The sequence below is a fragment of the Centroberyx gerrardi genome, chromosome 9 (genome assembly GCF_048128805.1).
Source record: "Centroberyx gerrardi isolate f3 chromosome 9, fCenGer3.hap1.cur.20231027, whole genome shotgun sequence".
Classification (NCBI taxonomy): Eukaryota; Metazoa; Chordata; class Actinopteri; order Beryciformes; family Berycidae; genus Centroberyx; species Centroberyx gerrardi.
The window spans coordinates 19,486,401-19,558,489 of NC_136005.1; the positions used below are offsets into that span (position 1 = coordinate 19,486,401).

General features: G+C 40.0%; 3 protein-coding genes across 6 annotated transcripts; 2 read left to right on the top strand and 1 right to left on the bottom strand.

The window, feature by feature from the left end:
- Window positions 1-6,590: 6,590 nt before the first annotated feature.
- On the bottom strand, window positions 6,591-25,592 carry LOC139932455 (kynurenine--oxoglutarate transaminase 3-like). 3 transcript variants are annotated; one of them, XR_013505091.1, is made up of 15 exons: window positions 25,527-25,579; window positions 24,492-24,582; window positions 23,198-23,259; window positions 22,281-22,425; window positions 21,671-21,820; window positions 21,424-21,510; window positions 21,151-21,276; window positions 20,876-20,996; window positions 20,113-20,189; window positions 19,934-20,023; window positions 19,599-19,785; window positions 18,931-19,004; window positions 18,696-18,782; window positions 18,028-18,568; window positions 6,591-6,740 (listed from the first exon to the last, which is right to left on the bottom strand). XR_013505091.1 is itself a non-coding variant. In XM_071926245.2 (14 exons), the coding sequence occupies exons 2-14, from the start codon at window positions 24,579-24,581 to the stop codon at window positions 18,512-18,514; spliced, it is 1,353 nt and encodes a 450-aa protein (XP_071782346.1). In that variant the 5' UTR covers window position 24,582; window positions 25,577-25,592; the 3' UTR covers window positions 17,582-18,511. The 3 variants fall into 3 exon arrangements, 2 of the variants coding, with proteins under 2 accessions (XP_071782346.1, XP_078141764.1); XM_071926245.2 differs by lacking the exon at window positions 6,591-6,740 and having other exon boundaries at window positions 17,582-18,568; window positions 25,577-25,592; XM_078285638.1 differs by lacking the exon at window positions 6,591-6,740 and having other exon boundaries at window positions 17,582-18,568.
- A 5,231-nt stretch (window positions 25,593-30,823) lies between these two features.
- On the top strand, window positions 30,824-40,051 carry lrrc8c (leucine rich repeat containing 8 VRAC subunit C). 2 transcript variants are annotated; one of them, XM_071926220.2, is made up of 3 exons: window positions 30,824-30,947; window positions 35,434-35,576; window positions 37,103-40,051. In XM_071926220.2, the coding sequence occupies exons 2-3, from the start codon at window positions 35,439-35,441 to the stop codon at window positions 39,362-39,364; spliced, it is 2,400 nt and encodes a 799-aa protein (XP_071782321.1). In that variant the 5' UTR covers window positions 30,824-30,947; window positions 35,434-35,438; the 3' UTR covers window positions 39,365-40,051. The 2 variants fall into 2 exon arrangements, with proteins under 2 accessions (XP_071782321.1, XP_071782322.1); XM_071926221.2 differs by having other exon boundaries at window positions 30,825-30,942.
- A 2,466-nt stretch (window positions 40,052-42,517) lies between these two features.
- lrrc8db (leucine rich repeat containing 8 VRAC subunit Db) lies at window positions 42,518-45,046 on the top strand. The gene has a single exon (XM_071926247.1). The coding sequence runs from the start codon at window positions 42,518-42,520 to the stop codon at window positions 45,044-45,046; it is 2,529 nt and encodes an 842-aa protein (XP_071782348.1).
- The last annotated feature ends 27,043 nt before the right edge of the window (window positions 45,047-72,089 follow it).

The following is a 72,089-nucleotide window of genomic DNA, read 5'->3' on the forward strand; positions in this document are numbered from 1 at the left end:
CCAATCTGTATTCTTTATTCGGGCCGTCTGTGTTGCTGCCAGACAAAGCCTTTGAAAAACAAATTCCTGGGAATTAAAGAAAAGAGATTAAAATATCATTAGGCGCTACGTAATTGAAGTCAATTTTGAATAAACTTGAATTCAATTCCTGGTCATTAAATTGAATATGTTCTGCCTTTTTCCAATCATAGTTTTGAGCTCACAGACGAGAACAAGGGACTAACTTCAAAATCATTAAATTGAGGGGAGTTTGTTTGGCCTTGGCATGCCAGACTGCTTTGATTCTGGCTCAGAGCAGAGGGATGAGCAGCTGGAGGAAAGATCAAATTGAAACAAAGCCTCAGAAAATTGAAGGAAACATGAGCATAATAATATTTAATAATTAAATTCTCACAAACAATGGCAACCGAATGAAGTAATCTGCAAAAGTGTGCAACATCATTTGCATAATTGACACAGTCCCCCCTTCTCCCTCCTGTAAATGAATGATGAAGACAATAAAAGATGTTGCTAAAATTGGGAACAATAACAGCAAAATTTCATCAAGGCCCCCATGCTCTGATTAATCTGCGCTTGCAAATCAGTGCAGGGGAAAGACAGAGAGAAAGAGAGAGAGAGTGAGAGAGGGGGGGAGAGAGAGAGAGAGAGAGAGAGAGAGAAAGAGAGAGAGAGAGAGAGTTGGGGGGAGGCAGGTGATTAACAGCAGCAGGGATTGTCGCTGTGGACAACATGCCCTGTTTTGCTCAGCTCGAGGGGCACCACACAAGCACCCCTTCCACACAGCTGCTGCAGGCGCTGTCTAGCAGGATCATCCCCTGAAAGGCTGAATGAGTGCAATAAACTCTCTGCAATAATTTGTATTGTCGTTAACCCCTGATGCACTGTCTCCAAGCCTGAGCATTTATTAGCCACAGCTTAGATCCTCAACCACCCAAAAAGGCTCAAACACAGAGGGAGACTGAACAAAAACACGTCAGGAAAAAAAAGTGCAGATATATTGAAAATGTGATGATTTTATGTAACACTCCCAAATGTTTGTAATATTTATGGCCTTTGTCAGTTAACCAACTGCTCATGCTGCCGTAGCTTGACTGTTCAATACTAAGGAAAACATATTGAAGAAAGACACAGTACAGTATGCTATCAAATTGATGTCTGTAAGTTGTAACTGGGCTGTATATAACAATTACATATGAGACACTCATTTCTTAAAGTCAGGATTTCTCATTGATGGTCTCTCTTAATCCACATTTTCCATCTCTCTGATCATTTAGATAATAACAACTTTCATCTTTTCATGTTTACAAAGTAAAAAAAATCAGGCATCATCTAGATTTATACTCCATATTATGCTCCTAATTACATTTGTATTTAATAGTCAATTAACTTGATTAAATTCATATTCTAAGTCTGATTCAACTTTGGTTATGGGGACAGGGAAGAAGTTATTGCTTAGTGAATTAAATGGTAATACTGAGAAAATGACGCAAGAGAGGGGAGATGGGGGGTAGAAGGGGGTGGGGGGTCTAGTTGTGTCAGGATCCATTATGCTGTAAACAACACAGGCCAACAGAAATTACGCATTAGATATAATACAAAGAACCAACGTAAGTCGTAATGTCTTTCTGAAGAAAATGGAAGCAAGAATGGTCTTTTCTGTTGAGTCGTTAAGTCTCTCAGCAAAGGTGTAATAACAGAAAGTCTGACCATTTTTCACTGTAATGTTGGCATCCCAAATAACGTCAATTCAATCAAATGTTCAGCCATGATCATCAGTGATTGTCTCAGGTCCTCTGAGGACTGTAGTATTAGCTACGACTGAGCACATGAGCGAAAAATGTGAATAATGTTTTCACTGTGATATTCCTCCCCAACAACCTCAAATATCACCCCTGACTCTGTATTCCCGCAAGCAACCACACTGATGGCTCTCTTGCAGATTCCATGCAATTAGTGGCCTTAACATACCCAGAGACATTCATTTGATTTTAACCTCCTCTGTCCAATTAACAAAATGTAGGTTGGAAAATAAATGGCAGACGCCTAGGCAAATTAATTATGTGTCCACCAAGCTGTTAGCCTGTGTGCACAGAGCAGGGCTGGCAATAAGAGCTGGGCACACACTGCCATATGGCCTGTGTGAGAGCGGACATCATTTGCGGGGGCAGTAGTACACCCCTCAAATTCTCACAGATATTTATGTCTCAGTCCTATTCACAATAGATATTTGACATATGTTATGAAATGGTGTGGAATTAGTGTAATATATATGTTTTGCTGATTATTTTTAAGTCGTTTATATTGATTGATCTGTAATCCCTTACGCCCTTTCTACATTCTGCTGTATATTGAGTTCTACTGTGACATGGTTTAGTACAGACAACTGTTTCAGAACACTTCTGTAAACTATGGCTAATGCTTATTTTTTCCTGGACCGAGCAAACTACACCTCCCTCATAGTGAAGAACTAGCAAATAGCATTTGATCTTTCATTTCCTCCACTCTTTTTCTACTCAAATCTTGAACAATATGACAAAGTGGTGTGTAAATAATTTGAATGCAAACAGTGGCAGTTGGTGTCTAGTCTACTCTTTAGGAGGAGTGACTTCGTCAGACGATAGCAATCGCTTGATTCAAGAAGGGGATGAAACAATCACAACAAAACCATCCTCTGTATTGCCTGTTCCAAGCTGCTGGCTACATCAAAGTACTTTCCAAAGCTCTTTGGTAAAGTTTGGTAGAAGGACAGTATGCTCGGTTATATTACACTACAGAGTATGACCAATGTGGCCACCTAGAGGTCTCATAAAATAATACATAAACATGTGGTCTAGTTTTAAGGACAACAACAACCTAATTCCTCCTTCATAACAGGATCATGACATTAGATGATTAACAAAATCATCATAATTAACATAAATTATGATGGTATTATGCCATCTATCAGACAATCTAATCCGAAGGGATCTGGTTGTTGCGCACTGAATATTTCTAATAACAGCACCCTACATAATAATCCTATTCAAATTTTAAACTGCAGTTGTGGTGTTCCCAGCACCACATTACAACTGAGTAGTGTTATGAATTTATGGTATCTACCAAACATGGCATATACTGTACGTGTTGCTGCTGGACCCTTTGTTATTGAACATCCTCTGTAGTTCATGTATAACAGAAATAGAGGTGAAGCCAGTAATAGCGACTGAGGTGATATAAAGACATGTTCTTATTTAAATGAAGCATACGCAGAACGAGCACGTACATGCAGTGAACAAGGTGGCATCTGTGTCATTAAGGGGTCATGTATGTCACAGTGTTCCCAAGTCAGCCTCTCCTAATGCATCTACATATATTTGATAAACATGACTTATGCCATCTGCTCCGAAGATGAAGACCCTTTTAACTGGTGACTCACTGCATACAAGGGCCAATGTTTTAATTCAGTGAATGCAAATGACAGTCAAATAAACACTTAAACAGGTTATTACATGTTACCTCGTAATTTCTAGACGGTAAAAGTTATGCAGAGCAAAGGATCCAAGTAGTAGAGGAGCTGTTGACATTCTACATTTATGAGGGTATGGAAACAGCAGAGGGAAAAGGGACGGTCTCAGTAGCAGGAAAAATGTATATTTGAAGGAAATGGATCCCTGTTCCACGCAAACAGGTGTAATTGTTTTTTTGCACATTTTCCCTGTGGTTATGCATAGACCTGGCCTCAAGTTTCCACATCATCATCAACCTGCATAAATCCAAAGGTTCACACGGTCGTGGTGTGTGGATGTTTATCTAGGGGGTTCAAGGGGCGGGCATCGACACCCCTCCTCACCTTCCCCCTCTTTTGCTTTCAAACCAATCAGAACAGAGCACCTCCATCCCCGCCAACACAACAATTTCATGCCGAGTGACTTGAAACGTTAGTAACTATCAATTGTGATGCATGAATCACAAGCATTTTGTCAGATAATGCTACTTTCACCAGATTATGTCTTGGGATATGTTGACTATGACAACTGGAAATAGTTTTTAAGTTGGGTATCCACAAGTTTCACCTGACTGTTATAAAGTGCGGTCAGGAGGAAGTAAGAAGCATTGCACCAAATTTGTAGAGTACGCAAAAAACATGCTTCAAAGTCTGGAATGGCATCACTTGTCCAAGCAACCGCATGTTATGTAGGCCTTTAGGGAGTTTTGAATTTGATAGAAATTATTTGCTAATTATTTTATTTTAAAAAATAAAAAGGTTTCATGTATTTCTGGACACGTTTTGATAAGAATACTACTTGCCACATGATTTTTAGGACAATGTGGAGACAAGGATTACTGGGGCCATTTTTGCTGTGCTTTGAATTTGATACCATCCAGAAAGAACCATTAGAAACATCTTCAGTTTTTCAGTATGTAGCATTTGGATAAGCAAGGTGTATAAAGCTTATAGCCCTGACATAGTGCTATAGCATGCCTAAATCAGCCACCATGTTATATGTCCCTATGGTTTTGGATATGGTCTAGGTATGTATTTCATTTATTCATAAGCAGGGGGAATAGCCCATTAAATTACACATGTTCTGCCCATGTTGTACAGGAATGCCTAATTTCCCAGATCCTGTTACCAGTGAAACCATGACAGATTCCTACTCTCAACAAGGAATCCACCATTACAGAGTGTCCCAATAATACTCAAAACATAGCCATGACAGCTGTACCAGATATGTGCCCTTTTAAGGTGGCCCTTATTTGTAAAATGAATAAATAAATAAATAAATAAAATCATTCAAACCTCATTACATTTACAAAGATCATTTCACACATTTTGTATTTTCTCTGTGTTAATGTGTCCTTGTCCCATTTTCATTTGCCAACCCTATTGAACCTAGATGCAGCCATGTTTGAATGTTAAAATATACTGTATATATTTAAAACATAATTTTAAAGCAACTTAGAAACTTTGAACACAAAAACTAAATAGTTTTGTGTAATTTATTTTGTCTCTAAGTTATAAAATGAGTAACCAAATGTATGTACAAAAAATGTTCATACATTTGGTTTTGATGTACTTTGTCTCCCTCAAGTGGTTTAAAATAAGCCTCACTGAATGTGGTGAGCCAAAACAGGTTTAGCCATAGTGCAATGTGAATCTGCACATAAAGTTTGCCACTGTAAAATCCATATGATATAGAGTGCTAACCATTTTATTTCCTCCACAAAAGGTAGCCCACATTCTCTTTTCCAGGGATTATATCCATGCTACTGTAAGCACTACCCATCTATTTTTATGTGAATTAATCATGGATATAAATGCAGTACTGGTCTATTAAGCTCCAGTGTTTCTGAACTCTACAAATATAAACAAACCTCTTAGAGCTAATAATACATGTTAAACTCATGTTTAACTGTCACATCCTGTGCATCCTTACACAAATACCTCGGTTTCTCAATTTGAGGGTAAACATTTTCTCCAAACTCACACTTTAGCTTTGTCTGATGGAGCTTCCTCTAATGGAAATTTTAAAAAACTGTAAAATTCTAAGACAAAAAAGTCTTAAAAAAGAAAACTGCCACATTGTTAGCTTTGTAAAGAGAAACATCATCTTTCTTATTGAAAATCTAGACCTACCACCAGGAGGGGGTAAAGATCTATTGAGAAGCAGGTGGTGGAAGTGCTTTACTCAAAGATCAAAACATTACAATGCAAAAGGTTTCAATTGTGATTATGTAGCCTTGTGCTAAATATGTTCATTTTAAGTACATCAGCACAGTAATATGTTTACTACAGGAAATACACTGAATGAATATCCCTACAGGACCTGCTGTAAAATGTGAGTGTTCAGAGAGAGAGAGACACTAGCCCACTGCATTACACTAATTTATGATTGATTCTTTTGAATAGACCCATTTTAGTCTATTTAATTTAGGTTAGATTCTACATATCGAGGGCTGAAAGGCAGGGTAAATTGTGCAGTATGTAAATTAGCTTGGTGATCTGACAGCCTTTAAAACTTTATACTGTAGCTCCAAAATGTAAAGACAACGTCATTACATGTTCAATGCTATTCCTTAAAACACACACACAGAGAATGTTAGAAGACATTAGCTAGATTAATAATTTTTTCTGCAAATAACTTACATATGTCATCAAATGTATAATGATTTTTTGGTGGAAACATGTATTGTGCTATTAAATCAGGAATTAGAGATATACAGTGTTACATGTTTGATGTGGTCAACATATTAACATCCTCTTCAAATTGCTTACAAAACAAAAATAACTTCAGGATTTCTATCTTAATTGATTGTTACTTTCAGCAAATTATATGTTCTTTATTAAATTAGTGCCAGATGTATCCTAGATGACATTTTCATGTTCAACATGTTCCAAAATTGCAATACACAATTTCAAGTTTTGCCTTGATTCTCTCAAATTACCTTGTGGCTTATGCAAATTTATGAAAATATTACACATTTCAAAATGTTCTGAAATATTAAGCACAAACTCATTAAAATAGCTACAAAAATAACCACACCTCTTCCAAAATGTTTCATTCTCCAGTCATATTACTCAAGACACAAGTTAGTCACAGCTATGGCCTACAGTCATGTGAGCTACGGCTGTGTATTGGAAAGACTGGAGCAGGGGGCCTTGTACAGACTTCCACAATGGCACATCTATAAAACACTCACTCACAATAGTACTATTATTTGGGAACCCATTTCTTAGATCTATCAAAGCTAACATTGCCCTGTTCAATAGAAGTCAGCAGTGCAATGATAGATGACTCTTAGATCAAGTCGCATTAGATTTGTCTGATATGAATTTGAGTACTAACCATTATTAGTGATTTTTTTTTTTTCATCTTTTGTCATGGTTCAGCAGTACTACTATACTGTCTAAAAACACTGTTGTGTTGCCATACCAGTGACATTTTTATGTCAATATTGTTTAGGTCACATTGTGAGGAAGACTCCCACCCAGAAAGGGGTGGGTGGGGTGAGAGGAGTGGAGTGAATTGAGTGAAATGCTCAATTTGATGATTTATGAAGGAGATTATAGGATAAAGTTGCAACAATAATAGCATTCATTTATGGTACTCATTTGTGGGTTTATTATTTGTTTATGCTAACTTGGAACTAACTTAACCATAACCCGCCACAGCATAGAGCATTGTACAGGGCTGATGTGGCAGTTAAACCTGCTGCCTATGGTCATATGAAAGTTGAAAATCACAAATCCCAGAAATCACAAAACTTACAGTATTTATGTTCTGCTGCTGGACTGGGACAGGTCTGGTCTCCTGCTGGTCTGTGCTGCTCTGATGCAGAAGTGTGTTGGGTTGCACTGGGCTGACCTGAGGTGTTGCTGCTGCTGTGCTGAACTCTACGAGATGCAAATTAAACAAATATTTTTTTTATTAAAAGCATTACTTCATAGCCTCATTTTGACATAGATAAATAAATACATTGTGTTAGAACACTTTTTTTAACATGGTTGAAGAAACAAGTTGACCATTTCTGGGGGAAAATAATTAACGTTACCCTTCAAAAAAGTCTGTCATTAGAAGACTCTTCTCCCTCTTTTTCTATCCGCTTCTGAGGAGTTGTGTTTTCAGGTCAATATTCCACTAGCAACAGTGTTTTCCAACTCCTACAGAGCGTTTTAGCCTTTCAAATTCAGCCTACAGTAGTTTGTTAATTTAGCTAGCTAGCTAAACCTAGCAAACGGTGGCTAGCGTAACCCAGCTGGTGTAACGCAGTTAGGCCTAAATTATGTAGCTAGCCAGCTACTGTTCAGCTTAGAAGTTAAATATGTAAATCGTTGAAGAGACCAGTACAAAGTGGGAATTTTTAGTAGTAAGTAGGAGTAGTATTTTAGTAGTAAGTAGCTAGTTACTAAAGTTATTCGCACACATCAAGAATCCGCGCGTTTGTTACCGACGGGAGACTGATGTTGCATTCATGAAACTCGGAAATTTTGCTGACAAAGATTTATACAGTATGCTGCATTCGCTCGGAAATGTGGGTTTTATTTGATAACGTGACATGGGACCTATGGAGGACCAAAATAGTCACAATTAAATACATAATTATGTGTCAGTGAAATAAATAATTACATAAATAAATACATAAATACATTAATAATTTATTGATGGTTTTCCTTTAATTTAAAAATTATTAAATAATATTATTTCATAATTATTGTTTTTATAATAAGATGACTATATTTAATTGTATTTTTATTTCATAAAAACTTTTTATTTTTCAAATGGCTTTTATTTTCAATTACATGATATTATTCTGAATTACATTTTTCAAAGTGGTTCTTTTATTTCCCTTTTTCTTTTTTCATTGCTCCTCTTTTTTTATAATCAGTAGTTTTTATTGTTTTTCTTTTAAACAGAACAAGGAAACACATCAGATAGCCTACATCATATAACAATGGATTGACTGAATGAAACAGGACACATGGAATAGAAAGTTACAGAATTACATGTGTGATCTCATTGCTCCTCTTTTTATTTCATAATAACACTTTTCATTTCATAAAGTCACTTTTTATAATGTCTCAGCCGTCTGTCAATCAAAGTGAATGGGGCGGGATCTATTTGCTGATTGGGTAATCCTTTGCAATCGATTATTTTTCCTGGCTCTGAGGCTGTCTTGCCCCATGGGCCAAATGACCTTAAAAAAGTCATAATATTACAAGAATAAAGTGGTAATTTTGAGGAAAAAAGTCTAAATATTACTTATTATACTTATATTATCAGCACCTGGATAAGGATCTGACACTGTGGGAGAGAAGAGGAGCAGTTCACTTCCCCACAGACTCCCGACAGCTGCCAACAGCACCCAGCACTTTAGCTACACTCAGCTAACAGCTAACAGGTCATTCTAGGGAAATTATTTGCTAACTCTAGTTATGTTTAGCATGCATTCCTACCTATGATTCCTACTATGGATGTCAATTTTGGGTAATTTTTCTTGGCCCAACATCTGTCATCAACCCTCATTATTAACAGTTAACTAGGGAGGTTATTAGGCTACTTCCTGGCTCTATTGAGTGCATTGATTCTGTATTGATTAATACCTTCTACCATGACAGACGTTACTGTCTTCTACTACGATTCTGTCCTATTCTACTACAACTCTAGTATTTTTACTGTAGCTCTACTGTCATTATGACAGTAGAGCACAACTGCACATTTTAGAGTGGCCTTTTATTGTGACCAGCAAAGGAGAAGTGCTCACTAACACGGATTTAAACAAATTTGTGAACAAAATTTGAGAGAAATAAGCCTTTTGTGTGCATAGAAAAAGTCTTAGATCTTTTATTTCAACTCATGAAAAATGGGAGCAAAAACAAAAGTGTTGCATTTATATTTTTGTTCAGTATAATTTTATTTATTTTATATAAATACATTTTGCTCATTTTCATGAAGGGTGACAATAATTCTGGAGTTGACTGTATATGCATATGTATCAAGGAATTCCTGTATGATAATTTCTGAATTTTACAATGCATCAATTCACAGTAAATGAAAAAAAAATTGACTGACATGGACTGATTGCAATGCAACACTGAATTTATTTTTTGCAGTGGGATTTCAGTCCCTCTCTGTTTCCTCGGCTGTTTTCCTCAGTGTTTGGAACAGCCGACGGAAGAAGCGTCAAACTCTGTTCTTCTTCTTTTTGATCTCTGAAAAATAAAAGAGGACAATCAATGCCTCAGTTCATCTTGATGGAAGTAGACATGAGCTACAGTGTGAGCGGACCTGATGAAGAACTCCTACCTGATGTGGTGTCAGGATTGTTGCACCTCCTCCTTCTCCTCAGTGCCAACCAGGCTGCTGGTCAAGCCTTCCTGGACTGGAGTAATGGCAGGAGCTTCAGTAGGGATGGTCAGAAGAACCAGAGGAGCTTCAGTTGGGAGGCGCAGAGGAACCACAGGAGCTTCAGTAGCGAGGGTCAGAGGAACCAGAGGAGCTTCAGTTGGGATGCTCACAGGAACCACAGGCGCTTCAGTAGGGAGACTCAGAGGAACCACAGGAGCTTCAGTAGGGAGGCTCAGAGGAACCAGAGGAGCTTCAGTAGCGAGGGTCAGAGAAATCACAGGAGCTTCAGTTGGGAGGCTCAGAGGAACCAGAGGAGCTTCAGTAGCGAGGGTCAGAGAAATCACAGGAGCTTCAGTAGCGAGGGTCAGAGGAACCAGAGGAGCTTCAGTGCCAACCAGGCTGCTGGTCAAGCCTTCCTGAACTGGAGTAATGGCAGGAGCTTCAGTAGGGATGGTCAGAGGAACCAGAGGAGCTTCAGTAGGGAGGCTCAGAGGAACCACAGGAGCTTTAGTAGGGAGGCTCAGAGAAATCACAGGAGCTTCAGTAGCGAGGGTCAGAGGAACCAGAGGAGCTTCAGTAGGGAGGCTCAGAGGAACCACAGGAGCTTCAGTAGGGAGGCTCAGAGAAATCACAGGAGCTTCAGTAGCGAGGGTCAGAGGAACCAGAGGAACTTCAGTGCCAACCAGGCTGCTGGTCAAGCCTTCCTGAACTGGAGTAATGGCAGGAGCTTCAGTAGGGATGGTCAGAGGAACCAGAGGAGCTTCAGTAGGGAGGCTCAAAGGAACCACAGGAGCTTTAGTAGGGAGGCTCAGAGGAACCAGAGGAGCTTCAGTAGCGAGGGTCAGAGGAACCACAGGAGCTTCAGTAGGGAGAGTCAGAGGAACCAGAGGAGCTTCAGTAGGGAGGCTCAGAGGAACCACAGCAGCTTCAGTAGGGAGGCTCAGAGGAACCAGAGGAGCTTCAGTAGGGAGGCTCAGAGGAACCAGAGGAGCTTCAGTAGGGAGGCTCAGAGGAACCACAGCAGCTTCAGTAGGGAGGCTCAGAGGAACCAGAGGAGCTTCAGTAGGGCGGCTCAGAGGAACCAGAGGAGCTTCAGTAGGGAGGCTCAGAGGAACCACAGGAGCATCAGTAGGGAGAGTCAGAGGAACCAGAGCAGCTGTACCAACAGCAGAGTCCATTTCTGGGCTTGTTGTTGTGTCCTCTTCCAGTCCGGGCTCTTCACTCAAATCTCCATTAAGGGGGGTTGAATTCACGGCTCGATCTACTACAGCTGGCTGGGTGGAATCATCTAGTTCCACCTAAAGAGGGAGAGAAGCCGTTTGAATTTTAGAAAAAAAAATTTTTTTCTTTTTTATTATACAGTATCTTATCCAGCTACTCAATCATACATCTGCGCAGGTCTTCTTACCTCTTTGGTGGTCAGCACTTCAGACATTTCCATGTGTTTCTGTGGCTCAAACATCACACAGATTTCCCCTACTGTGACGTCAACGATCCTGGTCAGCAGCTCTGGCCCAAAGCGTTTCAGCTTCTCCAGCAGGACGTCTGGAGTGTACTTCTCTCTGACCTTGTTCTGGATAGAAAGGACCTTCTCATCCCGGATGGAGCGGGAGAAGGCGGCATGATGGTCCGTGGAGGTCAGAGAGGCGGAGAGCTTATCCTCAACGGTCTTCGTGAGTCCGACGGCCAGGTTGCTGAGCTGCAGCGGGGGTACGGACGAGAGGATCGCCGGATTAATCCAGAAGCCCTGCAGCACTTTAGGCACAACCAGCATTACCACTTCCTGGGGGCCGAGGAGGCTGGAGCTGGGCTGCTGCTTCTCCATCAGGCTCCTGGTGGCTTTGTCAGCCACACGGATGATCTGAGGGTCTCTGTCGATGAGAGTCGCTCAAAATGAGTTGAAATACACATTTTCTGAAAAGACACAATTTCCCCACGGGAATCATTCAAGTTTCACCTTATCTCATAAATGTGACTTACTGAAAACAAGGAATGTTGGCTTCAGGTGAGTTGAGCACGATTCGGGCTAAAAACTCAATAACCATCATTTTCATGCTGATGTTCACCTCCCACATCTGAAACAAGAAATGGGATGCACCATTAAGATTTGACATTATTTACAGGATCAATCTAGTGCTATGTGATAATTTACTCCAAACTGAGTCTTTTCATGATCTTGGTCTTACCAGCGTGAGGAGAGGCTGGACACTTTTATCAAAACTCTCGAGATCAAACCTCCACAATCTTCAAATGGAAAGAAAACAGAAGGTTCATCTTAACTGTTGCTCCATTTTCTTCTCATTAGTAACAGACTAGCTTAAAGGAATAGTTCACCCAAAAATGAAAATTCAGTCATTATCTACTCACCCCCATGCCAGTAGAAAATCGGGTAAAGTTTGTTAGTCCATACAACAGATGGACAGACAGACAGAGTTAAAAAAATAACGGAAAATAACCATAAAATGGCTCCATGCAGCTCTTACAGCATAATCCAAGTCTCTTAAAGCCAAAAGCCAAAAGACTTGAAAAGACCGACATTTACACCATTATTTAATTGAAATTGCCACTCTAGCTGTTAATTTAAAAAAACGTCACGTTTGCGCGCACCCCAGTCTCGATAGGTAAGACTAGTTTGAATGACCAGAAACAAGACTTCCGGTTTGGCCGTTTAGCCTTCCAAATAAAAGCACGAGATTTTAAAATAAAAATACTGTTTGAAAGCAATTACTTTGTATTTAATTATCAAATCCAATAAGTGAGCACCCATATTAATGTTTGATGTCATAATAATAATGAAAAATGCCATAAAATGTGCCATTTTTAACTATAAACGCTGCATGTATTACAATGTGCAGAATACATACAGAACAGAGACTAAAGTGGACATCAAACATTAAACCGATTTTCTACTGGCATGGGGGTGAGTAGATAATGACTGAATTTTCATTTTTGGGTGAACTATTCCTTTAACATTAGCAGAGTTGATGATAGATTGAGTGGTGGACTGTCTGTATGTCTCAGTAAGTCTCACCGCTCCCCGAGAGATTTCTTGCCCTGCTCCACCAGCCAGTCAGTCATGTGCTCAGCTGTCAGCTCAGATGGGACCTGCTTTTGTTGCTGAAGCCTCAAAAACTGCACCATCATTTTTTTCTAAAAGTCAATAGAAAACATCAGATGTTCTCATGTATAACCATAGGAGACACTTTACCAGAATTTGTCAGGTGTTTTATTTTGTGTGGGCCTGAAACAAAAGCGGTTCTTATTTGTACTTCATAGTACTTCCACTCCCAGCAGAGCTGTACAGTCTCTCTGTAAACCGGTACATTGAACAGTACCTTTGAAGTAAATGAGATAATGTCACTCAAAAGCCTCTTATGCTACATACATACATCAGCTCAAAATCTTTACAATTTAACTACAATAAACAATGCTCACATACCTTGATGGATCTATAGATGACCCTTTCTCCTTCAATCCAGTCCATGGATGTTTTGTTACTGGATGACAAATCAACAGTGCAGAAACGACACAATAAAACCAACTACCAAACTCACAACTACAGAACAGATGTAAAAGCACTCAAACACAGTTGATACTAGTGGCTGAAATGAACGGAGGAGAATTCAGCTCTTAATGACAGACAGATTCTGTTTTGGTTCAGCTGTTCAGGCAGAGATGACATGGGAAAATACATGTCTGGGCAAATATGATGATCAAGATTGATCAATAAGTTGCCTTTACATTTTTTATTTAATCACACAGGAATGTCTTTTTGCAAGGCAACACTTGAATAGATGTTAATCCTGTGTTTTGACTTGGTTAGTTGGTTGGTATTGGGAGTGTAGTACGGTGGCCCTGAGGGTCAAAACACAACAACATTTCACAAAACACGACATTTCACAAAACACAACAACATTTCATAAAACAAATGAACATTTCACAAAACACAACAACATTTCACAAAACACAACAACATTTCACAAAACACAACGTTTCAGAAAACAAATTAATATTTCACAAAACACAACAACATTTCACAAAACACAACAACATTTCATAAAACAAATGAACATTTCACAAAACACAACATTTCACAAAACAAATTAACATTTCACAAAACACAACAACATTTCACAAAACAAATTAACATTTCACAAAACACAACAACATTTCACAAAACACAACATTTCACAAAACAAATGAACATTTCACAAAACACAACGACATTTCACAAAACACAACAACATTTCACAAAACAAATGAACATTTCACAAAACACAACATTTCATAAAACAAATTAACATTTCACAAAACAAATTAACATTTCACAAAACACAACAACATTTCACAAAACACAACGGCAAAAGAGAAAACAATTCAACATTTCACAGAAAACGGAAAAGGTAGGTCCTTTCTTTGTCGTTGCTGATTGGATGTATTCGTTGTCACTCAAGGTAACAGGAAGTGGGACCAGAGCAATGGCTCTGAGAGATGTGTTCCGCTGGTTCAAATTAACAGAAAATAACACTTCCGGTTTGGGCGTTTAGTCTTCAAAATAAAAGCGCGATATTTTAAACATGTAAAAATACTGTTTTAAACCAATTACTTTGTATTTAATCGTCAAATTCAATAAGTGAACACCCATATTAATGTTTGATGTCAAAATAATAATGAAAAATGCTATAATATGTGCCATTTTTAACTATAAACGCTGCCAATCTGTTCTGTTTTTAGTAGTTTAATATCATTAATGTATTACTAGTTTGAAATAACAACATTAGTCTCTAGCATCATGGTTTTTATTGTTACTGTTACTGGAACTTGGGCTGAGGTGGTCTGCTTTCCATAAAAAGTGCAGTATTCTTTTGTTCCAGTCATCAAAGCCAAAGAGGATGTCAGCATCTTTGATGAGGAGCACCCATCCTGACTCCTCCCCGAGAGCAAGAGAGCAGGAAATGTTTGGCGACTTCAACTAGACTGCACTGCTGTTAGTCTGCTGCCCCAACAATGCCTCTCCCAACTCTCTGAACTATAAAAGTGCAACAGCAGACACCATAAAAGCAAAGGATATCAATCTTTAGTTGTACTTTATTGCTATCTGTAACATGTAAGGGATTTTCAAACTGTGTCTTATATGGTCAACTTTAAACTCATCAACAAAAACTATTCTGCAACTGCATCAGATAAAAGACAAAATTAAATTTACCTGGTCCTCACTAGTTGGCAAGTGAGTCGTTGCCAACTAGTGAATTGCAAATGACAGGAACAGGTATGTAATGCCATACCATAATTGCTATTATAGGTATTACTTGCAGAGCTTACAGATATCAGTGTCATGAGATATGTTGCTGTTGCTCATGCTTATCTTTTTTGTCGTCAACCTGCTATATGAGACATGTCTATATAATCTTTAGAAAACTTTATTTATAGACTTCTTTTATTAATCCAAAATCATCTTATCATGTCGTTTTATCATTTCACACAGTTCCAGTATGCTCAAAGTAGGTGTACACATATTGCTACTACTGTAGCTATGGTCCATATTTCAGCAATTTGCCTCACAATATAATATCCTACCAAAAAGATACAAACTCTGACAGGGTGGGCAATTAAGTGTTTTCAAGACAACAAGCTATTTTTCTTTTCCTTTTTGGGCCAACTAATCATTTCATTTTTCATCCAGACTTTTGCAGATTTTAGATGTTTAAATGTTCTCAAGCTTTGTCATTTTCTGTCAGCTACAGTAAAAATAATGTCATCATTTGACAGTGCTGGATAATAATTGGGGCAATTATTTCTTCATTTGCCTTGTGTACCGTCGCGCAACTCGTCAGATATTTTTTAAACGTCAGAATCTACTTTTTTCATTAGGCGGTGAAGTTGTACCTGTGTTATGGATGACATTTTCTAGAAGACTGCAACTTAAATGATAGTAAATTTGAAGTTTGGTTATGTAGGCTACTCTGGCCATTGAGGGAATTGAGCTGTCTTGGGTTCACCTGATAGCAGTCAGTCACTGAAGAAACCTAACAAACCCACCTGACTTCCTAGGCTTCAGGCTGTCTACATGTATAACATATTATAAGAACAGGAAGCACAAACCATTATAACGCTTCTTGGCTACAACAAGAAAGCTACACATCAGCAACTGCAACGATGCTTTGTTAGGCAACGAGTAAATACAAATCAGATTACTACAAGAGGAGTCACAAGAGGAAACTGCATTATCCCACTAAGAAAATCTGCTTTCAGTCAATCTGCCTTTTCAATTAAAGCAGCACATGAATGGAATGCTGTACCAGCCCACATCAGGGAACTCACCACTTACAGGTCCTTTTCTAGAGAGTTAAGAACATGGCTCACAAGCCACCAAATCTGTCAGCACTAGTTTGGATGCCTTCATCATTTGGCAAATATCTGTCAATACACAACTTGTATGCTGCCAAACTGCCCTGTTGCTTGACTTACCTTAGTGCTACTGTTGTCCTGTTGCTCATATTTGTCTTTGCTCATGTCTGTCTTTGCTCATATCTGTCTTTGCTTATGTCTGTCTTTGCGAAGCTGTTCTGTAATTTAAGCTGTCCTGAAATTGTTTGTTTCTGCTTTGTTGAACCATAATTTACTCTGCTTTTATTGGGGCCCGTGTCTGTGTTCTGCTTATGTCCGTCTGTGTTCTACTTTTATTGTAATTGATATGACTTACTACATGATTATTGTTTTAAACTTGTTTTTGATTTAGGCTGCCAACTTCACACCTGGCCAGGGACTACAGATGAAAACTAGCCTCCTGGCTAATTCTGGCATATTTACAGTATTGTTTATTAATATGCACTGTCCCTGAGAAATAAACTGAATAAATAAATAAATAAAATACTATGATATACAACAACCACTAAGACAATATGTAGCCTACAGTCGTCTGATGTCAGCTACAGTACCACAGTGACAGTATCACACTGGTGCCGCTGCTGAAGGGGAGACAGGATGTGTGTGAGCCTCTTTGACAGCGTCTGACAGACCAAGAACAAACCGCACTGAACATAACTGGTGAAGTTATAGGAGTGTGGTGTTGGGCATCTCACACTTCCATCAAAGTAGAGAAGACAATAAGTTGACTAAAACATTCCACGCATGTTTTTGAACTATAGTTTACTTTCCCTACATCCCTCTACAAGCATGAAGGGATATACAAGATGTTACAGAGAAACCTTTCCATGTGGTGGCTATGATTACAGCTCCTAGTAACATCTGATGAAATAAGTTTCTTTTTGCTGTACATTTCATATACTGTAAAGCTGTGAACCCAAACAAAACTTCCTCCGTAGCCACCAATTAATTTCCCAATCGCTATAGACTCGAGCAAAGATGAACCATTGTTTTAATGATTACTGACATGATTAATAACACATTTCAGAAACACAAAAGTCATGTAAGGAGTATCAACAATAATCAAAGTACTGAGAACAGCAGCCTCTGTGATAAGATGTAGAATTTCAAATAAAACAGTTGTGATGTTGTATTGTTCACTTTAAAATGAAAAATAAATTCCTGATTACTAATCAAAATGGAAGGCTATATGCATTTTTATTGATCTTGACAGTGATGGAGCCTAACAAATTTGTGACATCAAAGTTGAGGTCTTACCAAAAACATTAATATTCATCAGTATTTCCGCAGACAAAGGAGGCTCAATACAATATCAGAGACCTTGCTATTGTTGAAATTAAAAGAATTACTTGACACAGGGGTTTTTCACAAAGCAGCCCAGCACAGCATCTGTGTTAGTCCACTGGTTTATTGACAACTCAGAGTTAGCACAGTCAAAGCATTTCCTTGCTCACCTATACCCACACTGTCCACCACTTGTGTAAATTACATTGGTCAGTGAATCTACATCTGGAAACCACACGTCCCTAATGTGAAACCCCTACACATTCTGCACCATATTGAGTCATATTCAGGAGTGAAGATACATAACATACATTATTACTTGAATACAAGTGTGAATATATGAATATGGAAATGAATGCATACAAACACAGGAATGAATACGGGATTGTTGATACCCACTGTGAGATAACAGATTGGTAGATTGGGGCATATCCAAACAATTCATCACTGCATCACTACTGTGTCTCCAATGTGAGAAGACGACGTCATTACACAACGTCATTACACGACGTCCAAAGCTAACAATAACCTGGTCAGTAGAGGTCACACACACACACACACCTTTCCACCTCAATGTCTGCAGAAACACGCACAAATAAATCCACTCTCAAGTCAGCTATTGGCAAAAATATCCAATCCTCTCTTCACAAATCAGGGGCAATGTTATTCAGGCTTTTGAAAGTGAAAGAAAACTGGGAGCAGGACCCTTGGTGTTTCATTACAGTCAATATGTGGGAAAAAACTGTGATTGTAATGAGTTGAGGGCACGCCTATTCCCAAAGACTTTGATGGATGAGAAAAGTATAGTACAAATATCAAAGGCAGAGAGAAAAAAATTAAAGGACACACAATTAACCAGTGAGCAGGTCATGTAATTTCACTACAAACTGTCTAGTTTCCTTCCCCATTTCCAATTTGTGCAGCATGTTGCACTTTAATCCCATTCCTTTAGTGTTTCACACGAACACAAGTCCTTGAAATTGTGCCAAGGCCTTTGTAGACAGTGCATCCCATTAAATCTTATTCCAGTTTTTCAAGATGTTCTCTGCTGCATCAAGAGTGCTATCTTGCTGTTAAGAGAAAGACAGAGAAAAGTAAATACAACCTGTGTTAAAATAAATTTGACACCTCAGTAATGTTAAACTTCATTAGATGATGTGTTTTTGCCTTGAAGCAATGAGGTAGTTTTCTATTTACCTTGATGAAGCACAGGCGAATGTATTTCTCAAACTGCTTCTGAGAGGCTTCTCCACAGAATGCTGTGACTGGAATGGCTGCCAGTTTCTATACCAAATGCATATTAAAAAAAACGTAACACCAAAAAAACAAAAACATAATAATTACAAAGTCAGTACAATAACTTAGGTTCAAGGAGCAACTTATATGGACGAGATGGTTGTGTCCAAAAAGGGTATAAACTAAAATTACTCACCTTTTCTTTAATCATCCACTTCACAAACTTGTAGTCATAAGCCTCATCATCGGTCATGTGTGACAGATCCTGATCTACAATCAAAACACAGAGGAGGTAAACTTGAATATTGATATAGGCTACTAATTGGAATAACTCTTTTCTCTTTATATTATTTCTGTATTGAATGACGCACAGTGCTGAAACGTATTACTTGGACGTTGAAACCCTGGAAGATATAATGCTGTTTGTTCACAAAAGCATGCTTCATAAGCTACAAAGCAATCAGAAGTCAGTTATTTTCAGTGGAAGTCATTAACATAAAGCCATATCGCTAACATGTTGCAGCAAGCGCCCCCACACGATTGTGCAAGGCAACCAGTTGGAGTTCAAAATATCGAAACATCTTTCATGTTGCGATGACACAAGAGTGTGTTTAACTTTGCATTCTGACATCTCCGTTTCAGAAGTTTATTTCTTCTATTTGTGATTACGAGCTCCCCTTGCGTATAAATTCTTGAGCCAACTATTTAATGCATGATGACAATAAATTAAGCATATAAAAAGAATATAAACTGGAAACTGTTAACTAACCTGAGTCAGAACTAGCTAGCTATAGCTACAGATGTCCACAAGCACCACTTGCAAGGAGTCTTAAATGATGCCAGTCTGAATGTGCAATAACTCACTGAGAGATGTGACATCCACAAGCATGAAGTAGCCTCCCTCTGGGATGATGGGAGACATACCAGCCTCCTGCAGGATGGCAGCCATGCGGTCTCTCTTGCCCTCCAGTTCTGCTGCCAGAGAGGAGAAGTAGCACTCTGGCTGCCCCATCAGCTCATAGTCCCGGAGCAATCCTTGTGCCACAGCCTCCTGCAGACATACAAGATGCACTGACTGAGACAAATCCACAGCTTTTCCAGAGAGACAGACGGCGAGAAGCTTCAGAGAATATACTGTTTGTAGATGTTAGTGTTAGTGTTTCTTTTAAGGAGAAAATGCAGGAGCTTTGCAGACTTGCCTGTAAAGGTGTCGGGCAGGTGTACAGAGTATTCTGCATGACAGTCTGGAGATGCTTTATCAAGTGCTCAGGCCCTATGGACCAACCAAGCTAAAAGACACAAATTTCAATCATTTGCTGTGATTTACAAGAATAATAACAAAATCATGAATATTGCTTTATATCCACAGATTTCTTACCTTCCAGCCAGTAACGCTAAATGTTTTCCCTGCACTGCCGATGGTGATTGTTCTGTCCCACATTCCAGGCAGAGTGGCTATTGATAAGTAAAAAGACAAGGGAATTAAAATATACTTGAGAATAAGGTTAGACTGATATGGGTTTTTGAAGGGCGATACCAATACCTATATGTAGAAAAAAAGAAGTCCATAAAGGGATTCCACTGGCATTCTAGTGAAAAAGAGGAGAGCTAAGGAGAGTTCAATAATTTAAAAAGCCTCTACTAGCATGGCTAAACCAACAGGAAAATTAAAAAAGCCAACATGTTTCAGCCAGCACTGTCTTCATCAGGGCATCAGGTCAACAAAGGTGATGCCTTACATACATAGATATTGTGACCAATAGGAAAATACAGGGTGGATCACATGGTACAATTATTTGGCCATGCTAATAAAGGCTTTTTTAATTATTAAGCACTCCTTAGCCCTCCTCTTTTTCACTTCAAGAGTGCCTGTGGAGTCAATTTCTGGACTTCTTTAGACCAAGCGACAATGAAACTCTCCATTGAAACACCCAAGTTAAATTCCTTTGTGGGGTGGAAGCTCCTGTGAGGCAGAGCGAGGCAGGCTAAGGCAGGTGTCACTACAGGTTTTAGAGATTGCCACGCCTGAAACTGTTGAGTAAAAATAAGAGTGGAACCTCCATCATATCGGAGGTGGCTAACACTGACAGGCAAATACCCGATTTTTTATCGGTCTAACTACTTGAGAAACAAAAATGTACCTATTTTGATATGTTGGTGGCCCTTGTAGATGAGCCACTCATACACCTCATCACTGAAGCACAGAGTGTCATGTTTTATACAGAGGTCAGCAATCATCTGCAGCTCGTCTTTGGTGAATATCTGGAGGAAGATGACAGGGACTATTAGAAGCACTTAATTAGTACCTTCAATTGTACAGAAAGGTTACGAGACACCTAGTGTTTCTCCCTGCGGTGCCGAGACAGCAATTATTTACATTTCTGTGCTTCATGAGGACAGTAATGTATGCACATACCTTCCCAATTGGGTTGTTGGGGGTGTTGATGATGATGGCCTTTGTCTTAGAGTTGAATTTACTGGCAAGCTCATCTGGGTCAAGCACCCAGTCGGCACTTGTAATGTTTTTCTTCTTTTCAGACTTCTAAAATATAGCAAAGGAAATATTTTAGAACATATTTTTTCTTATGGTTCCCAGAAACTACTAACAACTTCTGTCAGTGCAGTAGGAAAAGGAAATATATATATGGAATAGGTTTGACAAAAACCAATAGCTTTGGGTAAAACTTACAAGGCGAAGTGGTATCAACACAGGCTTGGCCCCTGCCATTCGTACCATAGGTACATAGCAATCGAAGAAAGGTTCAATGATGATGACCTTGAGGAAGGCATTGACAGTATACAGTAAATCAATATGCGTATGAACAAGTCCTAAATAATGCAGTGAACCCAACAGTAAAAAAAACACACATCAGTAACATTAGCAAATGGAGAGAAACACCTTTGCATGACCCAGTAAGTGAAGGAAATCTCCTTACCTCATCTCCCTCTTCCACCAGTCCTTGCATGGTGCTGAATAAGGAACCGTAACCCCCTACTGTGACCAGTATTTCTTTTAAGGGATCAATCTGGTGTCCATGGACCTTCCCATAAACCTGAGAGAGGGCCTTCACCAAAGTTGGATGACCCTTTTAAATGAGAAGGAAATATATCACTAGGAAAACTCTGACCAGGTTCCATTTTGCCCTATAAACTCATGATTTGCTTAAAAAAAACATGTTTAAATAAAATTGGAATTGTTGAATTATGGGTGATTATTAAGGTGATTATGGCAATAACTGTTATCACATTCACATTACATTTTCCAGCTCTACAGTGAACATCGCAACATTGTTGTGTTTCAATATAACGGGTAATGGCATACTGTCCCATGCTAAGTATTAAAACTGCACTATGTAACATTTTCATCAAAAACCATTGCCCTAATTCAATCGCAGTAATCTGTTTGGGCTAAACCTATGGGGTTAGTGAGGTTTTCCTTTTCCAAGTGGATTTAAAAGAAATGCTAAAAGACTGGGCATCCCAGTCTAGAAACTTTTTTTTTTTTTTATAGTATCTTATCATGAGTGAGTGGCACAAATATCTTACAAAGCCTCTAGTGTACTGATTCATCCTGTCCACTGTTGCAGCCTTTGCCAGTGCTTCCTTGACGTAAGAAGGAGGAGGGATGTCTGGAAAGCCTTGGCCCAGGTTGACAATGGATGGGTCTGCTGCCACTGAAGTGAACGCCACCCTGTAATGACAATGAAATAAACCATTGGGTTCACAGATCTATGTTTCTGATCAAATTATCAATATTTACTGTATGAAGCATCTCAGAGAATGGAGTTTTTATCTAGCACAGAGGAGGGCAAAATTTTAGCAAAAGAACTACATCTGGTTTTGAAAACTAGATAGAGGTCCACATAGGCTGTGGCCTCCATATTGTACAATAATTGGGAATAGATAACAGAGTAAGATTACCAAAAATAGAGAATAACGACATGATATTTTCCCGTTGTGATCACTCAACCTAGCCTATTACTATGTCTTGAGAAACTTCAACTGATGGCTATTCCTTCTGTTTAAAGCACAGGCAATTTTCTGTTACAATCTGGCCAGCCACAGATACTGGAAAAATGCCTGCCTTTGTGGATCTGAGCACCAGAGCAAATTACTATTTTTTAATTCACAATATTTCAGCGTCACCAAACATACATCCACTACATGCTTTCCTCTCCTGCCCTTAATGCATTGTAATGAAAGAGACAAGGTGGAATGTGTTTTTCCCCACAATGTGGCAAGTGTCTATTGGACAAAAAACTAAACTAAAAACCTAAAACTAAAATTCAATAGTACAGTATCGAGGATGAAGGACTACACCCAGCTTGCCAGCCTTACTTTGCCCCTGATTTTCATATCATGGAGAGGATGATGGAAAAGGGGAAAATGGTCTGTGGTCAATACTCCTGTCCTGTTGTCTTATAAATATAGGTAAATATTTTAACTTTTAACCTTGCACTTACCAGACATTCTTGTCCAGTCCTTCAATTCTTTTGGAGTGTTTGTGCCGTGACGCCATTATACGCTGCAACATCAAAAGAAACAAACATTACACCTCATTGAGCATCTTATTAGGTGCTCAGGAGCGCCTCAATGAGAGCCGGGCTCTGTGTGTTCATTCTTTCGTGTGTAGTGCTTTTTGCCATGTGCAGTGCTTAGGGAAATTACAGTATGCACTGTTTAGGCAGCGGAAAGCCCTAAGAGCCCTGCAGAAGGGAAACGCAGTGTGCGCTCGTACACCAGGTAGAACAGTAGAAGTCAAACAAGCATCAACCTACTGGAGGCTGGTATGCATCCACATACCAGGAAGCAGCTCAGTGACTTTCTAACTGTAGTGGTTAACTATTTTGTTCAGCGATTCTTACTTCCTATGCAACCACAGCTAACAGGTGTTAACAGGTGGAGTTTTCAAAGTCAACATAGTTTCACTCACTCCAATCGTTTATCCCCCCCACCCCTCCACTCCACCCGAGCACCTAGAAAGCACTAGCACACTTGTTTAATACTGTGATCACATAGGACACATTTTCTCCTGCTCAAACACAAAGCACAGCTGTGAGCGTTGCTAGTAACAGCACAAGAGCTCAAAGGGTGCAAGGAGCATTACTAAGAATAACTAAGAATTCTCATTGCTATGCACGGCTCGCCCATCACAATTTCACAAGCTCTCCACCCAAATTAGATTATTTGCACTTTGTAATGGCATTTTTAAATTGTTGTTTACATTCTAGCAAGCCAATGCCATTGCTAGAAAGATTTGTGGTTCAGAAAAAAACATAATTCAGCACAGTCGGACTTTGTTGTCATTGAACTTTTATTTATCACATTGTATGGTGCTTGTATCGAATAATGAACCCCATATCATGTATCGAATTGTGAGATAAGCATATTGTGCCATTCCCAGCTGTGCTCAAAGCATTAAAAATAACAACCGCATTCAAACACACGTCCTATGTGATCACAGTTATGTAATTTGTAGCAAAGTCTCTCAAATTGATTACATATTCCTATTGAGCATGTTGTTAGGGTGGTGATAAACAGGGAAATGTTTAGGCAATGTAGATAGGCAACACTCTAACAACAGACAACACTGTCAGAACGAGGGATAAAAAATGTATGTTTAACCCTGTAGGTCTCTTTTTTGCCTGTTGCTAGGAATGTTACAATCTACATTGCCCCCCCAAAATCACTAAGTGTATCACCACCCAGACATTAAGCAGAGTGCTGGAGCTGAACTCATAGGTCTTACAGACTTACCTGTGAGGTACAAAACCTTCTTGTGCAGTTCACCTGAACCGAGTCACAGAGAAACTTGCAGGAATTCAGGATGTGCTGTGTTGCGTTCATGCTGCACAGAAACAGACAGATCAGGAAGAGAATAATAATTGTTTATTTTCCTTTATAATGATCTAATATTCTAGTTGGTTAAGTACTGCATCTGGAAACAGTAAGAGAATTGAATGCTGGTTCAATAAAAGGTTACCCCAGCCTTAAACCAACTTGCTAACATTCAAGTTGCCCCAGTCCTCAGCCTATGTACTGAATTAAAAAAAAAAAAAAAAACAATAGCTAGGTCAGTGGTTCCCAAAGTGGGGTGCAGGGACCTCTAGATGTCCATGAGAGGGTTTTAGTAGGTCCCCAGCATAATGAGAACAGTTCACTATTATTTCATTGAATAGACAATGACAGAATGTATCAGGACGACTATTTGGACTATAATCACAATTACCTCAGCAGAGAAAGTTAAGAAACTCATATGGTCCATGAACTCATGTTTGCACATATATATTGCTTTGTTTATAGAACTGTTGTATAAAAGCAATTATTGTGATATTGCTTAAATATTCATCATTTCAGAAGTATTCAAGCATCAACATTATTAAAGATTTGTATGTTGTGTCGTCCAAGGGCTTACTACTTCTCAAATTGTATTTGTAGTGTTCACTGCCTAAAACACTAGATGGCGGTAGTGAGCTAGCAACAGGGTCCTGAAATAATGGCAGCATGGCTACAGACAGATATTTGTTAATCGGAAAGATAATAACACTTCACACCCTGCTAAACGACCTCAGCACTAACGTACTGCTCAACTGGAACACACACATCTCTTAGTAATGCATGTGTTATCCCACTAACGTTACCCACCAGGTTAGCACTCTCTAGCTAGCGTTAGCCAGTATAAACATCTAGTCATAGCGTTGTAACGTTGCCAAATGCTCGCTGTCTTGTCAGCTTTCTTTTTCTACGGACCACAGTGATGACAGTCGCCACCAGTACTTTACGAACACATACCATGTACTAACAGAAGTTAAGCCACCAGCAGGTCTGCACACTCAACTTACTTCTCGCTGCAGAGAGAGCTCCGGTGAAACGCAGGAGAAGACAACGGCGTTGTCAAAGCCTGGGACGAAAAGTGATGCTGCCTTAAAGTGCCGTCGGAAATATCGCTATTATGAACTGTACACACATGCCCGACCCAACAAAATGGTAAGTAAATATTATTGGAAGTTTCTGTGATATCAGAGTTGGCAAGTATGACGTTAAGCATGCGCGTCTTGAGGTAAAAATGGAGCATGGACGCCGTATCAACAACTTATGGTAAAGCTGTCTATTTTATTATTATGGGTTATTGTTTGGCATTCAAATGGTATTGTTGTAACTATTCTATGTATCTATTTTCCTTTTTAACTTTTCGTCGCACGTTTGTTTTTAATACATTTATTTAAACCTCAATTATATGCCTGATGTGCATTTTCTTCTCCTCACTCATACTGCAGCACACGCTAGCTCTCTGGGCCTTGATTTATAAAATAAAACAACAGCCACCACGAAAATACTTTTGTTAGAGTCCATGATTTATATCTGTATTTTTGTATTTTCCAGTCAAATACAATAATTGAAGACTTGGACGCGGGGCAAGTCGTATTAATGGCGATCAATCTGGGAAAAAGAAATTGACGAGGAGCTCGTGAAGGCAGCTGGCCTAACCACTGGGGCCTGAGTAGCCGTGACGTAATGTCCTCTCCTGTATTTTTCGAGGAGGAAGTTCAGCGGTTTTAGAAAGCAAGAATTAGATTCGACAATCCATTGCGTTACTTAAAAACCACCTTGTTTACTTCGTAGGTTTTTTTTACGCCATGCTCTTGTAAAATGGTGCCATTTTGTAAGTCAAACGGGCTAAATTCAGTCTGATTCGGGGCATTACGGCACTGACCCACATCTAAATCGAACTCACCTAAATAGCCCCACCTCCAGTCCTGTCCAACCAGGTCAAGCTGACAGGGATACGCATGATTTGAAACTGTGGTAGCCCGATTGTACGGCGTCTTTGCCAACTATTGGTACATAAACTAACGTAAAATCTGAGAAAATTGTCTTATAAAATTGTGCTTCTGCATGACGTATGTTTTGCAGCCAAAATGCTGCAGTTTTAAAAATGATGACCTGTTTTATAGCCTAACTGAAAAATTAAAGTGTCAATCATTTAAAATGTCACCTAATAAATGATACATGTAGTTTAGAGTATAATTTCATACAGCAAGTGTTTACAGTAGGCTATGTAAGCAACAAAAACCAATAGCCTACCTTACATAACTTGCTGGCATATTTTCTGAACAGTTTTGCTGCTGGAGACCTGTTCTCTCATGCTAACTGTCAAATCATTACAATTTGTCACATGTCCTTGTAAGTGAGAAACAGAAAACATTGTTTTTTTAAGAAGTGGTGGTTACAAAGTTGCTAATAGAATGTAAAGGATTCCTTCAGCTGTGGAAGTCAGTCTCACTGTTTGTTTACATTTCACACATGTGACTCTCAGCAGTTTCATTGCTTGGCCTCTCAACCAATCACTCACACACATCACCATGCAGCTGCAGCCTGCAACCCTCTTTACAGTATGGTATTGCCATTAGTGTTGTGGATGTTAAGCACGTTACAAATTCTGTTTGTCAAGTAGTGAGCCGTTGGGTGAATGAACATACACATACTAAAATAATAACCTTGATCCTTCAATACTTTTGAAATTTGAAATATTAAATCATAATCTTGGTACTTTTGTTCTTTGGTTGGGCCACCTCCTTACCTACAATCAAAAATATCAAAATACATTGCATTGTTGTTTTTTAAATGTCCTTTTATCAGATATAAAGCTAATACATTTTAGTTAGAAGTAGCCGATGTCTACACAGAAAGAATATCACAGCTTAACACCAACTGAGTGGACTATTCCATAACGATGCAGCCAGTGTGAAAGAAGCATGGATGCTTCTAACAAAGATGGGGAGCATGCTAATACAACTGTAACTGACCAAATATAACAAATTTATCAAATACTTTAGATACTTTATTGCCTTCCAAGAGGCAACATGGATTGAGGGGGTACTCAGGGGTCTTGTGTTACAGTGAGTGCTTTACGCTCGACAGCGTTGGTGTTGAGGTCTGTGAAGCTGGGAGTGGAAAGTCCAATGATCTTACAGGCTGTGTGTGTGATTTTGAGGAGTTTGTTGCTGTTGATAACTGTGAGCAGGGTGAAGCAGCAGGTGGAGCAGTGGAGGAGGACGGCTCTATCAAAGTATAGCACTTTTATAAAGTAAAGTTTACACAGACATTCACAATGAGGACAAACAAAAGACACAGAAATAAGGTTACCCAAGAAAAGGCAAGGACAGCAGCAAGACAAAGAAACAATAGTGGAGAGAGAAACATCATTACATAAATGCGCATATGTAGAAAAAGACTACTAGTCTGAGCTTGTCAGAGAGGACCGAATCTCATCATTTATAAATTCTAAAGATATTTAGTGTTGAACCACATGCCAAATGTTTTGATTGTGAACATTAATTTAAAGAGATTTAAATACTGTATAGTGTCAATATAAAAGGACTGACAGATAACCAAGTAGCTCCTTGAATAGAATATGACAAAATTCAAATAAGGTTGAGCATCAGCTTTGTGGCATTGATTAATAATGTTAGTTTGTCATGCTTTTGTTGATTACAGTAATTGAAACGGGCAGGCTGTTTGGCCAAATATCTTGTGATAATAATAATGCTGGCTAGGCATGATTCATCTATCTAGCTAGATATAACCCAGAGTAGGTTAACAGAGTTAAACCATGAGGCCTTGGCCTTAACTAAGCAAATAAGGAAAGAGAAATTGATTCCTTAGTCCCTAGGACTGCACTGAACTATTTAAATTTCACAAACTGATTGCTCTATCTGATTTCAGGCCATGAATCTGTGTTCTGTGTGAGCAGCTAGAATCTTCCCTGAGGGACAGATAAATGATTTTGCAATCATTACACCATTGTATGTTATTAACTCTCCAATATGGTGATCATGATGGGGATCACAATTGGGACCTTTGAAGATACTTTGCAGGTTACCCATCGTAAGACTGTATCTGTCTCATGTCAAACTATTTCAAATGACTTTTGTCGCAACTTCTACAGTTTTGGTTTCACTTCTAATATGAACAACACTTCTGGTTTGCCACATACTTCCTCTAAGTTGTGATGCTACTGTAATTATTAATAACTTTTGGTCCAAGTACGTAAGTACTAGCTCCAGACTGACGCACTTTGATTCTATTCTATGTGAATGCTGTGATTCCCATCTTGACTTTGCCTTCATCCTCCACCTCCTACACCTCCTCTTCTCAAGACATTTTGATGTGTTCTGGTCTGAGGCCAGTAAAATGAAACTGAGGCTATTCTATCTAAATTATCTGTGGTTGTTGGAAAAGCTTATGCAGAAGTTAGTGCGCAACACTCAGGGTCAGCTAGAGCTCCGCCTTATGCTGCTCAGTGGCTTTGCAGATTTGCAAACTTGATATTCTCAAACTGCAGCTGATCCCAGATGCAAGGCTTTCATAGAAGCTCACAGCTTGGAAATCTGAAAGGGTTAAATCAATGTCACTACAGGTTGTATGGCACTTGAATTTCTCTCAGAGAATTTGAGGATAAATTTCACACATGGATCAGACTCTTTGGTGGACCTTCAGTTTGTATAACCCGAGTGAAGTTTATTAATATGGAAATGTGTTTTCTCAGGATATTATTACCTTTAATTATGGCTTACCCAAGTTCAAGAATATCAGAGTGCCATTTCTCAAGTGAAGTATTACTGCACTTCCAGCTTCCCTACCCTTGATACAGAAGCATTACACAGACAATGAAGGCACACAACTTGCTGTCCTTCAGAGTTCAAAAATGATGTCAGGCCTCACCTTGTTAAAATTGCTTGACTGCTAGAAGAACTCCCGTTTAGTCACAACTTTACCAGCCAGACACCCAGACTTTTTCTGTGCAGTGTGCTCCATGTTCTGGACCTTGGTCACAGCTATCTCCTATCACCGAGGAAACTGAAGCCTTGAGGAGGCTCCAGAGCTTGAATGTGGCCTGTGCTGTAATAACGTAAGCACTTTGTTCTTTCTCTTCCTTCCTCCTGGTTGCAAGGCATAATCGAAAATGAAGTAATTATGTCTTTAATTAAAGAGAGTATATTTGAAATCTTGCCAGCACTCTGGTCAAGATGACAGGGGCTGCAGGTGGTGGAGGCTGCAGAGTGGCGTACAGCGTACTGAGTAGAGAGACCGGCTTTCAACAGGAGGATCCGGGCTCAAGTCAGCAAGCATCTGCCCTGCTGAAGTGTCCCTGAGCAAGACACTGAGTCCCTACCAGCTCCAGTAATGATTAGCTTGTGGACGGGGCAAGCAAAAGACAATTTCCCTACAGAAAAGCCTTTTCTCTCTATTTAAGATCAAGCAGCTGCCAGAGGAAATATTCAAATGCAAGACATTGCAGTTGCTATTTCCTAAGTCATAACACTTTAATAGCGATGTCCAAACAGCTGAGGGTGCTGACCATAGGGGCTGACTAACTGGACACTCAAACCAGCTTCAAATGCCTTCCTGCCCAATGGACTACTGATAGAGGACAATCTTCTTTACTCTTTCCCCTAAAAGTTAGGATTTCAGAGAGGACAGGACAACACAGGCAAATTGGAGGGTGAGGGAGTCTGCAATTCCCTTAATTTTACCACATGATTTGTAATACAGGGGAGATGGAAATAGCAAACTTGCTTGTGGGATAAATAAAGTTGAATTGAATTGAATTGAATTGAATTGAATTGAACTGAATTAAATTATTTTATGAAACTATATTCACTTGTTCCAATCCAAACAATACACCATAAAGTTGATTGATCAGAGTGATGTTAGACTATAGCATTAAAACATCATCTCTAGGCCTACATGACAATGATGGTGATAAACATGATTATGATGATGATAATGATGAATATTATTATTAGGCTATTATTGTTGTTGTTGTTAGCTTATTAAATGATTTTATTTTTTGTAGTTTAGCTACACAGTCAAGGGAACTGCTGCAAGCTGGGGTGGTCTGTTAGGCTATACTCTTCTATACGGACTCGACAATACAACGGCGTGGGTTAATTTGTTAAAAAAAAATAAAACAAAACAGACCTCTCATAAACAACTTTCTACCATCACAGACAGAAAAGTTTCTCCTCTGGTCCACAGCTGAAGTCCACGCCCTAGTGGCGTACAAGCCAGCAGAGTCCGAGCAGGGATCCGGGAAGGCGGACGGACATAACGGAAAAGAAAGGGACCGCAAGGACATCATGATCCAAAACCCCGCTGCCTGAAAACCGACCGCTCAGATTCACCACCCAGACTGATATCTAGTGTAAGGTAAATCATTAGTATACCAGCATTATGATACTGACCTCCTCGTAGACAGCATTATGTTCATTGGTCCGACATAGATAGGCTACACTCGGCGAAGCTGAAATGTACAACTACTCTCTTCCAGGCTGAGCAGATTACTGACGTTAATGTAATTGGTACGGCAGGTTATCTGTAGGCTGCTATAATAATTGTGAATACGGGTTTATTTGCTTGTAAGTTGCCCACTGACTGTTAACAGCGTTTAGGTCGCTGGCAGAGTGCACCTTAAATTTATCCTCACTGTTTTCAGGGGAAACTCCAGATCTACCGGATAGCCTATTGATGGGATAGGCGATGTGAAGTCGGCTATGCTAGTCATAGGATAAAACACAAATCTTATGTCTGTTTTGTAGTTTTTCCTGTAGTTTCTGTTTCACAAAAAGTCCACGAAAGTCTAACCTATTAATACACCCAATCATTTTTTTAATAATCTCTTACAGTGCTGTTAGTTTGTTTTTCCATAACCTTTAAGGAGCCAGGGTTTTAGACAGGATCTGTATCCCTAGGGTTGGGTGTGTTCCAGACACGAATAGTCTGTTTTTGGATATCTGAGATTTGCCAAATTTCCTGTCAGGAAGAGACAAGGTCTGGTCGGCTCAATGGGGGCTGACTCATCCAGTGGAAAGAAATCATGTTCTTCAACAGCAAAGACAATTGAGGATTGAGGGTCTTTTACTGTGTTCTTTATTCTTTATGAATCCCTCCATAACTAGTCCACTGTTTAGTTTGCATTAGGCCATAGCATAAACTATTTAAGATGTTTACGTTAGCCATCAGTAGGCAATTTGTGTAAAAAAAAAAAAAAACCCTGAATGACTGTCCTCCATTCTTCCTGTCAGAGTTAGAGTGTAATGAGACTGAAACGGTGGGATCACTGAAGGCAATTTTTGTGACAAACTTTGAGGAAATAACTAAAATATTATCCGTCTCCACTTTGACATGAAAATGCTTAATCAGTATTACAGAATATCCCATTTTAAAATGACCAAAAATTTTAATAGAATGCACAAAATTGTGAGTGTAGATGGATCCATGGTAATCTAATGACACTGGAGCTGCAGATGATACAGCACTGAATGTGTAATATGTTATGGATGGTATTAAGAGAATGAACCTGGTGTATGTGAATGGTGTATACATTTCCCTGCTTGTAGATACACAAAGCCCATATTTGTACTTGGAGGGTGAAGTTGGCTCGTGTCGAATGCGTAGCCTACTCTGCTGCCAAGTTATTTTTTTGCTTATCCCCACCGCCCCATGTTTATCTATACTACACATTAAATACTTTTCATATCGATCAAGTCATGCTAAATATATTTTAGAATGAGATATTTTACCCAAATCATTAATGCTTATGCAGCATGTTCATTAGGCCTTTTGAGTTTGAATGACATTGCAATCAACCCCCTGCCTGGATCGGTGACAGATATTGGAAACAAGATACCTGCAGCTACAGTAAGCAAATTGCAGAAGGTGACTACGAACAGTTTAGAGCAGCATCAGTAAACTTAAGTGATGAGTCATTGCACATGGCAGCGATACACTGCTGCTGTTAATGCTATGGCTGTGATGTTGAACTGTTACCTGTTTCACTTAAGAGATCAGTAGCTCTAAGACTGTGTGCAAGTAATAGAAAGATTTTTGTCAGTCAACAAGGCGTGGAGCCACATTACAAACGATTGTCTGGTGTGTGTGTGTGTGTGTGTGTGTGTATGTGCGTGTGGGGTGGGCCCCTTGGTCTATGTTACATTCATGTCCAAATGGCTATCACAAGCACCGTAAAATGAGTCAATTTCTCCTTTTGTGGGCCTTTATTTTTTAAATAAAGAATAATAAAGGAGCAATAAAGGATCACTACTCCACAGGATAAATGAAAATGTTCTAGCGTTATGTTTAGAGTGTTTTTTGATACAGGGAATGGTGAATAGTGAATAGTGCCCCGTCTCGTGGTCTGAATGTACTGTATGTAGGCTGGTAGAGGTGTAATGTTTCCTGAATATAAGCTAGTGAAAGTCAGGAGTTTTGTATGTGATGAGAAGTACTTTGAAGTTAAAGACGAGATGAAATGAAAAATGCCTTTTTAACCCTTTTAGATCACATCCCCGGTCATACTGTGCACCTATTTAACAATATATGCCAAAAAAAATACCAAAAATCAATTTCATTGTATTCTTATATCAAAATTCAATCATGTTTTCTTCCTGTAAAACAAAATATGCCATGTGCTTACGTAAGCATGCCCGTAACTAATTTCAACCAATAATATCATGACATCCACCCATCAATCAATCTTCAACTTTTAGCACACAGAGCTAAGAGGCTAAGATTCATTAGTTAGCTAGCTAGCAACAGCATGGTACTTCGGTGTGTCTTCGGGTGTTATGACACACCCACTTTTCAACGTTCAAATCAAATTCCTCCCAACGTTATGTCCCGCCTGTCTTTCCTGTTTCACTCGGAAATACGTCACGATACGGAAGTTAGATACTCTCGAAATGCCGTTTCATCTCGACTTTAAAGCAGCATTGGATTGGGAGCTAATATAGGGATTACAGAATGAGTGATAGTGATGAAGTGATGAAGGCATGGACAACCTACTCAGCATAATTAAATGAGACAAAGACTAAGAGAAAGGTTGATTGAGCAAGGATAAGGGCATGTCCATATTTATAGTCATGGTGTATGAATTTAGAGATAATCAACCGATAATCAAAAGGACTCTAAAGCTGTCTTGGTGATGTTTTTGATGTAGATATTATATGGTAGGTCTGGATTTAAACTAAGTCTGATGTCTTTAATAACCTCTCTTGATGCTAATGCCATAACTTCTCTCGTGTCTGAGTTTACATGCAGCAAGTTTATATTTATGCAGTTTTGTTTTTCATTTCTGAGACATGATGCCCTGGATAGGAAACATGAATGGAGTTGTATAACAGTGTTTCATCTGCATAGGAGTGATAATCTATGGGATGTTTTCTGATGATATTTGGTAGGAGCTAGTATGTGTAATGATTAGTTACACTAGTAATCTGCCAAGGACTGAACCCTGTAGCTCTTTGTTTACAACTGTGGGTGGTTCACATTTACCATTGTTTACTGTACTACAAATTATTGTGTGTTGGATAACAAACCATGAAAAGGCTTGACTATGTAGGCCATAGTCATTGAAGATTTGATATGGGCCTTTATTTTTCTTCAGGTTAGTAGGATCAAGGTTAAGTTTTGAGGCTAAGGACAAGAAAAAATCCTTGAATCAGTTATTTGACCTGGTATCCTTCTGGAATGTCAACAAAGAGGTTATTGAGATGGTGTAGTAGGATGTAATGTTGAAAAAAGTCATAAAATCATCACTACAGATTGGAGAGTATTTTGTTTATAGTGTGAACGATTCTGTAATAGACTACTTGTGGTTGTATTTGTTGTCCTCAGTCAATTTTGAGAAATAGGTTGCTTGAGTAAGAATAAAGGTGCATTCGTATTCTTTGTCATCATGGTGTATTAATTTAGAGATAAATAAGAGATAATGAACATTAATCTATTTAAAGAGGTAGGGTCTGGGAATTCTTCCAAACCTCTGAATAACATATTTTTCAAGTACGCTAAAAAGAAAAGGAAACTCCAGTCAAAAGACTTTTCCAGACAACATTAATAATATCAGGTAGGATCTGGTGATTGTAATTATAATCAGACCATGATTTCTGTCTGGTGCTTCACCTCAGTTTGGAGCAACATCATGATAATTAGCAGTTTCGAATTGAAGAAATTATTACTTTTGAGTCTTGTTTTTTGAGTATTTGAGTATAACAAACAATTAGTGCCAGTAGGGTGCCATAAAAATGTATTTTATCTTCCAAATTCAATAATCTATTAGAATCAATGTCAGCAGGTGTGTGTCATTATGTGTAGTTATAGGCATAATGTACAGTCTCTGTGCACCTGACAATACTGAAACAAAAACGACCTCTATGGCACAATTTACATCATGATTTCACTATGATGTTCAAAACTCGATATACTAAGAATTAGTATATCAGACATATAAGACAGCCTTGTGTTTTGTGATAGCAGTAGTAGTACTTTATTGATCCTCAAGAGAAAACTTCCTTTTTCGCTTGTGTCCTCAAGTGAGAGCAGAGGTACAAACTAAACCCACCCAGCAGCTGGTAGGGATTTTGCGTCTTGCTCAAGGACACTTCATCAGGACAGATGTGTGTAGACACGGGGGCTTGAACCCCGGTCCTGTGGTTGAAGGACGGACTCTCCAACCACCAGGACTCTCCTTCACCCTGCTGCCCGGAGTAGATACTGGTTTTGAAAACATAAGACAAACCGGTCTCTTTCATACCTTTTTTAGACTGTGAATTAAATGGTGATGCCTGTATTTCACCCCTCTATGACCGAACCAGTTTCACCATCTTGTGGCCTGATTTTCCAATCTTTGTCCCAACAGGCGCCATGATTCCCGTGACAGAGTTCCGACAGTTCTCTGAGCAGCAGCCAGCGTTGCGGGTGCTGAAGCCGTGGTGGGATGTGTTCACCGACTATCTCTCCGTCGTCATGCTCATGATTGGTGTGTTTGGATGCACCCTCCAGGTCAGTAGCGCTGCCCCGTCCATGCTGCCTCTACTTTGAAAGGGGAATCAAGTGAATAGGCTACTCTTTGTTTCTAGATAAGCACAATCTGAGTCAGAGAGAAAGTGTGTCAAGACGCCCATTGCCTGGTTCTGGTATCAGGTTCTGTATTAACTTTTAACAAGAGAGGTATAGAGTTTTCTCCAGTATGGCTGTTGAAATAAAGAATTCTTGAAAATATATGTTACTCTTATTCCTAATGAATGGAGCCACAACTATAAACCATATACCTATATACCAATAATTAGCATATACCTATGCTAATTTAAAAGAAATTTCAACTGTAACATGCCTCTGGGGTGAAGGGAGTAAAGCTGCTAGTAAAGCTTTTCCCTACTATTCAAAAATTTGTTTCTCTCAACCTAGGGAAAGTTCACTGAAGGAACATCAGCTTTGTTATTGTAATTACTGCTGTGTCCCCTGCGTCGACGCCAGCTCAGATCCACTTACAGCCTCAGTCCCTGCACACAGAACCAGGACTGTGTGGAGCAAAGGAAGCATTCAGTGTAGCCGAAGAGTTTACCAGTGGAAACTTTCACCCACCCAGCCCCCTTTTAGTAAACATAAGATTCCAAACACCAGTAGCATGTCACTTCACTTCCTTCACTGTGTAGAAAAGGAAGGTTTTTGGCTCTGTAGTGTAAATATTGGAAATTATACCAAAAGATAGTATTAGAAAAAAAAAAGATTAACAGGATATTTTATCTGCAAATATCCTTTGTTTCCTCTGAGGGTTTACTCTCACCATACCAATGTTTGGAAATGATCTAACAGTTAGTGAGTGGACAATTAATGATGTTAGCCATCGGATAATTCTGACTAGTTTACTTCACGAGTGGGAGCACTATCAACATATATTTTTGTTTAATTACTGCATTTCCTGGAATTAAAGAACTGGAGTGTCTCATTACAAATACAGCGATTTTGGACTGTACCAAGTGTAGTGTTTTTTTCAACAGTTTGACATTCCTGCATTTGGAGTTAGCAGCAGAGACACAGAGAGAGCCACAGTTAGTAAAATTCTGCTGATCTGCTCTTCAGAGACCTCAGCAACCTGACTTTGCATTTTCATCTGTGATGTGCTGCAGCAGAACTGCATTACCCCTCCCTTAGTTTATAATGCCATTTGCCAGAAAAAAAAAAGATTGATTCAGTCACATTTTGTATTACAGGCATGACTCAAAATTACTGTTATATGGTTAAGACACAATGTGCAGTGTTGAGCATACTATTGCAAAATAGAGGACATAAAATGTCTCCCCCTCGAGCCTGACACAGTTAAATTAAACTAGCCATTTCCTGTTAAGACATAGCATAGCACACTGAATCAGCTGTTTCTCTTTGTGTGTATATTACCAGTAAACACATAAGGCATTTGTTGTTTACTGATGCCATCTTGTGGCCAAAACTATTGTCTCCCAGTGTCTGAATGTTTTTGTTTTTAAGTATTTTAATCTTACTTTCTTTGTGTTTTAATTTCATTTTAGGTGATGCAAGACAAAATCATATGCCTTCCTCAGAGAATGTCATCGCCAGACCAAAACATGCCTTCGGACAACAGAAGTAAAGCTGAAGTGGAGCCATTGTTACACTTGCAGTCCCATGTTTCAGCTCCGCCAAAAGAAATGAAGGGCTTAAAGACCGATCTGGATCTTCAACAGTACAGTTTCATCAATCAAATGTGTTATGAGAAGGCGCTGCACTGGTACGCAAAGTACTTTCCCTATCTGGTTCTTATACACACTCTAATTTTCATGGTGTGTAGCAACTTCTGGTTCAAATTTCCCGGCTCTAGTTCTAAAATAGAGCATTTTATTTCCATCCTCGGCAAGTGCTTTGATTCTCCATGGACCACGCGAGCCTTGTCAGAGGTGTCTGGAGAAAATCCTGAAGAAAAGGACCATAAAAAGAACAGCACCAACAGGTCCAACATTAATGTACCTCCTGGAGAGGGCAATCTGGAGAAGACACAGTCCCTCCGGTCCATCCCAGAAAAGATTGTAGTTGACAAGCCCACAGCAAGCGCTCTTGACAAAAAAGAGGGAGAACAAGCTAAAGCTCTTTTCGAAAAGGTAAAGAAGTTCCGTCTGCATGTGGAGGAGGGCGATATCCTCTATATTATGTATGTTCGCCAGACTGTGTTCAAGGTGCTTAAATTTCTCCTGATCATTGCATACAACAGTGTTTTAGTGTCTGAAGTGCAGATTACAGTGAAATGCAATGTTGACATACAGGACATGACAGGCTATAAACACTTCTCATGTAATCACACCATGGCTCATCTGTTCTCCAAGCTCTCTTACTGTTATCTGTGCTTTGTGGCCGTCTACGGATTAACAAGCCTTTACACCTCCTACTGGCTGTTTTACCGCTCACTGAAAGAATACTCCTTTGAGTATGTGCGGCAGGAAACGGGCATCAATGACATCCCGGATGTCAAGAATGACTTTGCTTTCATGCTGCACATGATTGATCAGTACGACCCATTGTATTCTAAAAGATTTGCAGTTTTTCTATCGGAGGTCAGTGAGAACAAACTGAAACAGCTGAACCTCAACCATGAGTGGACTGCAGAGAAACTGCGTCAGAGACTGCAGACTAATGCCAACAACAGACTAGAGCTTCAGCTGTTCATGCTCTCAGGTCTACCAGACACCATCTTTGAGGTGACAGAGCTGCAGTCACTAAAGTTAGAGATCATCAACAATGTCACCATCCCTGCCTCCATCTCTCAACTGGAAGACCTTCAGGAGCTGTCTCTTTACCAATGCTCTCTAAAGTTGCACACAACAGCTACCTCCTTCCTCAAAGAGAACCTGAAAGTGCTTCGTGTCAAGTTTGATGATAGCAGGGAGCTTCCAAACTGGCTGTATGGCCTGAGGAACTTAGAGGAGCTCTATCTCATTGGATCACTAAGTCCTGACGCCTCCAAGAACGTTCTTGAGTCGCTGCGTGAGCTGAAGTGTTTGAAGTCTCTCTCCCTCAAGAGCAATCTGACCAAGATCCCGCAGTCTATTGTGGATGTTTCAAGCCACTTGCAGCGGCTCTACATATACAATGACGGCACTAAACTAGTTATGCTCAACAACCTGAAAAAGATGACCAATCTGACAGAGCTGGAGATAGTGCGCTGCGATCTGGAGCGCATTCCACATGCAGTCTTCAGCCTCACAAACCTGCAGGAGCTTGACCTGAAAGAGAATAACCTCCGCTCCATAGAGGAGATCCTTAGCTTCCAGCATCTCCGGAAACTCACTTGCCTCAAACTTTGGTACAACAGCATCATGTATATCCCAGAGCATATCAAAAAGCTTGGCAGCCTGGAGCGTCTCTACTTCAGCCACAACAAGATTGAGATATTGCCCTCACACCTATTCTTATGCAACAAGCTGCGCTACCTGGACCTGTCCAACAATGACATCCGCTTCATCCCTCCAGAAATTGGAGTCCTTCAGAGTCTGCTGTACTTCTCTGTCACCTGCAACAAAATTGAATATCTACCGGATGAGCTCTTCTTTTGCAAAAAGCTCAAAACGCTAAAGCTTGGCAAGAATACACTGTCCTTACTCTCACCAAAAATTTCCTATCTGCTTCTACTGACACACCTGGATCTCAAAGGCAACCATTTTGAGGTCCTGCCACCAGAGCTTGGTTGCTGTCGGGCCTTGAAGCGCAGTGGCCTTATAGTGGAAGATGCACTGTTTGAAACATTGCCTTCAGATATCAGGGACCAAATGAAGGCTGAGTGAGATGCCTTATTGTAGCCAAAGTGCCAACTGTTCGTTTTGTCTACTAAATCATAGCTTTTCCTTTATATTAGCTGATTATCATAATCATGTATTACACTACCTTCTTGTTTTTGGACTACTGTTAAGAAAGTTGTGAGTTTGTTCATGTTTCCTTGATGAAGGAGAAAATTCCTCATTTGTATAGTTATCACGTCCAGTGTGGCTTTATCTTAAGAATGTCATCTACAAGGGCGTGTGCTCTTGTTCATTGATTGTAATTAACTTTTTTTTTATCTGGGCACAAGTTTTTCTGAAACACTTTTACTGTCACCGATGATTTGATTTTTGAGTGGAAATCTAAAATGAGAACCTCAATGCCAATGCCAATGCTGTATGGGACAGATATTGTGTTGCACTTCCAGAACCTTTTGTTTTGCTCAGACATAACAGGGATATTAGAGACTTGCAGTTCATATTCATCATGGATAGCAGCAGGGGGAACACAAAACATTATATAGGATATACATAAATACATACAGTATGTTGGTTAAACAATTCTATGTTATAGAAAGATTCTATTTATGGGGCAATACATTAAAAGATTATATCATGCTGCTGTTATTCATCAGTTCTTGAAATGTACATAAAACGTGTGTATTACAAAAATGTATTTTTATAAGCAGTTTTTTCATATTGATGAACAATAAAAACAGCTGATTTATTTGTAGTTAAAATGTCTATGTCAGTGTTGTCTTACTTTTTTTATATATATATTTTGATTAGGTAGTTTTTAGGTTGGAATTGCCTAAAGCCTCCTAACAAAACCTTGTATTGGCAAAAATGACTGGCACATTTTGACAAACATATATGTTTTTTGTAATCCAACCATGTTGTATCACGAAGGAGATTCTAAATTCACTAAATTGGTAAGAACAAATAAACTAAAATTCATTATATCACAGTATATGAACCTATGTAGCCTATATTAATAATCCATTACGTCATCCAATATGTTATTGTAGCCTGATCCCTGAAAAAGTGGCCTAATTAAATAATTTGTCAGTCTTACAATTCTTAATTCCTCTTGGTCTGAGATAGGTTGCTGTATCATTTTATTATATATTATAATTATTATAATTATTATTGTTATTCTTATTATTATTATCATTATTATTACCAGCATTATTGTTATCATTATTATTATTATTATGATTATTAGTATTATTATGTTAGGTCTGTTGTTATTATATTCATTCATTTTATAGTCTAATGAAACCATGGCCTTTAATGCTATTATGTAGGCAATATGCTGTCTCGAATCAGACCATGAAACCTAAATGAATATACTCAGATTATACTCCGTTTCTACAATACAATGTACAACAGCTGGTGCAGCGTGCCGGCTGTGTCGCCAGTCAGAGGCAGAGGACCCGACCATCTGAAGAGAAGTGGGGGAAGTCAGCTAAGCTGCTTACCAGCCCGGCCATTAGGCCCACGGTTGAGCTGAGGCAAAGAATGAACGGCTTTGTTGCAGTGTCGGGACATGGGATGTAAGAAGACGCGCTGTTCGGTACCGGCATCAACATAACTGGATCAAACCATCAGAAGGTGCGTATGAGCGCGTTTGGTTTGTGCAGGTCGTCATCTTCTAGGCTAGTCAAGGTCTGCAAATCCTGCAACACTCTGGCCCAAAACTGTTCATATGCGTTAGCAAGCTACACAGCGTCGCGGAAACGTTAAGTGTTGTTTAAATGTCAAAGAGTGGGGATGGGCAGACAAATAGTCATATTTGCCAACAGAGTGAATAAACTGCTCTGGTGTGATGTGAATTGGTCATGATTTCGCCCAGGTTTCAGTGCTGCGTTAAAAGGCTGCACGGACATATCCACCTCTTGTTGTCTGTCCGTGGATGAGTCTTGCTGTAGCCGGTCTCAACCTGCTTTGCAGCCTCACTGAAAATCTATTATCTTCATTCTTTTACCCTCCTCTCATGCCATAGATAAGGAATGTGCCCTCGCTACAGCCGCAGAGGGATCACATATTATTTGATATTTTGTACTCATACCATTTAACCTTAATACTCGGCTCTCTTTGAGTGAATGCATGAATGAAAACGTCAACAAAACCTGAATTAAAACGTTAAAATTTCAGGGTTTTCACAGCCTTAGTCAAGTGGTGGCAGTGTGTGTGTGTGTGTGTGTGTGTGTGTGTGTGTGTGGTGGCGGCGGCACTTTAATGTAAATATGTTCCATGGAAATAAACTTCATTCACTGAGATTGTATAGGGTATTGCATGTGTAAATCAAACAAAGGCCACCAGTAGTTGCATGCACAGAAATGGCAGTGCATATTGCAGAGATAAAGTCATGATGGAGATTGATATGCAGGTGCAGACTTAGTGATTTGGGGGCCCTAGGCAAAGACAAGCATGGGGGCCCCTGAATCCAACTCTCGAGTTTTAATCCATCCTTTCTATATATAAAAACTTGGGTAACTTTGCCTATTTCATTTTTTTAACTTCTGTCTCAGCTACTGATGCAGTGGCAAGGAAAATTAGCTTAAAATCAAGTGGCAAAATGTCACTAGAAGTTCTACAGCCTGACTATGTTGTCGCCTGTTCATGGCGCGGACGGTACACGGTATCTGCAAACGTGTTAAAAGTGTTAACCATCATTTAGGCTACTTTTGCGCAACTTTGCCTAGAGAAGCTCAGCTGCTTCATGTTGCGTCGTGCTACTTGCAGCGATGCGACATGCCAATCAGTCCAACCTGGCGAACCTATGGGAAATGTGGGAGGCAGGGGGTACAATACAATTGTCTTCAAAGCTGTCATTTGATTTCCAGCTTCGATCGAGAACAGAGCAACCGATGGACAAGAGACTGATTTTAGCGGTGTGCTAGCAGAAGTCTATGGAGCTTGCCCGTATTGTAATAACTACTATATTGTAGCTCCGCCTTCCACATCTCCCATAGTTTTGCTATTTTGTTTCAGGTTGGGCTGATTGGCAAGTCGCATCGCTGCAACACAAAGAAGAAAAAAAAATCAAAAAAGTACTTTGGTCATTGTCAAAGCAATGCAGTCCTCATTAACAAAACAAAAAAAGTACTGGGATAAGATCCTTATAATATATATATTATATATCAAGCATTTTATTTCTGATTTTCTGTTGCAGGAATGTTCACTCTCACGGAAGTAGCCTCCCTGAATGACATCCAGCCAACTTATCGAATACTGAAACCATGGTGGGATGTCTTCATGGATTACCTTGGTGTTGTTATGCTGATGTTGGCGATATTTGCTGGAACAATGCAATTAACTAAAGACCAAGTGGTTTGTCTTCCCGTCCTGGAACAGCCTCCGGAGGAGCAAGGGGGCTTCTCGGGACACCGACCAGCAGAGGCAGCTGCTGACTCATGGAATGGAGAAGGCACGATGGACGCTGCTCCCCTAATGGCAAAAGGGCTACCTGACAGTATGGCCCATAAAATTCACTTCACACAGTCGGGTACCTATGGGCAGCCTTACCCAACGGGTGTCAGGACCAAGTTGGATTTTCAGCAGTACGTTTTTGTCAACCAGATGTGCTACCATGTTGCCCTTCCTTGGTATTCCAAATATTTTCCATACCTGGCTCTAATCCACACTATTGTATTAATGGTCAGTAGCAACTTCTGGTTCAAATACCCAAAGACAAGTTCCAAAATAGAACATTTTGTTTCAATACTCGGAAAGTGTTTTGAATCACCTTGGACAACAAAGGCATTGTCCGAGACTGCATGTGAGGACTCGGAGGAGAACAAGCAGAGGCTGACTGGCGCCTCCTCCCTCCCAAAGCATTTCTCAACAAGCAGCGAAGAGGGGAGTCCAAACCAGTCCACCCCAATGCTCGCAAAATCTGGGGTCAAGTTTTCTGCTGAAAAGCTTGTGATTGAAGTTCCATCCATGACCATATTGGACAAGAAAGATGGTGAGCAAGCAAAGGCCCTGTTTGAAAAAGTAAGGAAATTCCGTGCCCATGTGGAAGACAGTGACTTGATTTACAAGCTCTATGTCGCTCAAACAGTAATCAAAACAGTGAAATTCATTTTAATCCTGTGCTACACAATGACATTTGTTGCTGCTATAGATTTTGACCATGTGTGTGAGCCTGAAATAAAACACTTGACTGGGTATGCCAAGTTCCATTGTACACATAACATGGCATTCATGTTAAAGAAACTCCTTGTCAGTTATATCGCTATCATATGCGTTTATGGCATAATCTGTATATACACACTCTTCTGGCTTTTTCGGCGACCGCTTAAGGAGTATTCCTTTGAAAAAGTCAGAGAGGAGAGCAGCTTCAGTGACATTCCTGATGTTAAGAATGACTTTGCTTTCCTCCTACATATGGTTGATCAGTATGACCAGCTGTATTCAAAGCGTTTTGGCGTTTTTCTCTCTGAGGTTAGTGAAAACAAACTACGGGAGATCAGCCTGAACCATGAGTGGACCTTTGAGAAGCTGCGGCAGCATGTAACGCGCAATCCTCAAGACAAGTTGGAACTTCACCTTTTCATGCTGTCTGGAGTGCCGGATGCTGTGTTTGACCTCACTGATTTGGAAATCCTTAAACTAGAATTGATTCCCGAGGCCAGGATAACAGCTAAGATTTCCCAAATGATAAACCTCCAGGAGCTGCACTTCTATCACTGTCCGGCCAAAGTTGAGCAGACTGCTTTCATTTTTCTTCGTGACCACCTCCGGTGCCTTCATGTTAAATTCACTGATGTTGCTGAGATCCCTACCTGGGTATACTTGTTGAAAAGTTTAAGGGAACTCTACTTGGTTGGTAATCTGAACTCTGAGAACAACAAAATGATTGGACTGGAGTCTCTGAGAGACCTCAGACACCTAAAGATTTTACATCTCAAAAGCAACCTAACAAAGATGCCTACAAACATAACTGATCTCTCTCCACATCTGATCAAGTTGGTTGTTCATAACGATGGTACAAAACTCTTGGTACTGAATAGTTTGAAGAAAATGATGAATCTTGCAGAGTTGGAGCTTCATAATTGTGAACTGGAGCGAATCCCTCATGCTATCTTCAGTTTGACCAACCTGCAGGAGCTTGACCTAAAATCCAATAACATTCGTACCATTGAGGAGATCATTAGCTTTCAGCATCTCAAGAGACTGACCTGCCTCAAACTTTGGCACAATAAGATAATCTCCATTCCACTGTCAATAAGCCATGTCAAAAACCTTGAGTCACTCTATCTCTCGCACAACAAGCTTGAGTCTTTGCCCTCATCATTGTTCACCCTCCTCAAGTTGAGGTACCTTGATGTTAGCCATAACTCAATAGTGATAATACCACTGGAAGTGGGTTTTCTGCAGAACCTCCAACATTTTGCCATTACAGGTAACAAAGTTGAGGTGGTGCCCAAGCAATTGTTCAAGTGCACCAAACTGAGGACATTATGTCTTGGCCACAACTGCATCTCTTCCCTTCCAGAGAAAATTAGCCAACTAGTGCAGCTGACACATCTTGAACTTAAAGGAAATTGTCTGGATCGCCTCCCAGCTCAGCTTGGTCAGTGCTGCCTCCTCCGCAGAAACTGCCTAATTGTGGAGGACCACCTCTTTGACTCACTCCCCTTGGAGGCCAAAGAGAGCATCAATCAGGAATCCAATGTTTCTTTTGCAAATGGGGTGTAAGTGATGAATGGTAGTCACATCTTACATGGCATCAAATGTTGAGCATTTCATGTATAAAGGAAGTAATTTTAAATCCTGCCCTTAGAAAGAAAGGTTTCGCTAGTATTGGTATGCTTCAGGATGGTTTTGCAACCCATGGAGTGAACACCGCACAGTGCACAGAAGGTAGTTACCACTGGTGAAGTATTAGATGAGCCCAAGGTACATTGCTACATGCCATCCATGTGACAGCTCGCTTAACATCTGTCTCTGTTTTTTTATTTTAATCATTCTATTTTTAGTAGTTAATTCTGTGAGTGCAAAGTTAGCTAAATGACTTCTCATTTTTTTCACTTTTTGTATTCAATCTTCATGCCATATCTGTAAAGGATTGTTGGAAATCTTTATTATATCGAAACAGTCCTCTTTTTTTCATGTCTGTGGTTACATTTGGTTTTCTTCAGGTTTACTAGATATAGATAATTGTGCTCAATGGAGTATGTGCTTAAAAACTGTGAACCTCTTGGTGTCCTCCCAGCCAATCCCATGGTCCCTGCAGCAAACTAGCAAGATTAAATCAAAATGGATGTTGGCATTATGACGTTTTACATTTTGGGAGAGGTACTAACATAAAAACACCATCTTTTTTGCAACTGGTCCATTGCGTACGTTATGTATACAATCACTACATTAAAGAGCACAAAAAATTGCAGAACTGTGCAGGTATAATTTATAAGCATTCTTATTACCGTATGCATTCCCATGTAATATACATGCAACACATTCTCCTGTAACACACCAAAATAACAAAGGGTCCCATCTGATCTTTTCCTGTATTTCTTAAGGTCTTCCATTGTGTCATTATTTTTGACACAATTGTAATTTTTTTCAAAGGAGTAGTCAGAAAATGGTTTGTCCATAGTAGCATTGAGACAGAAAGTACAGTTGATGGGTAAACAACTTAGTGTACAGTAAACTCACAAAGACCCTGTCTTTCTCTACTTAAAGCTAGAAATCAAACTACAAATTGCACTGTAATGCTGTGTTTGCACAGCAAAACAAATGTTTTTAATGACTGTATATAATTGTGCAGTGGAACCCTGAAAATACCTGCTGTTAGAAAACCCATGAAGTGAAAATTTAGATATTTTTATTTATTTATTTTATTAGTTATGCATTAGTCATGAAATTAGTTAAACTACAATCATTTTTGATCACTGTTGCTTTGATTTTTGCTGCCAACTCCTTAAACACTGTGTAATCAGGCACAGTCTGGGCTTGTCTAGCTCTGTCATCAACCCAGTGCACACCACCACACCTGAACCTGGAAAACTCACATCCATACTTCTTGGCATGAATTCAGCTCTAATTTCCATTTCATGGGGTTTCAAAATATAAACCAGGATGTTGACTAATGTATATGCACTGCATTCACAGATGTAATTTATTCAGTCAATGGACAGCAATACATTTTTGCAGGTCAATAATACCAAGTATTGTATAACCTTATGATATTGTGACTCAAATCTCATTTCAAACTGCAATTGATATGGTAATGTGGGATATGGTAATAGCCTAATGTATTTCTCTCGATGTTTATGCTTGGTTAGCAGCAAAATTCTGAAGTTTGAATGATTTATTTTGCTACAGAATAGCAATTATTTTTTAAATGAAATATTTTTTTGTGTATTAAAATGCTACAAGCACAACAAATGCACTTTTCCCTACACACCCATAACTTCTGTTCCCATCTGTCTGCTATAATGTTCCCATCATAATGAGTTAAAAAAAAAAAAAAAATACAAAACACAAAAGTAAAAAAAAAAGTTTACATTTATTTTTATTTTTTATTTCAGGTAGTCTATTTCACTCATTTTGGCTATAGCTTAACTTGCCAAACACAAAATAGTCTCTTGCTGTTTAGTGTTTGAAAAATACAAGAAGTGATAAACCACAGGTGAAAAACTGCACTGAGTGTTAATTCAACATGAATGCCTTTGAGTGACTGATCATTTTTCCAGAACTTTAAAAAAGGATCCCATGCTCAATAAAATGTTTAGAAAGCTATGAGCAGTATGCATAGGATGACTAGGGCACAGGTACTGTGTTGTATTGCACCAACTATATAAAATTCAGTTTCTGACCAATAATGTGTGACAATCTGTGTGTTTGTGTGTGTGTTTTAGGGACAGAATGAGAGAAAGAGCTGTGTGCATATGAACATGAGCTTGGTTATGTGTATCTGTAGAGGGAGATTAAACTCAATATTAAACTTGCAGTATTTTACAGTTTTTAAATCTTGATTTGAAATGTTTGTGATGGATGGCACACATTTTATCAGATATACCACCAATATATTCAGTTATATTATTATATATTCATTGAATGATACAATGGTACACAGGTTACAACTAGGATACTCAGGTTACTTGACAATGAAAAGTCAATATAACAAATTGAAATTATACTATAAGATATGGATATGGATATATGGATGTCCTAATTATATTAAAAACGCATAATGCTGCAACAAGCACAGTGTCTCGGTGGTTAATATCTTGCAGAGACACGTTTTCTGCATCAAGATTTAAGGTAAAAATGCACCCCAAAAAACATTATTCCTATGATCTTGGACAGTTCAGTCCAGATTTGTGACTCTGAAGTGGTCTCTCCCAAAGCTAGAAACAAGATCCAAAACTCTTGATGATGTCATGAGGAAAAAATCCTGGAGATGCTCCACTGGCAGACAGAGTGAAAGAAGGCCTACCCAGGTTGATTTTGTGGGAATATGGACTCAATACGGACAGATGCTACATCCAGTACTGAAAACCACATGAATAATTGACCCTTGATACCAAATTACAGCAAATTCTTAAAATAAATGTAGTTTAAATTGTAATTGGTACCCAACATCTAAAGGACTACATGCATCTTAAAATCATCAAGGAAGATAATTCACAAATACAGCATGTTTCTGTTTCTTGACACAGTCTGTAGACTGTGGCAGTAGAGCAGCTAGGTGTCAACTTGAATATTTTTCTTGGATGGTATTGCCCTCATGTGGAAGTATATTGTTACTACATATTACAGCACTAAAGATATTATTTTCCCTGTAGCTGTGCAGCATGTTGAAAATCAGATCATTTGGGTTGAAGGTCTTGCAGCTGCTTATCAGATAATAATTTTGGCCTCATACACTTCAGTTATTACTTAACCATCTTATTTTCTGTAAGTGTTAATAAGGCTCTGCACCGTGCTGTTAGGTCTTGATCCTTACTGATTTGTTTTATTTGTTTAACCGTATCACCGACTGGAGTTAATTCGTCTTTTTATTTACCACTTAAACACTGACCAAAACAAGGCTTAAAGGAATAGTTCACCCAAAAATGAAACTTCTGTCATCATCTACTCACCCTCATGCCAAATGAAACACAGGTGAAATTTGTTAGTCCATATAACACACAGGGAGGTTGCCAGCACAACTTCGTAGCAGCCTTCTCCAAAACAACTGAAGTCAATGGGGACCAGTTCTTTAGAGTTCCAAAACAAAAACAGCCAAACAATCACACTGTGAATAGAAAGACCTATACACCATTATTTGTTGCAAATCAATCAGCTGTAGTTAAGATTTGCACTAAATTATGGTGTAAATATAGGTCTTTTTGGGACTCTGAAGAACTGGTCCCCACTGACTTCAGTTGTTTTGGAGAAGGCTGCTACAAAGTTGTGCTGGCAACCTCCCTGTGTGTTATATGGACAAAGTTCACCTGTGTTTCAACTGGCATGAGGGTGAATAGATGATGACAGAATTTTCATTTTTGGGTGAACTATTGCTTTAACTGGGTGGAAACAAGTTAACTTCGTGGGTATTTTCATCTATGCAAAGTTGAAAAAAAATGAAAAGTTAAAAAATGCAGTCTAGAAATGCTCATGGCTATAGATACTTGAATACAACAGTGATTTGATACCACAGACCCTTGTTTACTGAAAGCCAACCAACCCTGTACTGTATAGGCCTATTTGATAATGTTTTACAGTAATAAAGCAGGATATTGTCCACAGCATGATTCTCAACAGGATATATGGGAATCTGTAAAGACTTAAGCTTTGTCAGGAGTAATACACCTGAAAAGAAGTTAGATAAGGAAGAAAATAAGATGGCAAATAAGATAATAATAATAATAATAATAATAATAATAATAATAATAATAATAATAATAATAAGATATCAAACAATAAGATATGGCTCTGCAGTTAAACAACCTGACTTTCTTTTTTTTTTTTTTTTTTACAATACTCCTGATAAAATTGATTTGTGAAAATAATTCATCTGTCAAATATTTTTGGCATCATCTCTAGGCATTAGGAATGTTTAAGGAGTTTCTGCTGTGACCAGCAGAGGGCCCTGATCTCATTATAAACAAACACATCACATAGTAACAGGTAAATATTGTTACAATTAATGGCTATATCAATTGGCTGTAGAAAGATATCTGTCATTGTGTGCATGAGTGGACTAAGCAGGGACTTTAAGCACTGCTAGTATTTTTTTTTTTTTTTTCTCTAATTTAGTGTCTTCTCCTGTGTATTGTGGGTCCTGAACCATTAAGTGTCTAGCTTGTAATGCCACATCTATGCATTTAGCAGTAGCAAAGATTGGCCCCATTATTTACATGTTTGGAAAAAAACTTAAGCTTTGATGTTTATTTTTTTTAAGTTGTAAATGTAGCCTGTATCCTAGATAGTCTACAACTAACTCTTTCAAATTACATGGGGTTTGACAGAACAATACACCATGTGACAGTCTGAATTCAATAACCTTTTGATCATCATTTATCATATAATTCAGCAGAATTTATTCAATAGCATAATCAATTACTCCAATTTCAGAAATGTCAGACTGGGAGAACAACTGCATAATCACCTCCATGGTAATGTAATTTGGCCAACATAATGTAGCAAAGAAATTTCAAAGAACCTTTTTTAAAAGTTGGAACATCTTGTAGTCATTTGATTATTTATCTATGGATAAGGATGGGACACAAGTGTGGCACGGGACAGGATACAGGAGGCACAGGACAGGACACAAGTGTTTCTCAGTATAAATCCAAGTTTATGACATTTTCAAAATGCCCAATATTGGATTAGTTGATTATTCTATGAATAAATACTGCAAAATAATATGACAAATGGTGATCAGGCATTGAAATTCAGACTGTGAAATGTGCATTGTTCTGTCAGGCCACATGCACATTTTGAAAAATTACATGTCGCTGTATTTGCTGCAGACTGGGCTACATTTATAACCTTGGAAAAATCTTACAAAGCTGCAGTTTTTTTTCCAGATGTGTAAGTAATGCTTGTGCTACAGTAATGCTTGTGCTACTGTCATGACAAGACAATAGCCACTTAATGATACGGGGCACATTATACATTACACAGGACAAGACACAGAAACGGACAGGACAGGACACAAAGGACACAGCACAAGACAGTAGTCACCTAATGGTACAATATCCTCATTACACACTAAATTATTTAACCCTGTCTCTGTGTTTGTGTGTGCTGCCCTATATTAATATCAGACTCTTGCGCAACAGCAAAACCTGTGGCCACTGAAATTAAAGGTGGGGATAGTGACATAAGAGTTACATCAGCTTTTAGCATGTTTGTGGCCTTTGTTTACTTTGTCCTAATGATGATTTACGAAAATGAACTAAACACCCTCTAAATTGGTGTAACTACTCAAATCATAGAACAATAGACCTTCCTTGCATGCACCAATAGGCTAATGCCCTTCCTATTCTCAGTTAAATCATTTTAAAATCAGAATAGCTACAATCCACTGTGGCAACTCTTTTGTTGCTTTTTTTGTTGTTATTAAGTTGTTTAGAAATGTTATACTTAGTTCATGCTTTTAACTTCACATAGGCACATCATTTCATACAGGGTAACATTTCTGCTCTTTGAAGTAAACCACTGCAGCCTCTTTTCTCTCCCCATAAATTGGAGTGTGGAGTCACTTTAAAGCGCATTTAAGCTGCATTGCTTTTCAACAACAACTAATTTGTTTCCGCCTCTAACATTCACTAATTGCAACACGGAAACTGGCAAGGTCAAAGGATATGTATACAGTTTCCATCTCATCTGATTATGGTGTTTCACCACCAGTGCTCTGTACATTGTTGATTTTACCGATTTAGAGCATGTTCTTTTAGCCTGGCATGCTTTGAGCTTAGGTTCTGCTATGTGTACACAAAAAAACAAACACACTCTCCTGTTATTTTCTGAGTTATGATTGGGGCATACATCATCAAACCCCATGAACAACGGCACAGAGATTCTGTGCTATTTGGCTTCTCACTGCTAGGCTAAAGGTTAAAGGAGATTAGATATGTTATTTTAACTAGCATATCTAATATCAAACCAATTCATATCAACCTCCTTGTGGTAATTCCATGTAGCATATGTGGTATTTCTTGTGCACTCTGTTATCTCCCACCTGGCATCACAAATTGCTGAAGTGTGTCAACACAAGCGCTAAATATAGCAGCGCATTCACCGATGTTGGCAGTCAAAATTATTAAAAATCAACATATATATATATGTTTACAATCAACCATACTTATGTAAAACGAGAAATAACTGCTGTGGTTTGTTTATGGTTGTTTTTAAATTCAGAAATACAAATGATGAAGGAACAAAAACCCATTCTGTGTGTGAGCAAACCTAAAAAAAGTGTCAAATGGGCTATTATAACTGAAATGTTGTGATAATTGTTCAATCACAGTTATTTAAAGACATGCAGTGAGTGTTATTGTGTTTTAATCACTTTTTGAGCTTGTCTTGGCCCTTGAGTGTGTATTGAAGAGCAGTGCTGAACTGAACTGAAGCTACACAAAGCTCTACAGAGAAGTAAGAGACAAAATTTTGAACCATGTCAACCACCATGATGGCAAAACCTCTGAAAATAAGGCCCAGGTTGAAAATAACCGGAATTACCCTTTAACACATGTCATGAAACCCCAGACAACTTCAGAGGAGCAGTGGAGAGAGGACGCATGACTTTAAGCTGGCCTGACACTGTGGTTGTTAGAACTCTGCCATCAGGTGGATCAAGAAAACGCAGCGCCTGGAGTCCACCCTCTGTTGGGTGAACATCATTACTTTCTTGGGATCAAGGAATGTGCCTTAGCACTCGTCACAAACACTTAGTGTGCACTTTCCCCCTTATAGGACTACTGCCAGCCATATTTGTATGAAGTGGTCATCACAGTACCAATGGCCATCAACCCACATCGTAACCTGGGGACAGAGGCAGCGCGATGTCAATTTCGAAGGTTGACTGGCTTCTCAATCTGTGGATCTCTATTTTACAGACTATAGAATTTGACACATCAGCCAAGGAGTCAAGTTATTGCTTTAACGACCTGCTGTGCATGGAAATTTCCAGACAGCACTCTGTGGTATCCGGTTTGATGTGCACTGTCTGGTTGCTAACCTGTTTGTCCTTGGCAGACAACAGGTTTTCAACACACGTAGGTGTTTATGGAGGATAATAAGTGCTAATGCAATATCCAGTTAGTAATAAGTAAAGTTAACTGCAAGAGAAAGGTATACACGGAGTGAGGTTATGGCCATTTATTTTCTTCTGGTAGCTCTGGTAATTAGAGATAAGCTGTTATTTGGTGGAAGTGTGTGAGGCTCGGCTGTGAAGAGAAGTTTGGATGGGTGTATGGCCTGCTACTCCTCCGATGCCCCGAGGAAAGCAGCAGATCTCTCAGCGACAGCACTTTGTGAGCACTTGCACAGCTGATGAGCTGTAATTATGTTTTAATTATTTCTGTAGGGCATCATTCTCTCCCAATGTGAAACCCGCTGCCTCCTCCCCCCTGCAAATTAAGACATTCAGTATTTTGAAAACATTTGGTGATGAAACTCTGTTCTATGAAGTCCACTAATTACTGCCGAGCCTCATGTCAGCACCCATAGTAGGCAGCTTTGATGTCTACTGCCCAGGATGATAATCAAGGGCACAGATCGCAAGTGATTGGCTGTAATTGGGACAAGTTGTTTAAAAAAGGGCACCACATGACTTTGACGGCTGCTTTGCACAGCCACTGCTCCAAGATACTAGCCCCCCCTCCCCCATCCTGTGCCCACGGGTGAGGAAGCCTTGTCACTTATTAAGGAGACTGTTGCCATGAAGTGACAGATGTCCTGATGTGATCTGTCTGCATCTTTGGCCTCCATCTGTCTTGTTAGTACACATAGTTAAGGATGGTGTGAGGAGAGAACTGTTGTTCTTTCATATATGTTAAATGTATTGGAAACCCTGTTCCTCGGCGATGTGGGCTGAAACTAGCTCCCCTGGCGCTCCCTTAACAACAATCTCTATTTTTCAGGATTTCTCCACCGCCTCTCCCAGTTCTGCAGGTCCTGATGTTTAGGGTTGAGTGCCATTGAACCATCTCTAAATCTCCATTTTTGCTCTGCTTTGCTCCCTGCTTGGCAGAGAAAGATTAGGGCTTGGGTCCTGGGGTGTGTATCCCACCCTCTCTCGTCCTCACACCCTCCCTCTTCACCCATCCTCTGAGATTCAAATCCTTTTAGCTTCTTCCTCAGGTAAAATTGCCAAGGACCTTGTGAGCCCTGGGTTCCCCTGGAGGTAAAATCTATAATGGAGTTTTGATTTGAGCAAGAACGGCCTTGAAAATGGACTACTTTAACTAGGTAGCTGCCTCGCTGAAGGTCAGCAGTACTCCAGGTGGACACAACATGCCACAACAGTGCTGGAAAAAGGCAGAACAAAGAAACAGTTTTACTCAAAAGAAAGTGACCTGTAGACACTGATGTAAATAAAAAAATCAAAGGTGATGGATTGCTTCTTAAATGTTAACTTTTCAAACTGAATTATTCAACATCACTTAAAATCACAGCATTAGGTCAGGGTTTTTCTATTGGCAGAAACATCTCTCGTTTACTCTGCTGTCCATCATAGTTTGATTATGTGGCAATATGTGTCAAAGACATTAACAATTATCAGAAAATAAAACAGCAAATTACTATTTGAGATTGTCAGGAAACAGTCGATCAGTTTATAGTTGGTCAGCAAAGCTTTTTGCTACTCTGACTAAAAGATAGAGGGCACCATAACCTTAGTTTTGGAAAGGCTTCTGTTCAAACATCAACACACAGGATTTGAGGCATTTAACATTTGTGTAATTCTACAGTAGCCTTAAATGCATTAAATGGATATTCTATTTTGCATGGAATAATTACATGACATGCATTACTTTTATTAATAATAATAATAATGATAATGATAGTAATAATAATAACAAAGATAATAATACATTTATATTAGTATTATTATCATCATTTTTATTATTAGTATTATTAGCAGTCACAGTGGTATTATTAATAGTGCTGTTATTATTCAGTTTTATTCTTTTTTGTTTTGAATTATTTTGTTTGATTAGATGCCTTTATGATTCATCAATCAGTGGCTTTTCTTTATATTTTGCCATCATTTTCAGCTAATAAGAAGCATTTGACATACAGTAAGCTTTATCACAACACCAGATGTACCAGGCTGTTTGAAGAGTGACAGAGTTTCAGAATTAGAAATTTCACACAAATATGGTTCATTACCACTTTATTGATGTATCCTCTGCTGACTTTCAATTATTCATCAGCCACTCAAAAAACTGTTTGCTCTGCCTCAATTTATGCTCGATATCAAAACAGAAATCACATTCCTGCTGCAGCTATAATCTTAGTTAATCAGCATCATTTAATGCACTTAGCATCAGTGTTTTAAATTCAAATGAAACACTTGTGTAAAAGCAATTGCCGTCTGCCCTAGTTCTCATCGATGGTGGGTTTGTCAAAATGATGCAATTGGTCATTACCTCACATCAGAAGCCTCTGAGACATAATTCTGCCTGACAGTTGGATTCTAGCTTTGACAGCCTCAAACTTGTTGAGTTTTCTCTAAATACTTGCCATTGCAATGAGTTAAACATCCCCCGGAGGCACCACAGAGTTTTCCTTTTGAACAAACACCCGAGGGACACCAAGCTGGGACTGCACAAGGAACTGGAGGTCTTATGGAGAGGGCTGTTTGGGTTTATCTAATGGTACAATGGGTAATTTCTTCTGCCACTGCAGAGAGAGAAAAAAGAGGGGAAAAAAGAGAGAAGGGAGTATGTTTAAGAGAGAATCTTTATCTGGGCTTAATTTCCCATGCTCAAGCAGAGTGGAGGATTTTTTTGCTGTACAGATCTCTTTGTCAGATCCTACCTACCCATGGAAGACCCAGGGGCACTCTAAGAACATACGCATCACCTAGATTTGCCTTCCAGCCCACTTCTCTCCAGCGATTGCACCCTCTCCCCGCTGGCTTCTTTGTGTAGAGAAGACGAGCGAGCATTTTGGAAATCAAATCTCAGTTTGTCGGAGTAAAACTGGAGCAGACTTCAATTTGAATAGATTTATTTCTACATAATTGTTCTGAGCACATACATGAACAAAACCCTCTTCTTCTTCACTTTCCCTAGTTGTGATGCAAAATAGCACTGAATGTGTGAACTACTGTATGTTTCTCAGAGTGCCCCTCCCTAACTGTACCACTGAGAATGGAAAAAGGAAATCTCATCTTCCACTGAAAGCTCAAGCTTATGTCTACTGAAAGGGAAAACAACAATAGCCAAGCGTCTGATCATGAGCTACAAACATTATGATCTGAAGTCTGCGATCCGCCATGATCTCCACCTGTCAGCGATAGCAGTTATACTCATTACGGTCTCATTAGTTTTCACACTGTAATCTGCTGTTGGAGTCTCACGACACCCGGAGGGGCCCCGAGCCCTCGAACGCAGCGTGTCTGGTCTCTGATGGCCGAGCCACTTTGCAAGGGAGAATTCAGGCAGGTACGGTAGTCATCATTGTCAAAAAGGAGTGCACAACACTGCTGGGACAAAGGAAGGTGCTGGTGAAAACATGAGGTGAGTGGAACAGGCTGAGGTGGAGATAGGGGGAGGGGATAGGAGGTTGAAAAGAGTCCCCCAGCACCCTGCCAGTGATGACCAGAGTGTCCATCAGCAAGGTCTCACGGGTGCCCACTGAAACAGCAGTGCTGGCAGAACTAAAAAACACCCACCCTGGGAAAGTGCTTTTTCTCCCGCCAGACGTGGAGTGATGGATTGGGCCGGCCAGTGCACACAATGCATTTGTGAAGAGAGGAGAAAAAAAAAAAAAAAAAAAAAAAAAAACAAGGTCTGTCAGAAAAACACTTCCACTTTACTCCTAGATGGCACTAAAATATTAAACAGTTCGATATTTATTTCATTATTCCAGACATTGGATGTGAGAATGGACATACTCACAAATGGAAGGATACAAACAAAAGATTTAAAGTCACATGCATTGCACGGTTTGCAGTAGACAAAGAAATGCCCAGATTAATATTTCAGCGCGGTTGCCATATTTCTTCATGGCAAAATACCATGTTAACTTCTACTAAGCTTTTTCGGATGGCCACAGAGGTGCTCGGCAACTTGGGAGTAGTTTTCCAGAGTAGTTTCCCTTCCGTGAGGCCGGGTTCAGGTTCTCTTCCTGAATGATGGAGACGCTCCTGCTGAGAGATGTAACTGTACCTGTTCGCCCCAAGAGTCAACAGTATTGACTAAAATCACTGCATCCTCTCAAATCCGTCCTCATTTCCTTTGAAGGCGAAAATCATCCTTGATTTCTGCCAACAGCTTACTTACTTAGGGATTTCTTCCTTTCCATCTAGGTTGTATTAATTAATGCATGCTTTTCTTAAATTAGCCCTCTGAGGAGCTATAACTCAAATTCCTGTATTTATGGAAGTAATAGGTTGGGAAAAAAAATGCTAAACTGAAATAATTATGCAGTCCAACACTTTGCTTTGAGAATAAACTGCAAGAAACCTGATGAAATATGAATGTGCGTTGGGTGCAAAGATAGTTAAATATTTACAAACCTGTGTTAGTCTACAACCCCAGTAAAGATGCTAGTCAACTGCAATAATTGCTTTACTGCAAAACTTTGCACTTGATTCATGGATTCCTTGTGTGCTGCAAGTTCAGAGCGCTTTTCTTCTTTTTAATGCAGACAATAGAAAATAATTTCTGTAAAAATGCTGGTATACCCAGCGCAGTAGTGTATACATTCCATTTTTCTATTTAATATAATCAGGCAGGTACTTGCATCTTAAGCAGCACCCCATATTGCAGATAGGAAAGGGCACACTGCAGTACAGCCCATAAAGAAGATGGTGAGGGAGCCCCCTTAGGGACTGATCTTATATCAGGAGACTGCATATTTCTACGCTAAAGAGGCTATTCAAACCCACGAAAGCTTGAATTATTAAAGACACTGTATGTTTTTCAAAGCCTTGATTTAGCTTTTCTAGGGGATGGGGTGTGGGCTGTGTTGGTAGTGGTGTGGCAAGGGTAGGGGATAGTGGGGGGGGGGGGGGGGGGGGAAGGGGGGCGGAGTTGTAGGCTATCAAAGTCGAAGGCTGGATTGTTTCTGTTTTCACCCCTCCCACCGTTCGCCTCGTCTGCTAAAATGGCCTTTTACTTTCTAAGCATGCTTTTACTGCCTTTGAAGAGTTATTTTTGTTGATGAAAAGGATATGCCGCCTTGGTAAAGTGAACCCCGGCTATTCGCAAGGTTGTTTAATACTTTCCCCTCAGTTTGGCTTATAAATTTATCATCAGTAAAGTATACCAGTGGTCTCATGCCTTAGTACAGGCTTCAAGCTAAGTGGCAATGTTGAGTAAAGAGTGAGTGAGCGAGCGAGCAAGGGGAGCAGGGAGACTGAAAAACAGATGGAGATAAAAAGAGAAAGAAGGAGAGAAAGAAAGAGGGCAGTTTAACAGTGGTTGATCCCATTCTGGAGTGGAGGAGTCTGTGCTCAAGGTTTTAAGACATTAAAAGTCCTAAATTGGCTTTATCGATGACTCTCTTGATTCCTAGATACAGTACAGAGGCCTCACTTGTTAACAACTTGTATGTTAATGACTTGTATTAGAACTGATCAATCTACTTTGGATGCAAGCGTTTCCCATCGCTTTGAAGTGAATGCATTGATTGGTGAGAATATAAAAGAATTAAACAATTGGTCCTCCTAAGTGCTGAGTGGAGGTGTCTGTTATAGTAAGCTGCCTTTCCATTCAATTAATAGATCGCAAAACAACATGACTACCATCACCACCAGCACAACAAAGACGGCCGTACTGCCGGTGCAAAATCTTCTCAGTAATACAAATGCTGAGGTTTATTTACATGTGTTTTTGCTTGCAATCACTCTCCTCACCTTACTAGACTTTCCATATTTTCCTTTTTTTTTCATTATTTCATTATAATAGATGATCAAGACAAGGGGGCAAATAAAATGTTATTTGGAACCTGGCATAAGTGGTGTTAACAACATCAGATCTTGTACATTTCAAATTGTTATTTATGCCACCCCCCCCCCCCCCCCCCCGCATCCCACCCCACTCCCCCACTGCACACACACATACACACACAAACACACACCCTACCACCCACTGACGCCACCCCTGCTCTCCACTCCCCATATTTTAGTAGTAGTCTAAAAAAAAATTGGGATGCTGTTTATGGATGCTATTCCAGGTGGAATATTGTTGGTGTATTGCCCACAGAACAGATGTCTCTCCTGAATTAGTTACCTCAGAATCCTCCCTGAATACCAAATGGGGGGAAATATAGAAGTTGTGCACAATTCTGATTTATTCATCCGGGCCTATATGCAGCAAGCTTAGACAGTGGCATGCAAATCAATGGAATTTATCACCGTTTCATGGTATGTAGTATGGATCAAGAAGTTGGATGTTTTATTGATTTATTTGCTACAAGGATAATAGGCTCATAGATAAACAATATGATACAACCCTTAATGAAAAATGGATGCTGTTGTTGCTGACACCAACAAGATAGTTGGGATTTGAATGATCATCAGGAAAGCTTGGGCCATGGCTCCCAAACCATAATATGCAGAATGACATCACCAGCCTCCTGAGTTGTTTGCTGCAGTGACACGGAGAGGTGCTGTTATTATTATAGACGTCTTCCCTGTTCGATCACTATTACATCATTTCCTCTCTAAAAGTGGGAGGGCATGAAAACAAGCCGAACGCATGCGATCTCCCCCTTTGGCCAGCCACATGGCCCAGCCGTTTCCATTTGCACGGCCCTGTTGATAGTGGGATGCTTGACAAAGCAGGGTAATTAAAGCAATAGTGCCGGGCGGGTTTCATTGATAAAGATTGGAGCCGATGCACCTCTCTGTGGTGTGTCAGCAGCAGAGAGCGCCCGTCCCCTGGATCCCTCATTCGCCTTTCATCTCCCCCACTCAGCCATGAAAAATTCATCCAAGACCTCCAGAAATATTTATTGTAAAATCTTAGGGAGAAGTGGTAGCACTGAAAAATTCATGGCCTTATTCGCCTCCAACAGCTGTGGACCCCTTAATTAATTTGATTGCTCACATTACACAATAAATTCATTTATACAATATTTATCTGTCCTTTTTTTCAACTGGGTCTAATCAAACAGACATACATACAAAGCTAGTATTTTTTTTTCCCCCTTTTCCTTTTTTACATACTCAATAGTATATATCCCTTTCATAAGGGAAAATTCAAATTGGCTATCATGAAAATTATTTTTCCTCTCACACAATACCAATGTGTGGAAGACAATATAGACTTTATGTGTGTGAAACAACTTCAGCTTTTTCATCATGATCACATCAAGTCACTAGAAAACAGAAAGCTTCACCAGATATCAGTTTTATCTTGATGTACACATATTTTCTAAAATAACTTGTAGAACCTTACTCATCTGAAATGAAGACTTCCAAACTATATATAAATTATTGCAGCAGCATAATAAAAAAAAATAAAAATAAAAATAAAAAATTGAAAATATATTATATTAATTCTGCATCATGTTTTTCCATTTGTATCTTAATAATTTAAATATAATCTAAATGTGTTCCTCTAAATACTGTTACTGTACATTAATTGTGATAATCACCATCAGTACTATGTTGTATGGTGCCTAGTGTATGCGTTACTTTCTATTTGCATATTTTTATTATTTTGAGAATCCAACAAAATCCAGCATTTGCAGCCTTTTAAATTACTTGGAATTTTTCCTTATAATTTTTCCTCTCTCTCATCTCCAGTGCCTCACAGTAACTTTACAGCTTCCCCCAAAAAGTTCAGCTCCATCCCTTCTTGCATTGTCAGAAACATTGAAATAAAAATGACTCACCTTGTAGCTCCAAAGCCTCCAAAGTGAATCCAAATCACTTTCCAGAGTCTGTAATTTTTTCCTGTTTATGTTATGAATCGTTGTGACAATTTGTTTGGAGTTGGAATTTGGGCATAAGCAAAAAAAGCTCCTAAATGTTGATATACTGGAGGGTCAGGTTTGTCATTTCTACATATGCGTATGACTAGAAACTAATTTCAAGGAAGCCTTGACAGCAAGTAACAGCTCCACATGACAGGTGTCTTCCTTAAATATGTAATCATAGTGTGAGGAACCATGCTGTGCATACCAACAACAGTTTTTATAATGATGGTATATCTATGCAGACTGTTGAGGATGTTTTTGATGCACTTTTGAATTGCAGTGGATGTCAATGGGAGCAGCATGATAAACACAACCTGGTAATAAAATACTGACTTCTAAGACGGCTGAATTTGCAGTTATAATATAAGGTGTTACCAAATTCTAGTACATCAGAGGTAATAGGGCCTATCAGACAATTCATTAGCCAGGTACCCAGGTATTCAGTCTTGCTGCCCACTGAGATTTGGTACCGGTCCAGTCCTGCAACAGATGTAAGCCTGAGGGGAGTGCTGGGTCAGGGTTAATGGCTATAGCATAGTACCATGTTCAGCTCTGTTGAAGTCCACCCTCTCACCCTGCCAACAGGGCTAAGGGGTCAGTGGGGACATTAGTCTCAGCCCTATTCTTCATTAGCCTTGCTAATTACAGGGCTCCTCTACAGGGATGGCAGCTCATGCCTCGATCGTGCCTCGCGCTCTTCTGCCTCCTGTCTTTACTTTACGCCACCATGGGCCCTGCCATATGCTGAGCCTCGGCTGGCTCCGCTCCTAAAACACAGGCTTATTCTTGAATCTTTTCTTATCGTGTTTCTTCTGCAGATTTTTTGGGTTTTCTCAAGTCGGCATACAGTATATCCACGCGCCCAAGATCACTTATTGGACTGTGACTGACATGGAGACTGACATGGAGCCCTAGAATGTGGCGCATTGACAGGCCCTATTTTCTGCTATGAGGAAAGACTCTTACGGGTCCTTTGCACTGTTATCGATAGAAGGGTGGCCTGTGACATTGCCTTTGGCCCCCATCTTCTGTTGTTGTTGCGTGTAAGACACCTCTCCCAGTGCTAGCGCTGCGCTGAGGAGCAGCGCTGCCTGCTGGGCCGGGTGTCAGAATGATGATTGCTTCCTGACCTCGGCCGGCTCTCCATTACATCCATAATGAAACCTTCACTTCCTCTACAGCCGCCTCTAAATGGTGAAAGGTGCCTCGCCGTATGTCTTTCCCTTTGATTTCACTTGGTCGCTGGCATTTGATCCTTAACATGTTTCTTCTTCTCTGACCATGCACCATGCACCTCTGGGACCTGCCATCACGGCACAGTACCTGTTCAGAATGCCTTGGTCCTCCCGCATTCATCTCTGGCCTTTTCTGCAGCACTTTGATTAGGCTCAGTGAGTAGGATGGACCTTTAAGACAACCTCATCTCTCATGACTTAAGGCCTTGATGTGGAAAGCTAACCTAGCTACTATCATTCAAAGACTCTCTTTTCTCATTTTTACAAAGACTATAACTGCAGTAGGATTGATCAAAATGTCATTTAATGAAGTCTTTTATCAACCAACAAATGAATTAATCTGTATATATGGTCCACCAAAGGAACAACATTCCAGTTGTCATAAAATACAGTTAATATTATGTCTATTTAGTCAGTTCTTGAACAAAGTGAAATAAGTAGACAGCAGGTCAGTTTCTAATGCAGGTGTGTACGTTGTCTTCCTGCGCTTTTGGAGATGGAGGGAAAAGAGAGGAGTGGTTAAAAGAAGTGAGAAAGTGGAAAGGGGAGCTTTTGAGCAGCGCAGAGGTACCATCCCATAACTTCTCTACATAGGCCTGTCTGAAAGGTCCCATTGATCAGCAGCGAGTCTCTTGTTCAGCACTAACCGCTATCCCTCATCCCAACTGTCACAAAGCCATCAAGATCAAATCCCGCTCCTAGATGGCAGGCCTGAGAGTGCGTTTCCCTCTGATACCCTACAACCCCAATAGACAAGGGAGCAATAGAAAGAGCCCAGTAGAAAACTAGAACTGCTGCCACATCTTTGGCAACCATTACTGCCTTTTTTGTGACACGGTTTTTGATATGTCACCTTCTGATCTGATGCGGGTTTCTGCTGGTCTTGCCTCAAGGGGTCGGGGGTAGGCTGCGCTTGCAGAAAAGTCGGAGAGAAAACGAGCACTTTGCATTCAATTGCTCCCCATTTGGTACTTCTTCCTTTCCGCATCTGAAGAAGAGAGCAGACAAACAGATATCCAGAGGAGCTTTCTCTCCTTTTTCATCCCCATTGTCAAGTTAATTTACGGCAGAATCTTCCTGGATGCAGGATGCCATGTGAGTTATTGATTATTTTCCTCCCTCTCTTAGAGCCATCATTCTGAGCCTTGATGGAACAATAAGGGAGGGCTTGGCCCCAAAGGAGCGGTATGTACAACTCTGTACACGCCACTTTACACTTGCAGTCACTGTCGGAAACATACAGCAGAATTCAATTTACACCGCTTTTAGACAAATGTAAACATGCTGCACGCAACAAGCAAGTGCAAATCTCAGAAGTGTGGGGTCATCAAACGCAAGCAGCCAAGAATGTGATTTGACTTCCACTAAAGGATGTGTGAATAAGAAAGGAATAGATATATGTTTATAAAAAATAAATTCTCAACAATTGCTGTGAAAACACTTTTTATTGGTTTAATGTTTTTTTTTATCCTAAAAAAAATATGTATGTGGGAAAAAGCCAATTTGATAATACCAATACGGCTACAATAAAACAACCGTGCGTTATTAGACCATCAACACTTTGATGTGAGCTTTGGAAGCATTGCAGATTTTCCTTTGAATTGTGTCTTTAATTTGAAGATAAGTAAATGAATTCTTTCCCCGGAGAGAGAGAGAGAGAGAGAGAGAGAGAGAGAGAGAGAGAGAGAGAGAGAGAGAGAGAGAGAGAGAGAGGGGGAGAGAGAGTCCAGGGCAGAGTGAAGCAGAGTTTCTGAAGGGAAGTGAGGAGGAGTGATCCCTGTGGAACACTGTCAGAATGTCAAAAAGCCTTCCTGACTCAACTAATCCCCTCGCCTATGAAGAAGTCCCTCCTGTGATTAACTTTCTAATGAACATGCACAAAGACAGCAGCGAAATAGGTCAGAATAACGCTTCTTAGGCAGTTTGATAGACTTTTGTCCTCTGATGTTATGTAGATTAAAAAAATATTTGGCAACTCCCCAGAGCCGAACATTTAACTAAAACATTAGGGCAAATAAAACACTTGGCCTTCTGTCCTTAACTAGTTTAATCACTCATCTGCCTCTTAACTTGATCTATTACCTGAAAAAAGACGGGGCTATTTTGAGTGAAATTTTGCTAATTATAAAATGAAAGAACAGTTGAAACAAAGCAAAACAATCTCATACTAAAATATAAAAAGGGTGTTCAACATAAGTTCTACAGCAAATATTTATTTCTTCTATGTGTGTGTGTGTATGTGTGTGCGTGTTCATTTATATTTCAAATGAAGGATTAGGTCAATTTTTTTGTCTTATGTGCTTGCTATCTACGCACCTCTTCACGACTGTGTAGCACTTCTCATCCTGTGGTTTGGATCAGTGTTTGCTAACAATTGGCTCAATCGTTTTTTTTATACTGTGTCATCAAAAGAAAATCAAACAGAGGGATTGTTGCTTTTGATGTGAACAGATTAAACCATCAAAGATTTTAATTGTTTCTAAAACGCTTTCAGATCTTTAGTATTCCCTTTGCTGAGACTGTCTTCCATCTGTCTCCCAAACGCTGTACCATGAAGGGGATGCAGCACACACAAGTACACACACACACACACACACACACACACACACACCAGCCTAAAGCGTAGACAAAATAAGTAGGCACCATCATTCATTAGGGGGAAAAGTTCTGGTACTGGCTCAATCTGACATCAATTTCTGAAGTCTGCAAATTGACTCACTATTAATGTGTTTAGATCAAAAAATAGACTTCTCATCTCACCATAAATTCTCGTCACATGAGCACAGCAGTCAGTGAAGCTCTTGAATGTGACCATCTACTTATTCCCTTGACTATTACTGCCTAAACCACACATTACTTCTCAGTTTATTGACACTCACATGCAAATACAATAAAACTAAATTCAGACAAATGTAAAAAAAAAAAAAATGTAAACTTCACTTGTGTGAAAGTGTCATCAGATCTTGAGGAGTAGAAGCTTGGCTGATCGATCCCTCTGACCCTCTGATGGTCATTTATCTAATATAATGTGAGTTAAAATGTAATGCGGCTTACACAGGAGAAAGAAAAAAGTTTTTGGACACTTGTGTTACTGACTCAGTATTAAAAATAGTGAGGAAGATGATGATATAATGATAACAGCCACCCTGTCTACCTCTAGAAACAAAAGCCAAATTGGTGCATTTACGCACGCAGAAGTTGCTGGAGTGGGTAGAAGTGGCAGAAACTTTGCGCTGCCAGTAAGCTCTGCCTCACAGTGGGTCTTGGCCCCGGCCTCAACCTCCGTCTTTTATCTTCCCTTTGTTGGCGTGGCTGCGTTGAAACAGAGGTTCAACTGCATCTCCTTCCCTCCCCTGGTGTGGCTCCCCCCCCCCCAAAAAAAGATGATTGCCTTCTAGTAACGAGCCCCTGCCCCACATCACCGCTACCATCCCCACCCCTACCTCACCCCCCACCCCCACCCATCACCCCTTCTCCTGCTCCTCTCTGCCTCTCTCCCTTGTTCCCTAGCCCTATGCTTAGCAAACATCAAAGGGACCTATCGTACCCCAATGGTTTAAATCTTTTAACAGGGAATAACAGCCGGAGTACATCCAGACCCCTCGCGTCCCACAGTCATGTCACCGCGTGTTCCCGCGCCGAGCGCCAGGGGAGCGGCTCTGGCCGGGTGGAGCTCTTTCTGCTGGTGCGTGTTCTCTCCGCAGGACCGTGAGGGGGGCCCGCGCACTGTGATCAGGGGCCAGGCCCAATTCTGTTTGAAATGTGAATGGGCTAATTTTCATCAGCCTCCCTCATGCTGGGGGAGGTCCCAGGTGCCACAGCATGCCAAGGGTCATCATTAGAAGACGGCTGCCTTCAAAAAAAAAAAAAAAAAAAAAAAAAAAGCAAAGCAAAGCAGGCACGCCACAGCATCTTGTGGCGGCAATGTTTCTCTTTTATTATCTCGCTCCTCTCTCTGTTAAATTCATAAACATTAATGAACAAAATTTATACAACCCACATGCTCCTTCTCCGAGGCTCCCACATCTTCATTTTTTCCCCCCCTTTCTTTATCTGATTTCTTTTCTTTCTTTCCTATCCCTTTTTACTTCACCCCCTTTTTCCTTGGCTGGTGTGTAAACAAACAAAATAGTCGCTGAAAATGTGGAGACGACCTAGCTTGAGATATGGGGGGAGGTTCATATCTGATTTGAAATTCAGACGGATTCCATGATCAAAGGAGGCTCAATATCTCTCAGCTGTTCAAAGGGACTTGTATAAAACAAATGTGATGTGACCGAGTGTAGTGGAGCACTCATTAAGAGCTAAAGCAGATAATGACAGGTAAGATGAGGAGATGCGCCATGCTCTAATTCTCTCCCCCCACTGAACAGGCATTTGTTTGCTTTTGCGTGTGTTTTTGTGTGTCTTCCTCACGCCTGCATTTTTGTTGCTTTTGATATTGATTAGGGAGGGAATAGGAGAAGAGGTACACGAGGGTTTCAGACACCGCTATCCTGCTCCCTTTTGTCGGAGACAGCCCTTGAGTTCTCGCTGTTGTTCTCTGCCATGCGCCAGCACAGGGAGTTTGGGTTGCTTTGCACACAAAGTCACAAGGAGCTAAACGCCTCCCTTTAGGGTCTGCAGGGTATAAACCATCCCATTGTTTTCTCTTTTGCGTCGCTGGAAGAAGTGCAATAGAGTGAGTGTGAATTTAACACCCCCTCATCAAGGCTTACCATAATAAAGAGCAACTTCATCCATTTAGAACTAGCAGAAGAATGCATCAATCTAATTAACCAACTGTATCTACTCTAGAGAGAATGCGCAGTGGGAATCTCAAGTGATGTGCTCTTCAAAAATAATACTACATGTTCTAAGCTTAAATGGTAATGAGAGCACAGACCAATAGAGCAACGACAATATTTAAATAACACAAATTTTGAACCATGTCTTTATCATTACAAGCATCACACATGTTTGATGGTTTGATGCATCACGTTTGACTTTCTCTCATACGAACCTTTTGCCCCTGTCTCTCTGTTTTGGGTCCTGACCTTCAGTGAGCACACCGCTCCAATTGAGCTGGGCCAGTTTTGTAGTCTTTTTGTGCTTGGAGGAGTCATGAAATATTCAGGCTCAGTGTTTCCCTGAGACCAGGCTGGTGGCTGTGGCTTTGTTAGCATGGTTGCCCTCTCTGGCGTTTCACTACACGCAACTATACACTCCTATCCAGTGTCCACTCCACACCTTGAACCACAGACTGAAGGGGGGTGAACTCTCAGTCCACTCCCTCCACACATAATGTCCCATTTTCTGGTTATCTTCACTGAATGTTTCTGCACTACTCAGTAGAACTCCCTATCCCGTCATACAATTCCGCCTACCTCGTTGCTTGATAGTACCATATCTTGTTTATATGGTTATTTCCAGCAGGTAAGGGTGTGGGATATAGCTCTATGTGGACTTTGTCAATTCATGACCAATGGCGAGGTCCTGCATTATACACTAAGCTGAGCAGGAGAACAGGCTTGTTTTATTCACAACCTTGTGGATTCAAACAGATTGCTCAGACTGGGGAATTGAAGCAGATACTATCATACAGGTCCAAGACATGGAGAGAGAACAGGTAGGAATAAACTATGTATAAAAGCACTGGTAAGCTTCAGCCCCGGGCAAAGCTACATAGGCTACAATGTTACCCTCCCCAAAGCCACAATCAATTCTTGGCTTCACAGTATCCAAATGTTTATTTTTGCTCGACTGAAATATAATGACAAGTCGTTCTGAGATACAATTGTACCCTTTGCTCTCATTGGTATTACAGAACACCTTGGTCAGATTTACCTTGGTTAAGTTGGGAGCTGATCAAATGTGAACAAGCTCTAAAAACCGGATGACACAAGTATAATTCACTCTTGACCATTCATAAATTGAGAAGTATGAGGGAATTGCATGATTTATTTTATCTACTATTGTTGAACTAGATGCATTGTATTGCTAGATACCTTAACGGCAACAAATTTCAAAAGACAGCCTCAACATCACTTAAGATTTAAAATCTTGCATGTCAGAACTAACAGCTGTAACATATTACCGTTCTCTCCCCTCTCCATAAAATAATGCCACATCACACCCAAATATTACCATCTAATTCACATTCATAACATTGATGGCTTTCAAGCATCATCTATATAATCCTGGAATTATTTTCCTTGCGTCTGTCCATATCTGGAGTCGTAAAACACTGTTCCATGACTAAATCCTTTGTAAAAGGGCAGGATGTATGTGGCAGTTGTTGGTGCAGTGTGTCCATCCTGTGTGATGTATAAACCCGGCTCTCTCCTGTGTGGAGCCTGACATGCACTTAATCCTGCCTGACGAAGGGATGCGCTCTGTCGGTTAGCGGGGGCTTCACCGAGGCGGCGGGCGGCACCGCAGCCCCAAATCCCACCCCCACCCCAATCTCTCCCTCAGCCTCCGCCATACTACATCCATAAGTATTACATTAACCCCAGTCATACCTGTCTGAAGAGCTGAACACGAGTAAATCAATGAGTGTGCGTGTGTGTGTGTGTCTGCCCATATGAGCTTTGGCTGTTTGTGTCTTTATGTGTTTGTGCGTGTGTGTGTTTGTGTACGAATGCATGCGTGCAAGTGTGTGTGACTGTATCTCTACATGGCTATTTGCCCATCCTTTCACTTTTTGCATTATTTCTGCTGGCTCCTCATCAGCATGGAGATCCTGGCGGTAAACAAGGTCTGAGCTGCTTATTAAAGTGCTTGGTGGCTGTGCGTACGCCCCTCCGTCTTCGCCCCTTTACCTCGGGCTCCGTAGGCCTGTGCATGCCGCTGTCCCCGACAAAACAGCAAGGGGTCTGGGGGTGGTGGGGGGGGGTGTTTCACCTGCTTGGAGCCAGTCTTACCTTAGGGGTTTGAGGATAAAGGAATACATCACGCACACTACTGTACACACACAAATGTATACCCACATGTGCATAACAGTACACACACAGTTACACAATCTCATACACACACACACACGCTATATAGTATCAAAACAATTTCTAACTGATAATCAGGCTTTTCATTAGATCTGTGCATTGCAGTCTTGCTACGATGCATCTCTAAGTACAGCAGAATCTCCCATAGGAGTAAGCTGCAGGCAGGCAGATGCACTGATTTATAGCTGCAATACGTTACACTAACACCAGGGGGCAGTATGTGACTAAAAACATGTACCGCTGTAGCCAATGCCTTGTAAGGCCCTGTGCACATTCTAAAAATTAATGAAAATTTAAAATCAAATTGATGTTCTCCTCTATAAAAGCAATTCTCACAGCAGACATCAGCAACATTCCTACAAAACCATGTATATAGAGTGTGAATTTAAGAGCCTCTAAATAATAATATATTGTGCGATATGGCTACATAGTTCTTACACACCGCAGCCTAGCATTATAGTACCTTGGCAGGATTAGTGGATAGTCCCTTGTTTTCACAGCATAGTTTTACAGCTACTCATGCCCAGTTGTATTATGAGATCCGCGGCTCAAAAAGTTACCAGTCTTCAGGGGACAAGCACACAATGAAACTGTGCTACAGCAAGAAAAGGCTAAAATGTATTTAGAATTTGAAGAACCTGAGCAGTATGTGGGCTTTACCACATAAATGTCTATTTTTATGTTAGTCTTCTGATCAACGTACAATTAGGCTAATGTCCCCAGGTGTCTGGAAGTGCTGGGGAAAGAACTTTTACATTACAATCTCTCACGCCCATGCATTTAATTTAAATGTGTCTCACATGCACTTTTGCATAGACCCACCCAACGTATCTCACCGCCACAAATCCCTTTTACTTCATGTCATGTGATAACCTGGATTTCAGTATAATGGTTTCATTTTGAGGAGCTTTATATTTCAATGTGCCGGTGTGGGGACGCATGTGCAGATTCAGATAATTTACTTGGTGAAATCATGCACAATTTGCTCTGCTTGGATTGTTTTAAAAACAAATTATCAATGGCACAAAACATCTATTTACGGTTCCATTTAAAATGCAGGTGGGCATGACCACGGAGCTGACACATGCACTGGTCTATGAACAGAGTCAATTAGGAGCGGCTGCAGATTATTTGTTAATTAAATAGGGGCTACCTTAGCCACAAAGGTACAGAAGCTCACACCTCACAGTGCAACACTAACAGCTGCCAGGCCTTGTTCTGCCTAGAGAGAGGGGGCTGTTCATTAAGCAGCGCTATCTCTCCTGGGCTTGTCCACCTGCCTTGATCACGTTTGCATTAATAATGCATCGCCGAGTGCAGTAATACAACCATTACATTCGCTCCTCTTCTCAGCCTCTCACTGGCAGCTCTGCCACCACAACATGGGGGGAAAAATTGTAATCTTTTTCTCCTTTATCCAGGGCTCCTCTTATATTGCCACCCCAAAGAACACATTTCTGGTGTATACACACACCAAAATGGCTTTACCCTTTCCTTTTTGGGTTCACTACACTTTGAAAACAATACACTAGACGTGGCTTCCACCAGATGAAAGTTGACCATTTGGAGTCACAATCTGAAGAATGTTCATTCCTCTGCAATTTCTTATCTGATACGATATATTGTAGCAACTAAAGAACAAGGGGGTTTGTTTCATAGAGTGACAAGGGTAGATAGAGAGAGGTGCCGACAGAGATAGGATTCTCAGACACAGACATGCCTTTCAAGATGGTTGAAATTCTGCAGGTGACCATGAATTTTAATGGTGGCAGGAATTGTTTGGGGAGATTCCCTTAAATTATTGGGCTTGCCTGATCAGAATAGATTGGAGAGATTTGCATAGATTTACATTTTTCTTCATAGATTTAAAACACCTGTAATGAAATCTAAATGTGGCATGGCCTCTCTCAAACAGTGGGCTTTACATGGAAGAGGACCAAAACTGGCAAAAAGACACAATTTCCAGGGATCACATTCTTGTTAAAATTCACAGAATAATTTTCTTTGTATAGGAGTGCAGTATATCCAAACAGTCAATAGGAGAAATTGAACCAGTTGCAAAGCAGGCGTGACGGCTTGCTAGTTGGGTAAATATTACTTATTATTTTCTAATGTAACACTCCTAAGCCTGAGCTCAGATTTCCATTTGGAAGCAAACATTAAGGAGATTCAGGAGCCATCCAAATGGCCAAGTAATTAATGTTACCACGCACGCCCAAGACATTAGAATGTTAACAGTGTTGGAGCCATGTGATTCCGAATACAGAGTGAGGGCTTTATTACTACGGCCCAGACAGGGGGTGACATCCCTCCTAATTGGGGACATCAGAGTTCCTGCTGCCGCGTCTTATCCTCAGTTCAGATCGCTCCTTTTTTTAATTTATTCACTTTTCCTTCTCCCCCTTTCTGTCTTTCTCTCTCTCCCTCCTTATCACTGGGATCTGCTCTCATTAGCAGTCGGCTGTGGCCCCCCTCGTTTGCATTTCAAGTGGCGGCGCTGTGCAGGAGCAGCCCCGCGTTACCGTCAGGCAGGGAGAGAGGAAAAGAGAGAAAGCGAGAAGGCGAGAGTAAGAACCATCGTACACAGTCGATGCTTCATCACGGCACTGCATCCCGACATCTGGGGCCGTCTTTTTTCCCATGAGCACCAGCGTGTCATTAACAGGATTAATCTGGGCCCTAATTTCCTAATGATCGCTGTTTTAATGTATGTGAACGAGTGCAGTCTCTTGACTCATTACCGCCAATTTGCCTGAGACACACATAATCAGACTCTCTAACAACCCACCGACATTTATTTTTGCTAATATGATTTTTTTCCACTGTGGATAGAGCAAACACAGTTTAGTTCTGGCTGAGTGGATTCCCAATCAGTGCTTAGTATATGCTTTACCGACACTGAATGACATGCAAATGAGCAAAATCTCATTTGTCACTGGATGTATAGTCTACTGTAGTTATAGTATCAATGCAGACAGAGGCTGGATAATGTGTTTGCTTACATAATGAAGGACATTACCATCGTGATGTTTGCACTGTGCAGCTTTCCTAAAGAAATCAGGCTCTGACCTTCTCCAACAAAGGTGTAAAGTTGAATATGTCAACAAAAGTATCAATGAGAAAACACATTAACACCAATAGTATGCCTTTGAGCGCATATTATACTGTTTGGAGCTTACTGAAACATCAACACTAAGTGTACCACAAGGCGTCTTGAGTGGGGAAATGGTAGGGATTTTGTGGCTAGTGGTTCCACACCATCCTATAAACACACAGATGCATTCAAGCCCCAGGGCAGCTGCAGGGCAGGCCTGTGAAACCTGGCCATGGTGTCTTAGTTTAAGGGAAAAGTCTCAAGGATCTTCACCCAGGAGGATCCTCTGTGGCTTCTGTGACAGTTGACCTTTCACCTCCAGCATCCGCAGG

Bases quoted from the DNA above. Each gene is read 5' to 3' on its own strand.
- lrrc8db (XM_071926247.1), top strand. From the start codon at position 42,518: ATGTTCACTCTCACGGAAGTAGCCTCCCTGAATGACATCCAGCCAACT.
- lrrc8c (XM_071926220.2), top strand. From the start codon at position 35,439: ATGATTCCCGTGACAGAGTTCCGACAGTTCTCTGAGCAGCAGCCAGCG. The intron at 35,577-37,102 runs GTCAGTAGCGCT...ATTTCATTTTAG, and splicing joins TGTTTGGATGCACCCTCCAG to GTGATGCAAGACAAAATCAT.
- LOC139932455 (XM_071926245.2), bottom strand. From the start codon at position 24,581: ATGAACGCAACACAGCACATCCTGAATTCCTGCAAGTTTCTCTGTGAC. The intron at 21,277-21,423 runs GTAAGTTTTACC...GCTATATTTTAG, and splicing joins TGTTGATACCACTTCGCCTT to AAGTCTGAAAAGAAGAAAAA. The intron at 20,997-21,150 runs GTATGTGCATAC...ATCTTCCTCCAG, and splicing joins CCAACAACCCAATTGGGAAG to ATATTCACCAAAGACGAGCT.